A 72,089-nucleotide genomic window follows, 5' to 3' on the forward strand; every position below is an offset into this window, starting at 1 on the left:
TACTGGATGGCATACTGATTACCCTGGGCCACTTCTGACAGGATGGGGCAGTGTTTCATATGACATCTTGAAACTTATTATCTTATAGCATTGAAACTTATTTTGACATTGATTTTCAGCCCTCAATTTAAAAGCAGTGCTTCTGCCAAAAATACCATACACAGACCTGCAAAATGTTTTACCCACCATAGTGGTATGCCACAGAGAATTGTCTCTGAGCAAGAAACTCATTCACATAAAAGGAAGTGTAGTAATGGGTACAAGGTCATGGAATTCATTGGTCTTACCATAGCCCACAGAATCCTGAAGCAGCAGTTTTGATAGAATGGTTCAAGTGGTCTTCTGAAGACATAGTTACAGTGCCAGCCAAGTGACAATACCTTGTATAGCTGGGGCAAAGTTCTCCAGACAGCTGTATATTATATGAACCAGCATCCAAAATATGGTACTGTGTCACGCAGCGTCCATGAGCTGTGTGTGTGGACTATTGCGCATAGTAGCCAAATGAGGATAGACCTGGCCCTGTGAACTCCCTGTCAGGGATTGATCACATGATGCAGGTGTACCTTCGCCCTCTAGCTCTGCCTAAGATCCCACACAGCACCTGAGATGGGTGTGACTTGCCAAGATGTCAGTCAATCTGCTGACCACAAGAGATCAGGAAGCAAGACTCCACACTTGCAACCTTATCCCTACCTCTGATGTCCCCTCTATAAAATAAACCAAACACGGGCTAATGCTCTCTTTCAGTGTGGAAGCAGGACCCTTAAGGTCACAGAGCCGTCCCGGCCTTAATTTAAAAACTACTCTCTGTGTTGTGTGATTTTTCACCACCTTCAGCCAGCCCATTTAAACCCAGTCGTCTCATCTGTGCGGGTCGCAGGCAAGAATACCGTTTTTTGGTGATAGCCAATATTTACTAGTCTAAGAATCAGGGGTTGGATTACAGAGTGGCATCCTTCACTCACCCTTACCCTTAATTATCTGCTAGCAAATTTTTTGCTTCCTGTGGATTTATGTTCTGCTAACCCAGAGGTCCTCTTTTCAGAAGAAGAAATGCTTCCACTAAGAGATACAACAATTATCTCATTGAGGACTGGAGACTATCATGCTGAGTGAAATAAGCCAGTCCCCCAAAATCAAAGGCTGAATGTTCTCTCTGATGTGTGGATGCTAACACACAGTAATGGGTGGAAAAAGAAGAATTCCCATTGTTCACTGGATTAGACAAAGGGGAATAAAGCAAAGGAAGGGGAGATGGGAATAGGAAAGAAGTAGAATGAATCTGATATAACTTTCTTAAGTTCATATATGAGTACATGACCAGTTAAACTCTGCATCACGTACAACCACAAGAATGAGATCCTGATTAGAATAAGTTATACTCCATGTGTGTATAATATGTCAAAATAAACTCTACTGTCATGTATATCTAAAAAGAACAAACAAAAAGGAAAAAAAATATTATTCCATTGAACTGGAAGTTAAGACTTTCCCTCAGTTTCTTAATCAACAGACCAGGAAGGGGGTTACAGTGTGAATTGGAGTAATTGATCCTCAATACCAAGAGAAAATTGAACTACAACGTTACAATGGAGATGAGGAGTTCCCTTAGTCTGGCATTATCATGACCTGTGAAAAAAGTCAAGGGAGGTTGTTATGGTCCAATCCAGACAGGACTGGTAATGGCCCAGGCCCTTCAGGAATGAACATCTGGCTCACCCCACCAGGCAAAAAAATGCAACCAGCTGAAGTGCTTCCCAAAGGCAAAGAGAATATAAAAATGGATGGAAGAGTTATAAATGAAAACTACAACCAGTTACAGAAATGATAATCATACTTGTTATGAGTATTTTCTCTTTATTTTGTTATGCATATGTTTGTATGAAATAAAAAATAAAACAAACAGGTAGAAGGATAGTAAATTCTCACTTCCTATCTGAGCTGGGGCATTCATCTTCTCCTACTCCCAGACACCAGAGCTCCTGATTCTTGGACTTTAGGATTCAGACTGGGACTCACACCACAAGTTCTTCTGGTTCTCTGGCTTGCAGACTCCACATTGTGGAACTTCTCAGCCTCCACAGATGTATGAGTCAATTCCTATAATAAATTTTGAAACATACACACACACACACACCCTATTGCTTCTGTTTCTTGGAAGAACTCAAACACAGAATGCAGAATGGCACCTGTAATAAATCAAAGAATAAAGAGATAAAAGGGATCAAGTGGTTGTGGTCTTTGAAGTAACAGTGAAGAGAGATGGAAGTGTTTGTGATCTGAAAACAGAGTTCAAGATTATAGTGGAGAAGTTCAGGGTGACAATCAGTTCAATTGATATATTGAACATAGGTAAAGATTATTATTAAAAAGCACTGAAGAAATATTCATTAGTTATCTTTTAGGGTGTCACCTAACTATATAGGCCTACCCTAATGTCAAACTAAAGAAATTTATTTAAAATTTCAATAGGGTCTTTTTCTCAGTTATCAAAGTCTATCGTAACCCATGCAGTTGACAAAAAGTAAAATCATGTTAGGTTCAAATTTGAAACTTGAGTGTACCCTATTTATCTTAAAGAATTAAACTCATCATCCTATAGCCATACACATAAACCCATGTTGACAGCAGCACAATTCACAATAGCCAAACTATGAACCAACCTAGGTGTCTATCATTGGATAAATAGATAAAGAAAATATGTACACATATACATATATATGTATATCATGTATAAAACTCTAGAGTTTTATTCAGTCATAAAGAAAATGAAATAATGTTATTTGCAGAAAAATGGGTGGCACTAGAGAACATTATGTTAAGCAAAATAAGCCAAACTCAGAAGGTTAAGGGTCAAATTTTTTTTCTCATACGTGAAAGCTAAAGAGGAAAAGGGAGAAGAAAAGTGGGGAAGGGGGAATCTCATGAAAATCGGAGGACCATCAGTAGAGGAAAGGAACCAGAGGGAGGGAGGAGGGGAGGGAAAGGGGAAATACTGAGGAATTATATCAGCCAAATTATATTGTTATACTGTGTAAATATACAAGTGTGTACAAATAGCAATATGTGTACAACTATAATTCACCAATGAATAATATAAAAATATAAAAAATAGAAAGAAACCTTAAAAAAAAAAACCCTACTTGTGGTACATTTGAATTGGCTACTTAGTTGACACTGCCACCAAGTGGTCAGAAGTGAGAACTGCATTTAGTGCTAGAATCAATTGTCAATGGGCCATTTGCCTTTTCAAGATCAAGATCAAACTCAAGCTTTGCAGGTCTACTAACACTCCAGAATAATATTTGTGTGACAGCTTCCAAGTGAAATGTACAATATGTCAATCTCTTACATAAGAAGTTTTATAAAATATGTAGCTTGACAGACGATCTATTCTGACATATTATTCTGACATATTATTTCTTCTGACAATTTGGGGAAAATTTATTTTCAGAGTAACTGTACACTTATGAAAAAGAAAATCCAATACATCAAAAGGCAGAAAAAGTAGAAATTCTTGATGTTACCATATCTGTAGGTAGACCTGAATCTCCAGACTTCAAACTTCTCAACGTGGAGGGGTATTTCAATGTGGTTGATGACATGGATGTACACAACAAAGTGCATGGACTACACATGTTATTTTCCTTTTTTCTGAATAATGGAGCTATTTTTGGTCAAATACATAAAGATACTGTGTATCTTTGAAATACCCATTTGGAAGACAATGAAGTGAAATTGACGGGGATTAAGAGCAATTCGGTGGACCCTCTCCAGTCTCTCTTTTACTTTGTTGTAGCTTTTCACTAAAACAAGAAAAAAAATGAAGATTGAAAAATTAATACCTCCTTTGTTTGCTGAACAGTCATTTACTAAGCACCATCCATGGGCCAAATATGGCCTTACCATGTAAGATAAGGTCTATAGTGCTTAGCATGCTCTGAACAAGGAAGATACTAATAAAAAGAGGCCATATTCACTGCCTTATACAGCAGTGATATTTTCACAGGTAAAGTTTTAAGAGAGATTTTCGTTGTCAAGGATATTTTGTGTGTCAGAAAGCTTTCTACCTTTTTTACCTGTGTCACAGGTAAAGAAACTGAAGCTCAGAAATGCAGTGAGCAATTGACAAAATGAGATTTTACACACTGGTATATCCTGCAATAAAACCTATGCTTGTCATTTTTATGCTACAAGCAAAGAGGTGGAACCTCTGTTCCTTTGCAACTTTGCAAAATTCTGCCATATAGCTATTGTAGAAAGCTTTCTGACACACACAATATCCTTGACACCGAAAATCTCTCTTAAAACTTACCTAATGAGAGGCAGATTTAGTTAAGTGACTCCACATTCTTCTTCTCCTGATAATATTTCATCATATTACTTATTGCATTATGTTGAAATTAATCCATCTGCCATGCCTCTCTCTGTCACTGGATTGTGTGCTCTTTAGAGCAGAAGCCAGGTCTTATTTATGTTTATAGCCAACACCAAATTCAGGCACTGGCAAGAGAAGGAACAAGTAGAACAAGAATTTGCAAAGAGTAACATCTTAGAACTGCCCCATTGAATAGCATTCTCTGCCCAGTTCACATCCATTGCTATATCCTGATGGATTCTTGATAAATTGTTATTGGCCTAAACTTACTTGCTGAAGTCTGCAAAGGGAGAATGACATTGCTACAGGGAAGAGTGACAGACTAAGAAATCTCACCTTTCAGATGGATATCTTTTCTTTCTTCCATGAATATAATCCCCCCCAATATACTGAAAGAAGAATCCCTTCCAATAATCACTTACTTAAGACCTACTTATCTCCACATGATGCTTTGCCATTGATTTAGAGTATTATACTTATTACATTTGTTTACCTCATTAAGTAGTATTATGATTTGGATCTGGAATGTCCTCCAAAGGCTCGAGTCCTGAAGGCTTGGTCCCCAATGCAGCCATGTTCAGACATGGGGCTTTGGGAAAGAGATTGGATTAAATGAGCCCTGATATCATCAGCAGATTGATTCATTGATGGGTCAATAACGTGATGGCATAATGGGGAAGTGGTGGAAACTCTGGGAGTTAGAACATAGTTGGAGACAGTGGGTCCTTGGGGACATGCCCCTGGAGATTATGTCATGTACTTTTTCTTTCTCTGCTTTTCAGCTACCATGAGGTGAGCAACTTTGTTTCACCCTGCCCTTCTGCCATGATGTTCTGCCTCACCCAGACCCAGAGCAAAGGAGTCAGCCAATCATGAACTGAAACCTCTGAAACTGTGAGCCAAAATAAATCCCTCCACCTTTAAGATTTTTTCCTTGAGTATTGTCACAGTGATAAAAAAAAAACTAACACAGGTATGTAGGGCAAGCTATTTTCCCCCAAAGAATTTATGGCTTAAAGACATTAAATGATTTTTCCAATGGCATAAGTCTTTAGACTTGATTTCAATTTATATCTAGAAGCATGCATAGATCTGTTTTCCTTAACATGCTTTTACTCTGCATTTTAAAAATCATTCTGCTATAGACATATTTTATAATCTAAAATTCATTGAATATTTTATATCATTCTTTACTGTATGGCAGAGCTATTTTTGTTCCAATATATGAGGACATAGTGTATTTCTGAAGAGATGAAATTTGTCATGATTGAGAAACAGTAAACCAGTGAGTTCTCTTCAATATGTTTCTAGATTAATGGTATCTCTCTACTAAAACTGGAATAAATTAATGCTTTGAGTATCTGTGTCATTAAAATCAAGGGCATTTGTAAATTACTAAAACAATTCAAAGTATAAATTCTGTAAATATTAAAATGGAGGAATTTAAAGAGAATGGATGGATAGAGGTTTACATCCATTTGATGGGGGCATGAAATAGGAAAACCTTAGAATTCTGAGGTACTGTTTACCAAGAAAATATTGATGATGCCCCACAGAAATATCATGGTGACCACAATTTATGCTGTTTACAGCTTTTGTGTGATCTCAAATGCAAGGAGAATGGATTGTAACACTCTTATCCCCACATGATGAGCAGTTCATACAGGTGGTTTCCCCCAGGAACTTATAACACTAAAATGAGGTATATTAATCATCACACTGGGACAGCATGTTTTAACTGAAATTTCCTATGAAAACTGGGATATATGTTTATCCTGGTATTAATAGTATGCATTTTTTCCCAGACAGTTTTGGAAAACAATTATCCCTACAAAGTCTAAAGTGCAGAGACACATGTGCAAGTGAATTAGCTGAGACTAAAAATAAGGCTCTGGTATTTCTATCTCAGTCCAGGCAGCACTGAAACACAGTAGAGGGTTATTGAATCAGATGCAGCAGGATATGTAGACTTTATTAAACCAAAACCCTTCACTTAGATTTGCTCGGTTAAAGTCTCTCATCATTCTCAAGTACAAAGTTGGATATTAACATTTACTTTCTCCTTATATATATATTTTTTTTCTAGAATTATATTTAGGGAATCTGTTTCATACACAGTATAAAGTTCTAATTCCAAAGATAAGAGGGCAGCAGTTCACAGTGAATCTTTGTGATTGTCTTTTTCCAACATAAAGCACCTCTCATGTTTTGTCAAGTAATATTAGCCAGACTCTGTACCCTGACTAATTAATCACGTTAATCAAGGTTGTGGTGCCCAAAATAAGCAAAACTATTAAAGTAGACTTCCTTCAAGAATAATGTGTATCTGGAAATACACATTATATCTCAACTTCTTATTGTACTTTATTATATTTTTTATTTTTACCAAAAGATTGCAAATTCCTTATTAGCAGGGACGATATCTTTCCTTGTACCCCCAGTAACTGGAATCATCACTGGTGTGTAGTAGATAGATTAATTTGTTGGTTGACTGGTCTGTTGATTAGTTGGTTGTTTTTCAAGTTGGTAGGCTGGCTGGTTGATAGGTTTTGGTTTTATTGGTTGGTTAGCTATCTGGTTGAGTGGCTCAATAATATGTTGATTGATTGCCTAGCCGACACACTGATTGTTTGATCAAATTAATGAATGAATTAACTCAGACAGTGAAGCAGAGTCTTTGGAATAAGTTGAAACTGTTTCACCCATTAGTCCCTGGATATATTATCCTAGAAAATTATTATTATGGTATGGATAGAGTTCCACATTAAGTAAAATTTCTTCACTAATGTGCTTTTTTTCAGTTCCTGAATATTTTAAACTATTTTTTTGCATTTGTTTGTTCTAATAATTTCTAGAACATTGTATTGGCATAACTGTATGATACTATAAAATCTCTCCCCCCAAATTAAAGCTAAGTAACCAATTATAATCCATCTTATTAGTAAATTATAATTCCTTCACAATATGATACCCCAATTTTAGTATAAGTCTACCCCCATCAGAGTTAGGCCTCATCATTACACAAGATTAAAGAGATTATTGAAAGGATAGTTAATATTTTGAATCTCATCACTTGTCTTTCTTCCTTATAGAATATTTTCTTCAAGTCTCTGAGCATTTGGTTATTGGGGATGGATGTCTTTTAAAAGTTTCACTGTGGTGGTTACCAGAGGCTGGGGAGAGTAGGGAGGAAGGAGAGGGATGGAGACATGTTGGTCAATGGGTTCTAAGTTACAATTAGATAGAAGCAAGAAGTTCTGGTATGCTATAGCACATTGGGGTGACTATACAACAGTAATGTAGTGTAAATTTCACAAAGTTAGAGGAAAGGATTTTGAAAGTTTTCACCAATAAGAAATGATAGGAGGAGAGAGATATGTTTAACTTGATTTAAACATTATACTATGCTTACATGGTATATTATATACATTATACAACTCATTAATGTAAAATTCAGCATCCATGAGAAGGTAAATGGGGACTTATTAATAAGCCAAATATATCAAAACATTACATATACAATTTTTATGTTTTGTCACTTAAAATAAATTTTAAAGATAAATAAAATTTCCTTCAGCTCAAAAAATGCAAATAAAAGACAAATGAGACTTTACTAATACTTTAGTCCACAGAGGGCACCTTAGCATAGACCAGGTACCTAGGAGCAAATGTAAGAAATGCAGAAATCCACCTACAAGAATGGAGGAACAGAAAAGGTAAACTGAGTTTTTACATTGTTTTATTATATTCCAGGTCATAATGAGTTGTGGTTACTAAGATAGCTTACATGATAATCTATGATCATTCTTCAAAAGTTTGGAGGGAAATAAAGTATAAATTGTTACACAGACATCATTGTCAAAGCTGAGTTTTGAACATAAGCCCCTGGGAGTGAAATATGTGCATCTGCCAAGGTCTCTTAGAGAATGTAAATGGATATCAATAATGACTCATAGTTACCTGAGTTAAATTCACAAAAATTGTTTCTTATATGTTTCCCCCAAAGCCTTGTTTTCTACAGTGCTTGAGAAACAGCCTCAAGTCATGGTATCGAGAATAAATTTGAAAAAATTTATTCTCCTGCATGTGCTCCACAAAATGAGAAGAAAAAGGAATTAAGCAGTATTTTGGGTTATTCATTCTCACTTTTAATACCAACAATGACTTCTCAGTAACTTGAAAGTGAATATTAGATATGTGACTTTATTAAAACCAATACATTTAATTAAAATCCATCAGTTTAATTTATAGGTCATTTATTTAAAAAATAAATGTTCTTGTACTGATTATGAAATCACTGTAAAATATGGCTAGCATCAGGAGTGGAAAATAACTCTTAATCATTTGGCAATTTAGAGCCATACTACACAAGTCATTGATGTAAAATTCAGCAGCCATGAGAGGGTAATTGGGGACTTATTAATAAGCAAAATTTTATAAAGTCCAGTTGATTGGTAAGGCTTGAAAATTACTGTCAATTGTTCTAAGAGTTCTTCTCAGGTTTCCTAATAATAAGTCTAGGATTTTAAAAAACTATCCTTAATTTTTTAAAAATCCAATATGTCTGTTCTATAGGATGGTTATGATATAATGATGTAAAAATGAAAGGAGCTAGTAAATGGGTCAACTTGTTGGTTGGTTGGCTGATTGACTGGTCGGTTGGTTTTCTGATTAGTTGGCTGATTGCTCAGTTGGCTGGCTGATTGGTAGGTGTGTTGGTTGGCTCAATGGAGCATCATCTTCTTTCATCCCTCTTGGCCCAAAAGCCTTGTCAGGATATGATCTTCTTCAGTGCCAGAGGTACAAAAGAGGCAGTGAAACTGCATAATGTCTCTTAAGTCCTAGATCTGGAATTGACATGCCTTCTCTCTAATCCACATTGAACTAGACAAAGCAGATTGCATGCTCAAGCCCAAATTCAGGGTTGATGAAATATGCTCCATCTTTAATGAAGCCATCACAAGGAAATGGATCCAGGAAGAAGAATGGGATCAATAAATCTCTCACAATCCCAGAACTCTTTGATTGTAGATCCTTTCATGGGACTGGTGACTACTACGGGACATACTGTCTGAACCATTGCAACATCTTAATGGTATTTTGCAATGCTTATGCTATGGGTACAAGATACCAAACAGTGACATCCTAAGATGCTGCAGCCTGAGAGATGTTTAAAAAATATCAGAAGGTAAGTGAACATCCACTTAGATTCTTAACAGAGAAAGAATTTTCATGTTAATGGGACTTTAAAATCCCTCCTGTTGTCACAGCTTATCAAGAATTCAGCCCCCATAATGAATATAGACACAATTCATTCAGTTTGGAGAGAGAACATGCTCTAAATGTCTCAGCCAGAATTTTGTAAAGCACTTTGGAGGAAGCCAGATTCTTCCACAGGAGGTAGTAAAACTAAATTCTCAGAGGCTATGCTTTGAGGAAGTGCAGTATTGAATACCAATCCGGACAACAGATGCATTGTAGAGAGAAGTCATATCCCTTCCCAGGCCAGGTAGGCAGCTCAAAAACAGCACAGAGCCCCAGAAGACAGCCAAGCCAGGCCATCAAGTATGTCCCTGAATGTCTCTTAATGAGAAGGTATAGACGCCAGGATCCGCTTTGGTCCATGGTATATACCTGTGTGGAGTATAATGTACCTCATTCTCATCAAGATATGGTTTTAGTCATTGTACTAATCCTTTTGGTTTTTAAACAAAATCAGATTAGTGATCCTCACCAAGAACTCTTGAACCAGATGAAACTTTCTCTAATATGCATAGCCAGAAATCCATATAAACAGAGTAGGAGAAAACCAGGTCAGCAGCATATCACCTGTAACACTGAGAAGTCATTCATTAGTAAAGTATAATAGCATCCATCTAGAGTTATTATAAAAGTAAATAATAAATGTAATGATCCTGTCAAAAGAATACATAAAAGTGGCACCAAACTGTAAGATGAGGCCACGTATTCTCCGTCCACATCTGTGGAAATTTTCAAACATAAGTAAGGATGCAATTAAATCTCATAAGGTGACATTCTCCTGAATAGTGATCTCCAGAACAAGCCTTTTTGGTGACTGATTCTAGTAAAACACAACGCAACATACTGGGCTAGAATTTTTTTTAATGAAGTATTCATTTTAATAGTATGGCAACAACCACAAAAACAGATTTATTTATTTCATCTTTCATTCAGTCATCCTTAAATTATACAATCAGTTGGGATTTGATTGCCATCATCATCTTCATTATTATCAATCACTGGAACAAAGCACTGAAGTCATAGAAGTTAGCATCACAGATAATCCTGGTCTTTTTAAGATGGAATGTCTATGAGTGAGAATTGCAAGACAAGCCAGCCTGACTACACTTGGAGAAGAGAGGATATGGTCAGAAATAGCAAATTTGAACAGAAAATAAACTTTAAGAATTTAATCTGGAAAAACACTTAATATGTGTTAATCTATAATTTCCACATTTTTTTATTTTATCTGAGAAATAGGAAATGCTTTGTCCACAAGGTGTTGCAGAGGTTTAAATAATCAGCCAACAAGATGGACCAAAGTTTTTAAAAAGAAACTTGTTCCTATGGTTATTTTTTCCTCGGAGTGGCCTTGAAATCTCCCACTTTGAACCCCAAATACTCTTTAAATTCCATCTCCTATACTTATCTTCTTGATTTTTTTGCAGAGATTTTAAAGCATGTACTCATTTAGAGATGTCTTTTTGCTTAAACACTAACTCTAAAGTAGCTTGTAGTTCTGAAATGCATAACCATTGACTCTACACTGGCTTTTAAAAATTCTGATATGTTGAATTTTTGAACCAAGTTTTCTCTTTTCTTTTTTCCTTTTTCTAATTTAATGTGTAATGTATGACATTTTGCTATGGCACTTTGACCACTAATAGGAAAGGGAAGAATTCTAAAAGGTGCTAGGCTATAATGAACTTAATTATTTTAGGGACCACCTATTGAGCTCTTACTGCATGCCAGACCCAGCTAAAGTAATTTTGCATATTTTGGGTCCATAAAGCCTCCTACCATCCATAGTAAGTTTTTACAACTCTTATTTTACAAAAGAAGCAATTGAGAATTAGGCACACTAAAGAATATGTCCAAGATCATATGCCTAACAGATTGGGATGGGATGCTGAGTGGACTGTCTTCAAAATCCCACTGAACCCCCTTGGATAAGAAGTAATCCAGCCAGGCACTGTGACACAGGCCTGTAATTCCAGTGGCTCAGGAGGCTAAGGCAGGAGGACGGCAAGTTCAAAGCCAGCCTCAGAAACTTAGCAAGGCCTTAAGCAACTTAATGGGAACAGGTCTAAAAATAAGAAGTAAAAAAGGGGTGGGGATGTGCACAGTTCAGTAGTTAAATGACCCTGGGTTCAATTTCTGGTACCAAAAATAGAAAGGAAGGAAAGAAAAGAAAAGATCCAACTCCAGTTTCATCAGTGTCATCTTGTTTGCTAAGCAGTGACTAAGGCCAGCAGATTTGACCAAGGTGCAAGTATGAAGCTCAAGGTCATTATCAAACAATTTTGCTGGGTTAATAGTTTGGGTGATACTGAAGGGATTTAGTCGGATTAAGGCAAAGTTTTTTAAAAAAGAAAGCATGTTCCTTGGTGATATTATAGGTTTATTCTTCCCTCCCTCCCTTCCTTTTAACCTTTGGGACATCAGTAAATATTTGTTGACATTAAAAAGGTCGAATTTTTATATCTTACCTGCCCAGCTGAAAACACTAACAAATGTTCATAGAAACCTATGTGACTACCAGAGTCCAGAGAAGCGCTTTAAAAAGCAAGCTGGGCAAGAGGAGCAATGTTTTACCATTCTATTGGAGAAGGCATCCCAAGCTCCTACGAGAGAGCAGGGCACAGAACAGGCATTGGATCAAGACGTGCTGATTGGAGGAAGCGTGCTTTAAGCGGCAAAGGTAATCCCGCTCTTGGGGGGCGTGTAGCCTTTTCAGTTCCTGGCCACTCATTTCGGTGGAGGTAGAGTTGGCACCGGAACAGACTAAGGTCCTAGATCCAGACCCTCCCACTGCTTCCCCCACCTTCCCGCAGCTGGAACCAGTTGTGAGCGGTTTTACTACGGGGCCTGTGGGATAGGTCTGCTGCCCCTGAGAGAAGAAGGGCATCTGCATCCATGTCACTGTGCGCAGGCTGAGGCCAGCGAGCCCCATTTGGCTTTTCCGCTACTCCGGTGCCTGGGGTGCAGCGGGCGGCACCGCACAGCGGCGACCGTCTGGCGCGCGCTCCACCCGCCGCTCCTCCCACCGGGCGGGCTCACCTTCAAGTGTGCGGTGGTTGCCGGGATCTTCCCTCCATTCCCAGAAGGTACAAAGTTTGGCTCTGTGGAGTCACCTGCGGGACTGAGCTGGGGCGGCTGGCCGGCGGGTTTCACACTTATTCGGTAAAGAAAGAGGACACGGGTGGAAAGAGCTGGGGAGTGACTTTCTGGGAAGTAGTCGTCCCAATCCAGAAAGCCAGAGCGCGGGGACTCGTGCACCCGGGTCTTTATGGCAGTGAATGGGTTGAAATAAAGTAGCAAAGGCGAGGCCGCTGCTCATTGGTTTGTGTTTATCTAAGCAAGACTGCAGGGTACCTTTTCTGAATTAAAAAAGCCAAATACAGTTCATCCCCTAATAGTTCCTCTTTGGCCAAGTCCCATGTTTGCACCCTCAGATGGCCTTCTGTCAAGTACCCCTCCCGCTCCCGCACTTGGTTACATTTCTATTATTCATATGTTACATATCCCCTGTAAGGTCACCTGAATTTTCCAGAGACCCTAAGGAAGTTTGTGAATGTCCCGGGGCGTGGGCAGAAGGGAGGTGGGCCTTTGCCAGTCAGCATGCAGCTTCTTAGAGACTTTGAGAAATTCTTCTTAAAAGTACGTTCTTTAGCAACAAAAGAGAATCATGCTTCTTGTACTTCTTAATAAGACTTTGCCTCAAAGCCTAACTTTGAGATAGTGTTTTCTTATTAAATGTTCTCTAAAACTACTACTAAAGAATTAGCCATAAACATGAAATGTTCTTGGGTTTCAGGTATGCGCAGATACTTGACTGAACTTAGCTCACTGCAAATTTGGAGGTGGTGTGTTTTCAGGGAATGTTTTATAACTTTTTAATTTTGCATTTTCTACTTAAATAATAATCTGTCAGTATAATTTAGTGGGTGGTGAGGTTAGGGATTTGCTGATTGTCTGGTTATGAATAGGATGAGTTGGTAGCCCAATATTTGTGTTTCATTTCGATCATGACATCTGTTTAATGTCACAATTGAATTGGCTTTGCAGAGCAGACATACCCTTATCTATTGTCTTGTGGCTATGACAAGATAATTACAGGGGCAATATGCTTGACTCTTAGCCTAACACAGGTTGTTAAACTGCATAAAGCAATCCAATTCCAAGGAAAGAGTTTTTCTAGCCTAGGGAATAAAGTGTCATCAATGCACAGGCCACCTAAGGTTTCTGAAATATTAATGTAGATTGTTAAGCAAAGATTGAATAGGGGAGGAAAAAACCACCAGGCACTTTAAGAGGGACCAAAAATAGCCCTGACTGCCAGTGAGAGAACTACTTTCCTTTTCTACTATCATCTGGGCTTCCCTCAAATTCCCAAAATGGATTGGGGAGGGTGTCTATTGCTGTAGAATAAGAAGTTCAGTATTTTAAGAGGCAAGCCTGTAACACTTAACACAAGTGGTAGGCTAAATGTGCAAGAGGCACCAATTGTCCTGCCAGGACCACAGACTCCTTACATTACTATTTTAGTCCCTGAGTTGGGTGGGGTCTCTCCCTCCACTGGACCACTGGAAGCCCATTAGATCTAGTGATGAGGGCAGCCTCTGGTCAGAGGTCCCAGGTACACTGTCCCAGGGACAGTCACAGTTCTCACTGCACAAAGGATGGGAATCACTCCTGTGTTTTGAAGAAGCCTGAATACCTCTGCTTTCCACCATGACAACCCCTTCCCCACTGTGACACCCATTCCTTCAACCCACCTGGAAGGATCCAAAGCTATTACCTTACCCTCAGATCCCTATGCACTTATTTTTAACATTATGACCCACAAAAGTGAAATAAATAAAAGTGAAGGAAATTGAGGATAGCTGGAGATAGGAAAGAAGAAGGGGAAAGTTTTGTGCCTCAGGACTTAGGAATTAAGAATGAACCTTTGTTAACAGCCTTTTCTGCTTTAGGCGGTGTTCAGATGCTTCGTTTTTATCAAATCCTCAGGATAACTAGGTAAGATAGATAGTATTATTCCCACTTCTCCCATAGGGGAACAGGCTCAGAAAGTTTAGTGGCTAAAACCTCACAGCTGTAAAGCCAAAGGAATAGATTAGGACATAGTCCACTGAACTCTACCTGTAGGAAGGTAAGTATTCTTTAATTGTAAGAGCTGATTTAAAAAAAAAAAAAGCCCCAGCATCTCTGTCCTCCATCTATATCCATCTTCAGCTTTCCTGAGGAGGCTGAGCTGGGGCCAAATCTGTCTGTAGCCATGTCCCAGGAATGTGTACATGTCTGGGGTTTCTTTCAACATATTGGGCCTCACCAGCTGCCCTATCCCTGCCATTCCCCACCCTTTACCTCCATTTTTGCACACTCTCCATTACTTTAATCCCAAACTATCAAATACTAGGCTTCCAGAACCATTGATATGTGCTCTTTTTCTCCTGGGGCACCACCTTTTCACTTCATGCTTCATGATGGTAGATGTCATAAAGATCACTCCAAATAAAACAGGAAATGCACATTTAAGGGCCCATAGTAGATGCAGCTTCAAGGTCTAAGGAATCCAATAAATTTGTGGTGCACTTTATAGAGTTAAAATAGAATTTTTTACTCTTTCTAAACTCTCAAACCTAAGAGAGTTCCTGTTGGATCTCAGCATTTGGCATGACTATCAGATCACCCATTTCAGTAAATACCACACATGTGCACACACATGCATGCACACACAGTCAATAGTGTATCCTGCGACTCTAACATGCTCAGAGACCTAGCTGGAAACCATGCTTTTATTCTTGAAGGCTTATATTAACATGTAAAACATTGGCAAAGTTTTACTATAGGGAACTCAAGTTTCATACACTCAGTAGCTCATTACCCCAATTTTGAAATAATTTGTGTACTAGTGGGTTGGTAAGTATTGAAAATACTGAAGTCTCACCAACTGGGTCCCACCTTGACATTCCAAATCTTCAAGAAAAGTTCAGGCCTTTATGAGGTCAGGTCAGGGGAAAGCAAAGGGAAACATCTGAGAACCATTGTTTCCACCATGTTTACAGGAAAGAGATCAAAGGCCAACCACATGGCTTTAGAGGCAGACAGAACTGGGTTCAAGTTTTGACCCTATCGCTCACTCACAGGGGAACCTGAGCAAAGTTCCTATCCTCTTAGCCCAGTGTCCTCTTTTGCAAAATAAAGATAAAATTGCCTGCCTTTGAAAGTTACTGTGAAATTTAAATAGAAAAATGCACACAAAGAGCTGAGTATGTTATCAGGCATATTACAAAAGGTCTGTACATTTTTTTCACAATTGATCCTTTACATTCTGTGTTGGTTTCCTACGTCTTCCTTTTTTTCATTGAAATCTAGACAGTTATTTTAAACTGGAGGTATATTTCCATAAGCATAAATGTGAATGATTTTTAATGATTGGAAATGCTTGTTTTTAGCATGTGCTTTGGATTTATTTTCCTCATTAGAGTCACAGGTGTGTTGGTGAGTATGACTGTGCGTTAAGGCTGGTTTCATCAGTGACTCCTAAAAACCTTGGGAAGTTAACACCAGTCTTGGATAAATATTTTCTGATGGCCATTCTTGAAAAGAAATTCAGTTTGTTGTTCATTATATGTAAAGAATTACATACCTAATAATAGTAACTTAAGTCCAATAGTAGTGAGCTTTTAAGAGATGCATCCTGATCCTTTCCAGTATTTGAGAATGATCAAAAGCAAGAAGCAGACTGGTAGAGGATAAAGGGTAAGGTCTCTCTATTTTGTCTGAACCACTGACAAATGCTGTTGGTTGAGTATCCTCTTTTTTCTTGCATTGAGTTTGGATCTCTATGTGCTTCAGATAAATCTATGTCCATTTCTTGCTATGAAAGGAAAGATGAATCTAAATTGTTTTTTCAGTACTGATGATTGAACCCAGGGGCACTTCACCACTAAGCTCTATCCTCTTTTTATTTTATTTTTAGTGGGAACTCTGTAAGTTGCTTAGAGCCTTACTAAGTTGCGGAGGCTGGCCTTGTGATCCTCCTGCCTCACTCAGCCTCCAAAGTAGCTGGATTACAGGCGTGTTCCACCATGCTTGGCTCTGGATTATTTGTGACCATTCTTCTAACTGCACTCTTCCAGTGTTTGGTGTCTTAAGGAGCATGTAGCACTATAGCAGCCATTATCAGTGGAAGATTCTACAGAAGGGATCACTAGGAAAAGATCACACATTCTGCAAAATGTATGCAAAGAAGAGTTTGTCTCTTTTCTGGCTTTGTTTTGCTTATATGGAAATGTAATGTGCCCCATCCACATATTCCTTAAAAAAGACCACTTTCACCATTTGATATCCCTGAGGGAAAGCCTTACATGATGAGACCAGTGCAGTGGAGAAAGAAGGTAAAGGTCTGGAACCCTGTTGTCATCATTAGCACTGAAGTAAGCAGTCTTAGAAATACCATTCTCTTCCACAGTGAAAGTGCCCTCAGTGGACCTCTCTGTTGTGTTTAAGCTGATAGGGCTGGGTCTTCTTAAACTTGCAGGTGAAGGTATCCCATATGAATTGCACACCAGCCAAAGAATACCAAACCAGAAACCTCTTGCAAGAAAATCATTCTAAGATCAAATGGAGTCACTATTCTCCGGTGTCTATGGCTGCCTTTGTTCAGGGAATGCAGAGTAATGATTTTTAATTTAGTCTGTTTTCTGTCTCAATACTTTTTTGAAAACAAGATTAACCCTCTGTGTGTCTATTGTTAATCTATTTTATTCTTTTGTTTTATTATTGACTTGCCAACAGCTTACCAAGAAATAATATTTTGTGCCCACATAAAATCTTTTGTCATTTTTATTTTTCCATATTATATAACTAAGTTACTTTTAGTTTCTTTAATATATTTATCAATTTATTTCTATTTTGTTTCTTTTTACCTCTTAATATTTATATTTTATTTTTCCATGTAATATTTTGATCCTTTTTTGCTTTCAGTATAGTTTATCTTTTAAATATATGCATGTGCATACATACTTTTGGAAGAGGCATGATGTAGTAGGAGAATCATGGCATTTTGTGTCAAACTGGTTTAAATTCTGGCTCTGGTCTGTCCATGTAGTTTTTGGCAAATTCCTTAAACTAAAAGCAAAAGCGGTGACAGTGAGCATGGAATGATGTAATTACAGAACCAGTCTTAAAGGAAATGTAAAGATTAAGATGTCAGGCTACATGCCTTGAGAATTTTTAATTACAAACTGATCAAAAAGTGAAAGAAGAGAGAAAGAAGATGGGAGATAGAGTGAATGACCTCTGGTGTAATAAATGTGAGCCAAAAATATTTATTATTTAAACTGACAAGTATTCAAAATATTAAGAACATTAAAACATACAAAGATTGAAAATAGACCAAAATTGAGTAGTGCAGGGCCAGAAAGGATGTACCAAGGGAAGGGGAATGGGCTAATGCTATTTTCCATATTGAAGAACTAGGAGATAATATCTAAAGAATTAAAATCTAAAAGTAGTATATAATATTAAACAAAGGTAACCTTCAAAGCAAAAATACACATAAGTGTGTTAGAAAAATCAATACAAAGTGATAGTGAAAAATACAGAAAAAATAGATAATTTCTCTCATATATGTATATGTGTGTATATAAGCTATAAAAGACTTCTAGGCTTCCTTATTACTCAAGATAATAAATCTTTTGAAAGGCATTTGTGTTGTTTTATTGAAGCTGGCAGTTGAAAGCACCCTTATTGATCAACCTACCAGCTACATGATACCTAACCAGAAGCCCCTTGCAAAGAAACCAACCCTTCCCTCCAGAGTTAAAACAAAATATATCTGTTATGATAGATGCAGAAGAGTTCATTTTCGCCTCTATATCAAGAAAATAATTACAAACTGACTTATAAAGCAATATCCAACTCTATGCTGTAGATAAGGCATAACTTAAAGTGGTTCAGAGAAGTTGAAAAATAAAAAGTGTATGCAAAAGTATATCATATATACACAAACAGATGCATATTTTTTAATAACATGAGATTATAAGATCAAGGAATTCTAAAGAAAACAGGGTTTTAAGGTGGAAATTTCAATAATGTTGAATATTTCTAGGAAACCAACTAAAATAAGGACACAGAAAAATTTCTTGGATTTAGCCAATAATGAGATTGAGCAATCTTGAAAAGAATGGTTTTGTTGAGGTGATGAGGCAAAACCTACAGTGTGAAAATTTCAACTTTTCTTCCCAGCAATTATGATCATACTTGCTTCTGAAAGTTCAGAGTATGGGGCAGGGCTATGTAGTCGTGTATGGCCCTCATAACAGGAAAGATGGCTGTCGGATATATTCTAGCTCAGATGACTGTTTGCAACCTAGTTCTACTCACAGCATCCTCTATAAACAAATACGTAATATGAAGATTCAGGAGCAAGAACAGGGGTTTTGTTCATTTGTTTGGTTTCGTTTTTGCAGGACGGGTTACTAATACAACTGGCTAGGGCCACATATTCCTTAAGAAAGACACTTTCACCAAGAGAATGCCCCACCTTGGGTCCCCTGAGGAAAAATGAGGTGATGAGCATCTAGTACCACTCTCTTCTTGTATCTGCATGTAACAAATAGGCTTCTTCCTCTGACATCTAGTGTTTGGGTGTTGTATTCGACCAACCTGTATTGGGAGTTTAGGGAGAATTGGAAAAAGCCATTTCCCCATTAAGAATTCATCCATTCAACTCAGATGGCACCCCTATTAGCATCCTGGATAGATTTTTTTATGTCATAGATATTACATTTATGAACAGTCTCCCTGAATGGAGTTGGATAAAGGTAAATTGATGTGAGTCATTAGCTAATGCTTCAGTTAGGAGGTAGCTGCTGGTACACAGTAACTGTGAAGTAAGTATTGGTTATCTTGAAGTGACTAAAAGGCTGAGAAGGAATATTGCTGAGGTGGGAAAGGAGGCTATTATAACTGCAGAGAGAGTAGAACTTTGTGAAGAACCCAGAGGACATTCAGCTGAGTAGAACACAGAGATGGGGGCCCAGGGTTTAGGAAGCCCTGAAATCAGAGTCTAGAATATGGAATTAGATGCAAGATATACAGGAGGGATGAATGTTGGAGAGAAAAACTGTTAACTCTGCCAACAAGTATGTGTTGAGCTTATGTTGGGCATGCATAGTAACTTACAGTTTGAGGAAAGTGGCATGTAAACACAGAACTAAAAATTAGGAAGTATACACAAAACCTTGGAGTATACAGGAGGGAGAAACTTCCAGCACTGGAAATAACCAGGGAAAGCCATTGTGAAAAGAGGACTTCTCCACATCATCAAGAAAAAAAAAAAGAGATTTTCACAAAGAAAATAAGTAAAGGCACAAATTTGAAATTAATAGCAATAGTAATAATCAAGACTTATTTCACGGTTACTGTGCACCATAACTTCCCAGCACCATCTCATTTCCTCACAAATGTATGCAGTGAGTTATATGATTCTCCTTGAACAGATACGGAGCCAAGATTAAAAGAAGTTGATAATTAAACCAATGACCTTGAGCCTAATGGAAGAAAGAGTAGGACCAAAATCTCCATCATATCAGATTAGGCCCCAACTTCCTTAAGACTCCTATGGCACAAGAATTAAAACCAAGAATCAATAAATGAGATGGATTCAAACTAAAAAGCTTCTCAGCAAAAGAAACAGTGAGGTGAATAGAGAGCCTACAGAATGGGAGCAAATCTTTACCACAAGCACATCAGATAGAGCACCAATCTCTAGGATATATAAAGCACTCAAAAACCTTAACATCAAAAAAAACAAATAACCCAATCAATAAATAGGCCAAGGAACTGAATAGACACTTCACAGAAAAGGATATACAATCAATCAACAAATAAATGAAAAAATATTCAACATCTCTATCAATTAGAGAAATGCAAATCAAAACCACTCTAATATTTTATCTCACTCCAGTCAGAATCACAGCTATCAATGGGGCTGGGGATGTGGCTCAAGCGGTAGGGTGCTCGCCTGGCGTGCGTTTGGCCCGGGTTCCATCCTCAGCACCACATACAAACAAAGATGTTGTGTCCACCGAAAACTAGAAAATAAATATTAAAGAGTTTCTCTCTCTCTCTCTCTCTCTCTCTCTCTCTCTCTCTCTCTCTCTCTCTCTCTCTCTCTCTCTCTCTTTCTCTCTTCTCTCTCCCTCTCTTTGTCTCTCTCTTTAAAAAAAAAAAAAAGAATCACAGCTATCAAGAATACAAACAACAATGAGTGTTGGTAAGGATGTGGGGAAAAAGGTACACTCATACATTGCTGGTGGGACTGCAAATTGGTGCAGCCAATCTGGAAAGCAGTATGGAGATTCCTTGGAAAACTTGTAATGGAACCACCATTTGACCCAGCTATCCTACTCCTTGGTTTACACCTAAAGAACTTAAAAATAATGCTACATACATACATAGCCATATCAATGTTATGGCAGCACAATTCACAATAGCTAAATTGTGAAACCAACCCAAATGCCCTTCAGTAGATGAATGGATAGGGAAACTTTAGTATATATACACAAGGGAACATTACTCAGCATTAAAAGAAAAGAAAATCATGGCATTTGCAGATAAATGGATGAGTTGGAGAATATCATGCTAAGTGAAGTAAGACAATCCCCAAAAAACAAAGGCTGAATGTTTTCTTTGATATGAGGATGCTGATTCATAATGGTGATATGGGGGTGGGGAGTATGGGAGGAATGGAGGAACTTTACATATGGCAAAGGGGAGGGAGGGGAAGGAAGGGAGTAAGGGGGTAGTAATGATGGTAGGATGAGTTATACACCATTACCCTAAGTACATGTATGAAGACATGAATGGTGTGAAAATACTTTGTTATAATCAGTGACTTGAAAAATTGTGCTCTATATGTGTAATATGAAATGAATTACATCTGCTATCATGTATAACAAATTAGAATAAATAAATAATTAAATTTAAAAATAAATAATTTTTTAAAAGAAATTGATAGATTTGCCTAGAATCAGCCCAGCTTATCCATTCCTAGCTACACACAGCAATGTCCAGATCCTCCATAGGACAAGGACTTTACTAGAAGCCAGTCTTCAGTTTTCAGTAAAACCGCTTTAGTTACAAGCATCTGCCCAGCAATGGAACATTTATTTTTCTTATAGTCACCCTCTTCTTTGATATTTTTTTAAACAAAATTTTCTGTAGTTGTAGATGGACAGCATGTCTTTTATTTATTTATTTAATTTTATGTGGTGCTGAGGATTGAACCCTCACATGCTAGGCAAGTACTCTGCCACTGAGCTGAAACCTTAGCCCTCTTCTTCAATCTTGAAACCCATTCATACAGGGAAGTGCTTAGCAGAAAAAAATAGGTGAATTCATTTCAACTCTAAATAAACATATATTTGTCTCTGTCTTAAATATGGAATGTTAAGTGATAGATACAGGAATTGCTAACTTTTTGTCTGAGCCACAGCTTAAGGCAAGCTACACCTTTAAAATTAAAAATAATAAAAAGGAGAAGAAATAAGCAAAAAAAAATACTATGTTTGATGGCCAAGTTAAAGATTAGCAGCTTGGAAGGCCCCAAGACATTTATTTTTACTGTAATACATTTCTGATTGTCAAACTAAAATGTCTCTTATTGTATAGCATTTGACCTATTTGAAGAAGTGCAAATTATCTAAGGGTTTTTCCTTTGTTAAATTCACAGCCCTATTTTGACATCCACTCAAATATGTAATAACTTTTTATCATAAAACCTGCAGCAGAAATGAATACTAAATTTTTCATGCAACCCTTCTGGGATTGTACTGTCGGAATGGATATATCTTTTCTTTGATGTTTTTGAAATTAGTTTTATGTAATCAGTACCTGTCAGTGGGACACTGAGTATTGACAGAATAAAGAATTCTTCCACTTTCTCATTGCTATTAAATACCTCACTGTCAATTTTTAGAACATGCAGGATTTGACTCAGCCCTGAAATTTCCAACATAGATGGTATTTTACATTTGTGATAGTAATCATTGTGTCCTTGAAAAGGTTATATCTAGAAGATTCTCTCTCTCTCTCTCACACACACACACACACACACACATACACACACACACACACACACACACACACACACACACACCTTCCATGCAGTTTTAAGTCCATCCCACATACCCAGACAGCTCTTCACTGTCTCTCTGAGAGGGCCAGGGGATGACCTGTGTAGTTCTATGGAATTGCCTGAACCTCCTATAGCCTCTCTGAGGCTTTTGAAATGATCAGACCAGGGTATTGGTAGAAGCAGCTTCAGTGTCAGCCTGCCCTGACCTGGCGATGAGAGGCTCTCACAGAGGTCACGGCTCCAGATACAGGGGTGTACACTGACCTTCCTTTGACTCTTCTCACTCTCCTCCACAGGTGGGTCTGGTGCTGAGGACAATTCACATACCTTGAAAATAGCACATCTTAGTTAAATTAATGCCAACAAAGGACCCTAGATTGGTTAAGTGAAGTCTACTAGTATGCTTTTAGAATGCTTCCCTTATTGTAAACTACAGAAGAGAATAATCAGCTTATAAATTAAATTGGCTAAATTAAACAAAAATCTGTAACATTAGTCACCATTTTTATATGAGGCTATTTTGATGCTAGTAAATTTTCAGCAGGAAACAACTCTTTTGCAAATTACAACTTGTAGGTCAGCTGGACACAGTGCCAGGCCATTATAATTTTTTTTTCCTTTTTAATTACTTGCCAAGAAGGAATGTAAATTTTTCAGAAATTTTCTCCTTTAACCCTGTTTACTATTATAACTCATATAATTCTTACAAAGTAATAATATCAGGATATTAAGTGGTATTAAATTAGCAACAATATAACTAATCATTATATAAATTATCAAGGACATTTTCTATAGTCAGCTTCCAGGGCAGCTTTGACCAACAGAATTATGAGCCACAAAGGCAAGCCATGTGTATCATTTTAAATTTTGTAGCAGCTGCAGCTAACAATAAAAATAAGTGAAATTAATTTGAATATATTTTAACACATTACTTTAAAAACATTATTCCATCTGTAATTCAATACAAGAATGGATTTTGCATTTTTACACCTAATAGTCAAAATCAAGTATACATTTTTATACTTAAGCACACCTTAATTCAGACACACCACATCAAATGATCAGTAACCCCTTTGTGGCTAGTGACTACTGTGGTTGTAAGGTAAAGTTCAGGGTCACATGCATGCTGTGCTCTGAGGGGATAGGATAAAGGATGAATTAAAAATGACTTCTACCCTCTGAGAGGACTAAGTGTGGGGAGTCAATCCAGGTGGGGAACTTCTTTGAGTGAATAGGGCTGCTTATATGCATCTTTCTGCTAATTAGAGACACTCTCAGTCACCTGACTTCCAGGTGTCAGAAAATGGGCACAAGGTGCTAATTTTATTAAGACAAAACACTCTACTATCATTATCCAGAAAACCACTTTAATATACAACTGTCCGATATCTACAAAATAAATACTCCCACATACACACTAGGATGTAACCTACACAATATACCAGAAGCCTGGCCGTGGTACCTTCCTCCCCCCAGTTCCTCCCTGCCCACACCCTAGTCAATACCACAACAAGACTCTCTAATTTAGCATCCTGCTTTGGAAAGTCCACTGCCCCTCTCACCCTAACTGCAGCATAAATTGTGAAGAGGATACATTTCTGGGGTTCAAGCCTTCTTTGTTCTTCCCCAGCCTCTGTATGTCCTCTTTTTCCTTCAGGGAGTGCCACTATGTGGCTTTTCTAAAGAGCTGCCTTGAACTCCTGTAGCTTCTTTCAGAGTCTTAAAGGCTGGCAAGACCAGGAAATTCCCCTTAAAACACGACTGCTTTCAGAGAAGGTTCTGATGGAAGTTCTTAATTCCATACTGAGCATTTAATACAATACTTTCTTTCCTTGGGGATTTTCATATCATAAGCATCATTTGTACCACGCAGAAGAAAGGCTACATTCTCAGTTAAATTAATTTCAAGCATCAGTAGGCAAGAGGGAGGAAGGGCAGCTTCCTGGAGCTGCTGACCTGTTGCTAATGAAGCTCCAGCCTGCTCTGCCTTTGGCTGGGGCCGCCAGTCAGGCCCTTCAGCAGCCTGGCCTTCCCTCACATTCCTCTAGACCTTTGCCACATCATGTGGAAATAGCTGCCTAAGTTGATTCTTAAAGTGAGTTTTTTCCTGCCTTCCAAATTTGTGGGTATGATTCTTGAATTTACCACATATTCGAAGTATCCACATTTACTTTATATTCATTTCCAGAACAGCAATGATATGGCCCAAGATTGATCATTAGCATGATAAATTATACTTATCACCTGGCAAACTTCGAGATGGTTGAATTAATTAAAAAATAGCCTCATTTTTATGAGGCTCCTAAATTCTGAAGCTGAAGCAATAGCATGCCATTTTGAGCTTCTAATTCAACACTTTCTTTAAAAACATGGACACAGGAGTGGAAGTGCCTTATCCAGTAGGCACAGTAGCCCAGGGCCTACAGTGTTTCCAGGAGTCAGTGGATGTGTATTCATTTCTTTTCAAATTCGGAAGAAAAGCTGGATTTTATTTGTCTTTATGTCCATGTAGCTATAAAATATGATTTTTCATATTTTCCTTGGAGGAAAGGACCCAGGAAAGGAAAAATGTCTCAAGCCTGTGAGCAATGAAGCAGCACGTGCTGGATGGTTTCCAGCCCCCATGAACAACCTCAGAGATATTCTTCAAAGATTTTTCTCCCACTACTTGCCCTAACAAAACAATGAGCTGAAGTTGTTCTAACAATCTAGAAGATATTAGAAAAAGAAGACATAAAACAGGAGAGTCTGGGTTCTCTGGCCTATTTTCAAATCTACAAAAAGCATTGCCTCAGTTAATACAGTTCAGGGTCGAAGAAGATTTTTTTAATGTGCTAATTAAAATGTTAAGTACTGCTTGAGCAGAAAAAATCAATTTTTATTCACACATTTTGAGAGTGATTCACGAATGAGTGGGATAACATGTCAGACTGTGTCTCAGGCCCTATTTGCCTTATCAAAAGTTAAGTATTTACCTACCTCAAACCAACTTCACTAAAATATAACTTCATTACAGCAGAGAAGTCAAAACTAAAAGAGAATAAACAGGTCAGTAAGTATTAAAACTAGGCCTCTATAAGCCTAATATTGCTTTTTTATCTTTTATTGATTTCATTTTTTAAAAATACACAACAGCAGTGGAAAGCATTACAGTTCTTATTACACATACAGAGCACAATTTTTCATATCTCTGTATATAAAGTATGTTCACGCCAATTTATCCCTTTATACATGTACTTTGGGTTTTTTTGCATTCTAATTCTTAATACACATATATACCACAATTTTTCATATCTCTGTTTCTATATAAAGTATGTCTTCATACATGTACTTTGTATAATTATGTCCATCGCATTTCACCATCGTTGCCAATCCCCTGCCCCCTCCCTTTCCTCCCCACCTCCCTGCCCTATCTAAAATTCATCTATCCTCCCATGCTCTCCCTCCCTACCCCACTATGAGTCAACTGCCTTATATCAGAGAAAACATTTGGCATTTGATTTTGGGGGGATTGGCTGAATTCACTTAGCGTTATCTTCTCCAACGCCATCCATTTACCTACAAATGCATGATTTTGTTCTTTTTGTAATGCTGAGTAAAATTCTATTATGTATATATGCCACATTTTTTTATCCATTCATCCACTGAAAGGCATCTAGGTTGGCTCCACAGTTTAGCTATTGTTAATTGTGCTGCTATAAACATTGATGTGGCTGTGTCCCTGTAGTGTACTGTTTTAAGTCCATTGCTTTTGATGTAGTGGAATGTGTGAGTTGTTGACAAGAGAAGCAACTTGTCTGTAGTAAAAGGCCAGTGAGTATGTGAGACAAGGACCTAAGGATGCAAATCACTTAAATTAAATGGAAAACTCGAATCCTAGACCTAGACCCCTGTCAACAGTCTTACTGCAAGGCTTAGGAGATCTTTTGGAAGCGAGTGGATGGATCTGGTGTAAAAGAAGCTGCTGGAAGGCGAACCTAAGTAGAATGCAGGGTTTGAAGACACCTGGAAGTCTGGTGGATATAACTGCAAATATAAGGTAGCTGAGGAGCACTATTAAAAAGCTACAGGTGATGCTACATGAAAGTGGGCAGGCTTGGCCAGCTTGTAGCAGCCACACCTGGGTACCTGTTTTTGAACAAGGGCATGAGTGTCATGAGGGGTTGAGCTGTGGGAGCAGTTTTGGCTACACAAATAGAGACTGCAACAGCTTTGCTCCTTCACACCATCAATCACCGTTTATGACTTCATCTCCTTGGGTACGCCATCTGGAAATGCCCCAAAGCTATGCACAGTTGGTGCTCACCAGATTATAGCTGGGTTTTATATGGTTGAAAATCCTCAGATATAAAAAGATTAAGACTTGTGCAAAATCACATAGTTTCCTAAGGCTATAGATTCTGAACTGAGATATAGATGATACTATATGTGATCATTGTAGTTTGAATAGATAAAGATTATGCAGCTAAAAGTGTAGGGGAAAAGAATAATAGATTTTGGTTAGGCAATCAAAATACTATGTTATTTTCCATTTCTGGTATTGTTAGCTTTCTTAAATTTTTCATATCTTTTTTCACTTTGAAAAAGTATTCACTTTTTTATATCTTTTTTAAAATTGTTGATAGACCTTTATTTTATTTATTTATATGTGGTGCTGAGAATTGAACCTAGTACTTCACACATGCCAGGCAAGTGTGCTACCACTTAGCCATAGCCCCAACCCCACTTTTAAATTTGTTTTATATTATTATTTTTTTAATTTGTTCTACTTAGTTGTATATGACAGCAGAAAGTATTTCAATTCTTCATACACAAATGAAGCACAACATTTCAGTTCTCTGGCCATACGTGGTGTAGAGACACACCATTCATGCAATCATACATGTACCTAGGGTAACCATGTCCATCTCATTCCACCATCTTTCCTATTCTCATAACCATTCCCCATCCTCCCCTTTGTCCAATCCAAATCACTTTTAAATTTGTATTGATAACTTTATATTTTTCTTAAAGACCCACCCTGATTGTATAAGAAAAAGTACTACAAATCCTACTATATGCATGACTACACCCCACTGTGAGCTCTGATTCCTGCATCATTCCAGTGGAGAGAGACTTCTCTCTAATTGCATTAAAAAAGAATTCAAAAGAATGAGGCTATGACTGTTGAGACAAAGAGTAAAGTGACCTTCTATATTAATCAAGGTTGAGCATAAAGTTCAGTTGTTTAGTGTTTAGCCACTGAGAATAAATAACCAAGGAGATGCATGAGAGGCTGAAATGAAGTGGTGGGTATGTTTAAAATGTATTTCCAAACTATTCAACCACATTTTGTCATCATCATCGACTCATGGTATATTCTCCATTGGAATAAACTCCATTAGTCTCTTCTGTCCAGCATCCCCTGGTCACTTGGAGATAAATGAAAAAACTAAGAAGTGAGAGGTGGGATAGCTCTTGGGAGGTTCCTTCTAGTGAGAGATGACCTAGTTATTTCAGGAGCTGTCTGGACAGCATCAGTAGATAGAGATGGAATTATGGGTGTGATCCCCTTTCCTCTGTTCTCTTCAAGCTCTGGAGTGCTTAGAACTAAAAGCTGGTGCTTTGTTTCTAAACCCATTCTCTGTAGCTCAAAGGTCAGAGCCTTAACCTCAGCCCTGTCTTGGTTCCCAACTCATTCCTACAACTCTCACCATCTCATCTCCATCCCAGGGGCTCACACCAGCAAGCACACTCTAGGGCATAATGATGGTCATGATGGGGATGATAACGGCTGACAGTACGAGAAAACATTATTCTCAGAACTTTTTTGTGATAAATCTTTTATGACAATACTGTCATATTATTCATCACAACTGTAGTCTGAGTTATGTACTATTATTGTTACTATTTTACATAGGGAGACTGAGACTTGGAGAGATTACTTAATTGGTGTTACAGATTTCAAGCAGCAGAACATCAAACATTTATATAACCGCAAGCCCTTAAATATTGGGGTGTGACTTGAGGTCTTCATCGAGTTCTTGTTGATCTTATTCACTGCTATAGACACTATGTATGTTGAAAGAATGAATGACATAAAATAAAATATATGTTGAGATATCATTAAAAATGGAGATTCCCCAGAGTTTCAATACAATGGAACAAGATGGGTGGATGAGGTGAAAAATGAGATCCTCCTGTTATGTGGGATATAACTTAGCAAATCTGCACAACTTGGATTCACAGGTGTGTGGGTGTGTGTGGGAAGGAGTGTTGACAGGCAAATGTAGTTGTTCTGTTTTGTACTTTGATGCTATCAAAACACCTCAATAACTTCGAATTATTAGCAGATGATTTTTCTGATATTTAAAGTAATAAAACAAGAAGCCATAAAGCTGACTCATCAGTTACTTCATCCTGTCATGACTCTGTTTACTGGAAAAAAAGTTGAGAATAATTATTTTAGGCTTTATTTCAAAAAATAATCACAACTGTGAAATTATCACTGCAATATAAATGAATACATCATCTGCTAGTCCTTTTGATTTATTCTGTGCATCATGCTCTTCTCTACCATATACATTTTCTTAACACTTTTCAGACTTCTTAACATACTTTTTTCTTAAAAAATAGTCTAATTTCCTTTAAATTCATTCCTCATTTTGCTTGTCCTAGTCATCATGAATAAATTGCGTATGTATGAAGATGTCAGTGTATATAGATGAACGTTGTGAATCAGAATACATTAAACTGACACTGTCAGTCTTCTATCAACACTAACCTCACAAGCATAAATTTTCTTTTCTTTCTTTTTTTTTTTTTAGAAAAAAATCTTGCTACAAAAAAAGCATTCTCAACTGATTATGACTTGTTTTCTGGGGTCATAGTCCAAATAAGTGTCAAAACTTACAACTTAAGAAATGAGAAAAAGTCTTATACTTTAAAAAGTTTCAAGGGAAAAAAGTGCTTTCTCTTAATACAGGCTAGGTGGGTTCACCCAGCAGTACCTCATGAACACTGATATAGAGAAAGCACGTGTGTGTCTGCAAAGAATTTTTATGAAGTTAATCATATATAGCATCAGATTTTATCATAAAATTAGGGGTAGTTTTCCTATATGAAAATTACCCTTAAATATAATAAAAACATTCTGAAGAATTAACTCTGTGTAAATGGTACTTTAAAACAGCTAAGTAAATATTAATGATATTTAAAATAGGAACACAATATCAATACTAATAATTAGACTTTTTAAATGTCCAATATTGAACACATCAGCGAATTAATATTTTATTCCTTGACTAATGAACAGCCTATTGAGAATAGGATTCACAAAATTTTAATTATATAGAATTTCCACTAATACATCAACTTGTCTTTACTTCAAATCTCAACATTTACAGGAGGTGCTACACATGAAGTCCTTTTTTTGTTTGTTTCTTTCTTGCTTTTTGGAGTAAAGGTCTCACTATGTTGCCCAGGCTAGTTTGGAACTCTTGGGTTCAAGCCATCCTCCAGCCTTAACCTTCAGGTGTCTGAGACCACATGGGTGCACCATTATGCCCAAATTGCTAAGCATGAAGTTTTAATTGACACAAAGGAAATCAATGCCTGCCAAGGAACAGTGCTCTTACTTTGTCAGGTATTTGAGACACAAGTAAAGGTTATAGATTAAAGGTTTCAGTTTGCTTTCAGAGTTCATTCCCCACAGAGAATTATTCAACAGAATTATGTCCCACTCTGAATCTCCCATCTTCCTCAGAGGACTTGACAACGGGGAGAGAAAGAAAGAAAGCAAGAGGTACACAGAGGTGAAGGGGTGAGACTGAAGCACTTTAAGTTTAGATTTCAGTAACCTGGGAATTGTCAACAATAAGTAAGTCCCCTGACTTTGCAATTTTATTTTTTATTAAACATTAAAACATATTAACATGTAGCTAAACTGATTATACTCCCAAATCTTAAATGTCAGACCATCAGTCTTAGAAATAGACTTATTAGTATGCCTGCTGACTAAAATTTGAGGAGCCATATTCCTCCAGATTATATTTGGAGAATATTGAAATTCATAAAATGATTTGAGAGATCACGGAAATTGCTATACATAATTCATTGGGAAAAGTTTGCCCATCTTAATCTAAATCATTGCTTCTAAAAATGCAGGTCATTGCAGGTCCCCCAAACTTGCTCATTTGAATATATAATCCATATTATCTTTTTTACACTTACAGAAATGCTTTAAAAGCAGTTGATATGAGTTCATTTTTCTCCTGTGCCTCAAGTTATTATAATTACAAAACACTAGACTTTTTTTGTTTCCCTCAAAATCTCCTTTTAATTTATTTGTTCTTTTTTTATACATGACAGTAGAATGCACTTTAACAAATTATATGTATATATGTATTTCAACTTCCCATTCTTCTGGTTGTACATTATGTGGAATTACATTGGCCATGTATTCATATATGGACATAGAAAAGTAATGTTCAAGTCATTATATTAACTTTCCTACTCCCAATCCCCCTTCCTTCCCTTCATTCCCCTTTGTCTAATCCAAAGTACTATTTTTCCCTACCCTGCCCCCTTATTGTGAATTAGCATCCATATACCAGAGAGAACATTTGGTCTTCAGGTTTTTGGTATTGGTTTATTTCACTTAGCATGATAGTCTCTAGTTCCATCCATTAATTGGCAAATACCTTAATTTTATTTATTTATTTTTTTAAAGAGAGAGTGAGAGAGGAGAGAGAGAGAGAGAGAGAGAGAGAGAGAGAGAGAGAGAGAGAGAAATAGAGAGAGAGAATTTTTAATATTTATTTTTAGTTCTCGGCGGACACAACATCTTTGTTGGTATGTGGTGCTGAGGATCGAACCCGGGCCGCACGCACGCCAGGTGAGCGCGCTACCGCTTGAGCCACATCTCCAGCCCAATTTTATTTATCTTTATGGCTGGGTACTATTCCATTGTGTGTATACACCACATTTTCTTTATCTGTTCATCTGTTGAAGGACATCTAGGCCAGTTCCATAGTTTAGCTATTGGGAATTTAACTGCTATAAACATTGATTCAAGTAACCCAATTTATTGTTACCAGAAACCAGACATTTTTAAAATGTCTTTTACCAAGACAGTTGACTGCACAAATAATTTTTCAGCTCTGTTATATTTTATTTGCTTACTTAAATATATAAACATATTTAGGTTGAACAGTGGGGGCAGTTCTCTCTGTATACTTCTTTGCACATGGTGCTTTCACTGGTCATAACACTTTTACCCTCATACAGCTACCTTTTGCTGAACTGACCCATTCCTATTGACTATCTTGAATAGTCCAAGGACCACATCAAGAATTCTTACCCATTCCATCCTAAACAATCAGCTGGATATACACCATGTACTAACAAGCAGACAAAGATATGTTTAACAACCTGAGTGTTGCTGAGATACTAGCCACTACAAATAGACAATTAGACATAAGTTGTAAACAACCAGTACCAGTACATGCTGAAGGAATATAAACTCTGCTCAAAGCAAGAACTACAATACAGTGTGAAGACAAGCATGGTGCTGTTCTGTAGTTTGCTGTTGACTTTCTCTTCTGGTAACCTATGAGATCATTATTAAAAAGGGCCAATCATACTTACCCTGGAATCCTGTGTCAGCTTTTTTGCTACTGTGACTAAAAGGCCTGACAAGACCTATTTTAAGGTGGTAAAGTTTATATGGGGCTCACAGTTTCAGAGGTGTCAGTCCATAGATGGCTGGCTCCATAACTCTGGAACTGAGTAGGCTGAACATCATGGAGGAAGTGTGTAGTAGAGGAAAGCAGCTCAGGACTTGGCACCAGGAAGCAGAAAGAGAGTTCCACTCAACAAGAACAAAATATTCTAAGAACTCCCAGGGACTCACCTCCTCCAGTCACAATCTGCCTGCCTAAATAGTTACCACCCAGTTAATCCGTACCAGGGGATTAATGCACTGATTAGGCTAAACTCTCATAATCCAGTTATTTCACCTCTAAATTTTCTTGCATTGTCTCAGACATGAGTTTTGAGGGGACACTAATATCTAAACCATAATAACATTGTGTTGTGTGAACTCTTGGTACAAATCAGGCTCCAACAAATATTCTTTGAATTAAGTAAAGGAAATCTATACTGGAAAACTCAATAAACAAATCACCTCCTATTACTTCACAGCTTTTAACACTGGAAGCCCATGAACAATGAATTCATTTCACTCAACCTTTTGGAACACCACTACTGAAATTTTAAACAAATCCTGGAATAAAGAGTTTGCTTTTGAAGCCCCCAGCATTGTGGATACAGTCATCCTTCCTTCCATGATTGGGATTATCTGTTTAACAGGGCTGGTTGGCAACATTCTCATTGTATTCACAATAGTAAGGTAAGGACTTCTTTTTCTTTTCTTCTGTAATGTGGGGAACACATTCTAAACTCTCTAAATAAATCAAGTGAATCCTTCCCTTGTAGGATTTGCTTAATGAAATCAGGTTTAGGGAATATTTGCTTAAGATAATTAAAGAAGATTCTACAGATATTTTCATCATACATTCAGTAATATCTGAGCTGCTGATCTCAAAACAGTTAAGACCTAGTCCAATGCTTACTGCTGGGTTGGTTAATTTTTAGAGCCAGGAGTTTCAATCTCAGACACATATTAAAATCACCTGGGAAGCTTTTAAAAATCCTAACATGAGGTTTCACCACAAACTCATTAACTCAAAATCTTTGGAGGTGGAGCCCCTACAGGGGTTGAAGTAGCAACACAACTATTTTATTTTCCAGAAATAAGAGTTACCGTAAGGTGACCTGTTTTGGCTGAAGGAAATCCCTTTTCACTCACCTGGGCATCTGAAGATGCAGGGAGCATAGACAGTGAGATGTTCCCCTCTGTGTAGACCATCCCAGTATAGACCTAACTGAGGAACATCTGCTCCCCAGGACCTCCTCCTGCCTCTGCTCCACTGCTCCCTCCTCACTTCAGATCATTTCTTCCTTCCTCTCAAGTTGAGCAGAATGTTTAATGTGGAGAAAAATTACAGGTTATTTGTTTTCTTTTTTAATATTTATTTTTTAGTTATAGTTGGACACATTATCTTTATTTCAGTTATTTATTTTTATGTGGTGCTGAGGATCAAACCCAGGGTCCCACACGTGTGAGGCAAGCGCTCTACCCCTGAGCCACAATCCCAGCCCCAGGTCATTAGTTTTCTATGGATTTGACAAAATTGGTTTACAATTAATACACATGTGCCCCATCATACTTGATATCTTTGCTGTATTGATTATTTTCACAGTTAAGTTTTACTACTTTTAATCAACACAAGATATCAATTTTTTTGTTGTGTTCTCTGCTTATACTTATATAACTGTCAATTTTTAAAATGTTTGCCCTTCTTTGTTATTTAAGGTGTACTGCATAATAGGTATTTTCACATGTGTCCCATCACACTTGATATCTTTACTGTAATGATTATTTTCACAGTTAAGTTTTACTACTTTTAATCAATATAAGATGTTAATTTTTTTAACATATGGTACATGATAGGTAATGAATTTTTATCATATGCTATATAATAAAAATAAACCACATATCATACTAATAACTGTCATTTTTTTAAATGTTTGCCCATATTTTTATGTTATATAAGATGTTCTACATAATGGGTGTTTTCAGCATTAAATTAACCTACATCTATAACAAACGTTGTGGAGGATATGAAACTAAAATCCACGGTTGTAAACTCATTTGACCCTCAAAGATGAAGTACCTCTATTATAGCTGTTTGGAGAAAGAGGCTCAGGAGAGTAAATAATTTGCCCAATATCACACAGCTATTAAGTGGCAGTCCTGGCAACTGGACCCAGACACTATGATGTCACCTTCCAGGCTATTTCCTCCACCCTAACAAAAATAAGTGTTTTATCAAAATTAAAAAGATACTGTTGTATATTTTTTTATGAGTGGAAGAATCCTCACAGGACCAGTTAACAGCAAGATCAGTTCCCAGGATGACGATGTGAATGATGATCAATAGTAGAAATAGCAAAGAAATGTTACAGCCACATCTGACTCTAAAAAAATTCATAGGCTAGCAAAGAAGGTAAGATTTAAACATACGGAATAGTTCAACAATAATACAAAACACTTAAAACAATGGAAAAAAATAAAAGAGAAGGAGTAACAGGAGGAGAAGTTTCAAATAATAAGATCTGGAAAAGAAAATGGCAGTGATGAAATAGTCTTGGAAACTCAAGGAGGCAATAGTGCTGAGTAGAAGGCTAATAGCCAGAGATGTGGGAATGTTTCTAGTCATTCGTATTTGCCTGTTGTACTTGCCACTTTTCCATCTTTCCCTTTCTCCTGCAACTGAAGGAAGAGCTAAGGTGGCATTACAGACCGCAGGAGACTGGGCTGCCCTATTGGGAGTCCCTGTGGTATCCGGGGCGTACACTTGCAGGAAGAAACTGGAGCCATGGAAGGGAAGAAGCCACCGTTCAAGATGTTAGGAATGGAGTGGAGAGAGAGCACCCTACCTCCTCCTCTGCTCCTACCCTTCAGCGTTACCTATTGGCCAACCAGTCAGCAAGGGGGGCTGGGAACAAAGCTCTCAGAAAGGATGGGAAATGGGCTTGAGAACCAGCAGGTGAAGGACCAGCAGAGCAGCCTACATATGTGCTGTTAGTCATATTTAGTGCAAAGTATTTATTGTTATTTCTGACTATGAAAGGTAAACATGGTTTTAATAAAAAAAAAATCAGAAACTACAAAGCATAAGAAAATTCATATATCAAATAGATAATCACTGTGACTACTTGACATTATTCCTTCATAATTTTTAAATAAGTATTTAAAATAAATTTGAAGTCATGCTCAATACACAGTCAATATTTTTTGAAATAATATTGTAAGTATTTTCCCATTTCATTAAATATTCTTCCAAACAATGATTTGCAACATCTGTGTCATATTTTGTGTGCTCTTGTGGAATACCATAATTTATTTTTATCATTCCTCAAATTAGTGAACATTAGATATGGCTACATTAACTATATAGAAAACATGCTAGCCAAAATTATCACACGTCTATGCTTTGTCTTGTTTTTTTTTTTTTTATTTCAAATGTTTGGGTCATAACAAACAGAAGTCTAATGAAGTCCGACAGCAGAAAATCTGAAGGTAAATTAAACCTAAAAAGAGAATGTAAGTTATATAGATAGAATTTTATAACTTCTATTTAGTCATTTTTAATTTTATATGCTGCTATTTTTCAGTAAAAAAGCAATCATAAATATATTGTCTTATTTATATTGCTTCAGATTTCTTTGTGCTATATATAATATTGTTTATAAGCACTTTTACTTTATTTTTTTAATTACCACTTAATGATCTGCACAATAGAATTACCATATTCATTATCAGCAAATGATATGTACCTAACTAAAGGAGAACAAGGGCCATAGGTCTGGTTACCACAACTAGGAACTAAACAACCACTCATGATTTACACCCAAATTCAAATGCAAATAATATAATTTAAACACTAGGATTTACAACTGTTTTTCAGTGTGGAATTCTTTCTACCTGACCCATAATGTCTGTCCCTTTCCCTGTCCCCTCTCAATGTCCTTCCACCAATGACCTGGAGAAGACAAGAGGTAAAAGACCAAGGACAGTCACTTCCTGCCCTTTTGGTTGACATGATCCTTTCCTCAAAGAGAGGAAAAGTAAACATGTTTCACCTTTTCCTTCTTGGTCATTTTGATGTTAGCCACCAGCCTCCCGTGGCAAAGAGCCATCCTATTCTAGTGGCATCAGCAATGACTAGAGTGTGGCTTCTGAGTCAGGACTCAATGTCAGTAATTTCCTCATACAGTGTATATTGCCAAGATCTGGGCAAAATATGGCCTCTCCCTGTGTGATGTTTCACACAATTTGACAGTTTAGAAATGAAATTCACAGTCTACAGAATTTGCAACCAGTGAATAATAAAGCCATACACTGGCTTCCAAACAGCAGGGTAATAACTTTGGATCTGAAGTTAACTAGCAATTATGGCATGCATGGTCTTAGGGCTCATTCTTATGTGTTTTTTTTTTTTTCTGTTCTGGAGATCAAACCTAGGCCGTTATACATGGTAGGCAAGTGCTGTAGTGCTGAGCTGCATCCCTAGCATTTGTCCTCAATTCAAATGCTACCTCTGCCAAGAAACCGGCCTTGATCCCTCCTTAGTGCTCTTTGCACTGACTCTACCTTATCTTATCAAATTGTAATGTAATCCATCATTCATTTATACATATCTACACTATAAGCTCCTCAGTGACCAAGTTTATAAATGTAGTTTTGTAGGCCCAGAATACAATATTATGCCTGACATATTATTGGCGCTCAGTGAAATGTTTGTTGAATTCGTGAACAGCACCTCCCAGATGAAAATGATATCTATTTTTTGTTGACTGTTCCTTGAAGAGCTGATTTTAAATTTCAATTTCTTCTGTAAGAAGACTTTTTTACCAACAGGTGAGTATGCTACACCTAGATAGCATTGCATTCATTTCACCCCTCAAAAAGAGGGAATTAGACTCCACCTAATTGGAAGGAATATCAAAGAATTTGTGGATGTACTTTTAAAACATTACAGTTAGTAATCAGATAAATAGTTCAAAATGTTTAAATATACATAAGACTATAGGCATTCCTTGTGCATTTGTGTCCGTTTTCCTTTAACTTTTAAAATCATTAGGGCAATCAAAATTTTGTGAAAAGTAGCATAGGTTGAAGAAATTATACACTTTCAGTGTTCATCCTGAATCTCCTTCCATTTTTTTTATTTTTTCAGGTCAAGGAAAAAAACAATCCCTGACATTTATATTTGCAACCTGGCTGTGGCTGATTTAGTTCACATTATTGGAATGCCTTTTCTTATTCACCAGTGGGCCCAAGGAGGAGAGTGGGTGTTCGGGGGGCCTCTCTGTACTACCATCACGGCCCTGGACACCTGCAACCAGTTTGCCTGCAGTGCCATCATGACTGTAATGAGTGTGGACAGGTAAGTGAAGAGACTCTGAAATACTTCAGTACAATTCAGAGACACCTGTGCTTCCTCAAGGTCATTCCAATTTAAGCAACATCAATGTTCATTTATAACACCAAAGCTCCTCTTCCTTTGTTTGCTTCATTGTAAGACTGCTGACTTAGGAATATTTTTTTCAACTTTAACGGAAGTCTTTTTTAATGGAAAAATGTAAAACACTAAAATCTCTGTTTTTCTAATCTTTCTTTTTGATCTCAGTTTTATTTGCAATTCACTGCAAGAAAAAAAGATCAAAAAAATCATGAAATATTAGAAACCAAAATGAACTCTCCCGGGCTACCCAACTTTCTTGCAGTAAATCATATTTTCCTGAATTGAGGCCCAGAGTGATTAGGGAATATGCTGGGGGCACATAGAGAGTTAGTGGCAGAACTGAGCATTTAAGTATGTTTCTGGTATGTTCACTGTCTCACACGCATCGTACCACCTAGCAGCAGGCAAACGATCTTTTACACAACACATATGTTTGGTTAATGCAAATGCTGCCATTTTACATCACAAAAAAGAAATGTATTCCCCGGTGTCCTGCTAGGGTACTACATACCTTTTCGCCAACCACATAAGCTAATCTCATTTGAGAAGATAATGGTGATGGTGAGTACTTGTGGAGTCAATGACTCCAGTACTTCTGGAGTCCAGTTCAGACCCAGGCCATCTGACTTTAGAAATATCAAGTCGTTTGTAATCATCTCACTACTGTCCTCCCTAAGAAGCATGCACGCTAAAATTGTCCTGAATCATCCAGATACCATGACCCCGCACGATATCCAAGCAACTCTCTCCAGATGCAGACATAAAGACAGCAATAATACACACAGCAGCAGTGTGCTGTCTCCAAAACAACACACTCAACATTTGCATCTATCTTTTTCTTCCCACCCCAACTGAGCACACTTGATCCTTCTTGCTCTGATCTACCTTTTCTTTTTCCCTTGCTTCAAATATTTCACATAATTTGTGCATTTACATATGTGTGTGTTGTTTATTGTCTAGCCTCTCTTGCCCCTCCACTGTAGATTCCACAAAGGCAGAGTCTTTGTCCACTAATATATCCCAAATGTCTGTGGCATATAGATGCTCAAAAAATACTGATGAATGAATGAATGAATGTCAGTTCTGAAGAGTGTGTTAATTTCCTTGAGTCCATCCAGGACTTCTTCTTGAGCTCTGCCTCTTTCACCTTTCCAAGTGGGCCTTTTGGGATAGAGAAGTGATAGAAAGTTCTTCAAATAGATTAAACAACAGAATGGTAAGATTCACATAAATCATTTGCTCTGACAAAATGAGTAATGATGGTAACATTTTATGCATTTTTTTGTATCCGGTCACTTTTCATAAAAGAGTTCTCAAAACACAGAGCATGCCTTTCAATTTATAATTAACACCACATTTAAAAAATATTGTACTGTGTAGATCTTGTTATTCAGCAAATGCAACCAATACTGACTATAACTTGAGAAAAGCCCATAGCTTGACAGTGTCAAAACACCAGAGAGAAATCCCTGCACAGGCCAAGCCCACTGTAGAAAAGCAACCTGATACATAAGATTTACCAATGATAATCCCATTCTTGGATAACAATAAAAGCCTCTTTACACCCATATCCTGGATGCAAAAGAATTTGGCTTTTTTTTAAGAGGGAAGTTTGTCCTGTAATTTTCTGTTTCTAATGTTTACAGATGTGTGAGCCTGGCGGGGCGGGGGACAGGGGGTAGATATGCATGCACATGCATTTGTTTTGTACAATTGAATATACCATTTTCTTTCTGTTTTGTTTTAATCAGGATAGACCAGGATGCTAAAATTTTACTTCATAGTTAAGTCATTCTGATTTTTCTTTCTGCTGGCTATCATTCTAGAGGGTCAGGTGGCAAGAAACAAATGTTTCCTGGCATTTCTTATAGTTCCAACTCTACTAAATTTATAAAAATTCAATCAAATCTGCCATTTTGTAAAAGAGTGATGGGGTTTTCTTTGTAAGGCCATAACCAAATGTTGTTGCCATCAATGTCCTTTATTGTTTTTATATTTAAGTCATTTTAACTGTCACTGTAATATATCATATATTTAAAGTATTTCTAATAACTTTATTTCCATTTCTCTGATTAGTAATAACTACAAGTTTATAGAATATTTAATAGTTGACTCCTACCTCCATACATACAAAAATATAAACATTCAAAATAAAGATATTTGTCTCCTCCAATCATCAAGAAATCAAATAATAATAAATGTTGGCAAGGAAGTGGTGGGAAAGGTACACTCATACATGTTGGTGGGACTTCAGATTAGTACATTCACTCTGGAAAGCAGTACAGAGATGTCTCAAAAGACTACGAATAGAACTACCATATATATAACCCAGCTATCCCACTCCTCAGTATTTATTCTAAAATCACTACTAAAATTTATTACTAAAATCAGCATACTCTAGAGATACAGGCACATTTTTTATAACAGTGCAACTAACCATAGGCAAAATATGGAACCAGCCCAGGTGCCCATCCACAAATGAATGGATAAAGCAAATGTGGTATATATTCACAATGGAATTTTACTCAGCCATGAAGAAAAATGAATTATGGCATTTGTTGGTAAATGGATGGCTCTGGGAACATCATGTTATGTGGAAGACTCAGAAAGTCAAGGGTCAATTTTTTTTTCATGCAGAAGCTATAACAAAGTAAATGGGGAAAAGGAAAGGGCATATCCCACAAAAATAGAGGGAAGATCAGTGGAGTAGAGGAAGAGAATTGAAGGGGCGAGAAGAGGGGCAGGAAAAGGGAGAAAATGCAGAACGAAATTGACAAAATTATGATATGTACATACATAAATATACCACAGTGAATTCCACCTTAACGTATATCTAGAAAGCAGCAATTTAATTAATAAATAAATAGATAAATAAAAAGAAGATCAGTAGAGTAGGGGAAAGGGAATAGGGGGAAGGAGAAAGTAAAGAGGAAGCACTAGGGACTGAAATGGAGCAAATTATATTCCATGCATGTATGATTATATAAAAAGGAACCCCACTGTTATGTATAATTCACTAATAAAAAAATTTAAAAAAATATTTGCCTCCAGATAAAAGCTACCTAGACTTTCGTTAGTTACTACTTTTGTAAGTAAATTCTTTAGAACATCTAAAGACAGTGAGTAGGAGCTACAATCCCCTATTCATTCAACAAAAATTTCTGATAAATATGCCAGATACAGGGTATACTGTGGACTTGAACTAGTAATCAAGATTCCTGCCCTCATAGGACTTATGTTCCAGCAGTGAGACAGGCATTCAGTATAGAATCACTTGGTTGAATGTTTATTTCCACACAATGATACATCCTAGAAGGAAAAGTAGAGTTCTCATGTGATGTGCAATGATAGTCATGGGCTCTTGAGTCGAGTGAGTAGTCAGAAAGTCTTCTTTGAGAGAAAAACACTCAAAGAGAGTAGGAGAAAATAAACGCAGAGCCCACCAGGCAGTAGAATAGTGTATGCTGGGCCCTGAAAGGGAAAAGAACTTGAATGAAATTGCTCTAATTTGGATCTGGAATGTCCCCCCAAAGTTCCTTGTGTTAAAGGATTGTTCCCTAGATTGGTTCTAGTGGAAGATGGTCTAATCTTTAAGATATGGTGCCTACTAGGAGGTCTTAAGTTATTGGGGATATGTCCTCAAAAAGGGTTGTGGAACTCTGGTCCCTTCCTTTTTCTTTCTCCTCTGGGCCATGTAGTGAGCAATCTCAATATCCTAGGTGCTTTATACCATGATGTGCTGCCTTGCAACAGGCCCAAAGCAATTGAGTCAACCACCCACATATTAGAACCCCTGAAGCCATGAACCCAAATAAACTTTTTCTCTTTATAAGTTGGCTATTGTAGATATTTGTTATAGTAACAGAAATCTCAGACCAAAGACAAGAGAGACCCTGGCATAAGTAAGCAGCCCAGGTGGCAGGTAGGCTAGGTGGAGAAAGAGCTTGTGAGTCATAGTAAGGATTCTGAATTTTATCTGAAGTCAACAAAGCCATTGAAGGGTGACCAACAAAAATATTTTTTACATTTGTTTAATTTCTGCTAGTACTACCTTCAACTACTCTCCCAGCCCCAGCAAACTGCTTTTTCAAATGGCCTTCCTTCTGAATTGCGGCTCTTTTTTTTATCCCTTTAGCTTTCACTTAGCTCTGAAAAATTCTTGGGTTTTCTGGAGGACCAAATGTATTTGATATGTCAGGATTTCAAGTTTGATTAATGATCATTCTTTTTTTACCCCCTTGATCTAAACTGGAAGAAAAAAGAAAACCCTTCCCCGTGAAATTGGTCTATTTCCTCCCTCTGGCCTCTAGCCTAAATTCCTGGAGGAATCTGCATTGCCTACACTAGTCAGGCTTGTTCATCCTCACTGTGATTTCTGTGAAGCAAATCTCCAAGAGCTGGGGGGACCTACTGTAAAGCCATCCTGCTGGGGAATTCTCCCATCAGCCCCCATGCTTTCCTCCTTCCTGCCCTCCTTTCCTCATGTCAATCAGTCCTACTGGGAAGAGGATCATTTCCTCCTGAAGGAAATCCTTATTCCAAGACACTGTTTTCCAGAGCCTCCTTTACAAGGAAAGCACCTTTGCAAAGAAAAATTTTGCACTGAGGAATTTTACCATTATCAGTGTATTCGTGAAAGTGACAGCTATTTCAGTGAGTGGTTTATTCAGACTTGCAGGGTCAAGAGTTGTTTTCTCTACAGGTATCAGCAAGCTCTTAAAAAATATAACTTTCTTTTTGCCATGATAGAGGTGTGCTTCAGGGAGGATAATAATACTAATAATTTACTCTTGTCATGAACCATTCATCCTTGGAGCTCAGTGTTTTTATTGATTGTTCCCAAACCCTTCTTAACTGGCTTTGCAGGTACTTGGCCCTTGTCCAACCATTTCGACTAACGAGTTGGAGAACAAGGTACAAGACCATCCACATCAATTTGGGCCTTTGGGCAGCTTCCTTTATTCTGGCGTTGCCTGTCTGGGTCTACTCGAAGGTCATCAAATTTAAAGATGGTGTTGAGAGTTGTGCTTTTGATTTAACATCCCCTGACGATGTACTCTGGTAAGTTGTTAAAACATAAGAAAAATAGAGTTGAATTAAGTTGTGAAGTACTTCATCCTCCTTGTCAACACGTGAGCAGGCTTAAAGAGTGTCCTCGGGGACCCTCTTCTCACCAGTCTCTCTGCTTAGTTTTCTCCTTTACACAATCCAGGTGATAGTTTGATTTGAAAGAGAGGATAACCTTTAGAAAAAGATTTTGAATTTAATCATGTAACCTCAGTAGACACAAATATATTTAAATATGTATTTAAAAATCCATGGGAGCAAACATAGCAGGAACTTAGCAATCAAGGGAGAAGATGAATTTCCAAAAGGCTCTAAGAGGTACCCAGATTTAAACCCCACCAATGAGCAATGTAGTTTGCTTGAATTGTGACACCCATAAAGATTTATTCAAGTTCTAACCCACTGTTCCTGTGAGCATAACCTTATTTGGAAACAGTCCTTGCAGATGTAATTAAGTTAGTCTGAGACTATACTGGGTTAGGGTGATTCTTAAATCCAATGGCTAAGGAGGGGAAAGTTTGAAGAGGCAGAGGCAGAATTTGCAATTAAATGTTTTTGAGCCAAGGAACACCGAGGATTGATAGGAATCACCAGAATCGAGGCAAAAAAAGGCATGGAGCAAATTCTCCTTCATCTTCTCCAAAAGGACCCAGTCATACCAACAACTTCATTTCAGACGTTTGGATTCTAGAACTGTGAAAGAATAAATGTCTATTATTTTAAGACATCCGGATTGTGGTATTTTGTTTCAGAATCCCTGGGAAAGTAATATAACAATTAATCGGCCATTTCTATGTCTTAATTTGAAAAGAAAAAATTAAGTCAAAAATTTTCTACTTAAAACTTTGAACATAACACTAGAGTCTACAACTGAATTTTTTGAGCACATCCTGAGTAGGTATCTTTTATATGTATTCTCTCAAGTCATTCTGGCAGATTCTTTTTCCCACTCCATCAGTTCTCAAGTGGATAAATCATTTCTGCATTATGTAGACGTAGCCTGAGAGAATTAGAAGCCACAAATGCCTTTAAAAAACTGTATGTAACTATAATAAATGCTATAATAAAGTATCATAGATGACTACATAATTTGTAAACAAAAGAAATTTATCTCTCACTGTTCTGGAAGCTGGAAGTCCAAGATCAAGGTGCTATCGTGGTCAGTTGCTAGGTTCTGGTGAGGGCTCTCTTCTGGGTTGCAATTGTCAATCTCTCCTCCTATCCTCACATGCCAACCTCTCCTTCTAACCTCTCCTTATTCCTCAAGGGTCTCTCCTTAAAAGGGCACTGATTACACTTATTACCTACCAAAGACCCCGCTTCTAACACCCCTCCTATCACATTGAGGGTTAGGCTTTCAACACACAAATTTGGAGGGAACATAATATTCAGTCTATAACAAAAATGGTAATATGTACCATTGATTATTTGTTATTTCTCCCACCAGCATTTGTTGCCCTCACAGACATAAAACATCAACCAAATGAAAGGTGAAATGATATTTTAATCACTAGGACTGAGAGTAACACAGTACTACCTCCTTAGAAGGAGAGCACATTCACATAGTGAGCCTCAGGATATGCTCACCTTTTTTTTAATATTTATTTTTTAGTTGCAGTTGGATACAATATCTTTATTTATTTATTTTTATGTGGTGCTGAGGATCGAACCCAGGGCCTTAGTACGTGCTAGGCGAGCATTCTACCACTGAGCCACAATCCCAGCCCAATACTCACCTTTGATTTTGGTCTGTGTCAAAGAAATAGAAAAAAAAAAAAAAGGTTAGCTTATTTTCACCAACAGCTGTTTCTGCTTCTGCTATTTGTCAGTGGTTATCACAGGGGATGTCCTAAGGGCATAGCCTCTGTCGTTCCCCCTAGAATCAAGTCCTTAAGGTGCACTAAGCCTAAACCTCCTGTGCTATATTCAGGGTCCCTGTGATCCTTGTATTCTCTGACACCTTTCTACCAATCTGGGCCTACTCCTATCACCAAGGCAGATCCTGCCAAGAAAGAGGACACCTGGATCTGTACAACAATGGAGCTGGCATACCTGAGAATTCTCCCTGGAAGACCAGAGAGGAAAGACAGCCTGATTTTACAACAGGGACTTCTCCCCATGGGGAGAAGCTTATTAGCAAAGGCTCTGGAGTCCAACAGCTTGCCTAGGTTCAAATGCCATCTCAGCCACTTATGAGCTGGGTAACCTTGGGCAAGTCCCTTATCCCTTCTGTGCCTCAGTGTTTTTTCTTGTCACATGAGAATGCTAAAGGCATGATACTTAGGATGTTTCACAGATTCAGTGTGTTAAAATATTCAAAGAACTTAGGCCAGTACCTACCGTATAATGCTATCTGCTGTTACCTGATCATGTTAATAGTAAAGATAATGATAATGAATAGCCTCTGTTCTGCTCTCAGTACGGTTGAGCCTGGGCTTGGTTAGAGAATCTTGTCAGTGAACAATGAACAGCAGGACTTCTCTTTGAGAATGTACCCAAAGATTCTTACCTCCTCCCCAGGGACTTTTATCCTGTACCCTAAAAAATCAGGGATTTGTGCCTCATAAGCTACAAAAGTCAATGCCGATTACGGTGAATACAACAGTTATAGTTTTCTCTCTCTCTTTTACAGGTATACACTTTATTTGACAATAACCACGTTCTTTTTTCCTTTACCCTTGATTCTAATGTGCTATATTTTAATTTTATGCTATACTTGGGAGATGTATCAACAAAATAAGGATTCTAGATGGTAAGTATTTGCCTTATTTTCACTTTAATTGTTAAAATAACAATTCATATATGCTAAGATATCGTCAACAGGACTTTAAGCAACAACTACTTGAAATACACCACATTTAGACATACACGTATTATTAATATAGGTTTTAAAGGCATGTTCTGAAAATAAGACATGTTCTAAAACAGCTGTTTGAGTATCTTTCAGTGATAAATGTTAAAATCATTGATGTAACTTATAAAAATGTGATTAGAACTCAAGATTCTAAAGAATAATTTTATAGATGTCATCAACATTATTTAATTGGTTTAGTTGCATATTTTACAGTTTTATACATTTATAAATATCTAAGATGCTATGTGCACCCTTTTAATATTTTAACTAGAAAAGGATTTCATTAATACTTGAATTAGAAGAGAAGAGTGTCATTAAGATTAGAGGGAGATTAATTATAAATAAACAAAACCAAAGACTTACCTAATGACAATAAACTCATGAGACTCTTTATTATATTCAATTTGAAATTATACTGACCCGTTCAAATGAATGTCAGTGATTATGCAGCATGTTGGGTAAAAAAATTAAACTTCATCTTTTGTGAAGATTTTGGTGGTTGTTTTTGTTGTTGTTTGGGTTTTTTTTTTTTTGGTTGTTGTTGTTGTTTTGTTTGTTTTTTGGTTTTTGGAAAGGCAAGATTGCTGGGTTTCCCTGCACACCAAATGTTAATAATGGGAAGACATTTTTAACATTTTTTTTTTAAAAAATTCTAATTAATCATACATGACACCAGAATGCATTTCATTTCATTGTACACAAATGGAGCACAACTTTTCATTTCTCTGGTTATACACAATCTAAAGTAGCACCATTTGTGCCATCATACATGTACCTAAGGTAATGATGTCCTTATTCCACCATCTTTCCTACCCCCTCTTCTACCATCCTCCCTTTTGTCCAACCCAAAGTTTCTCCATTCTTCCTATGCCCCCCTCCCCATTATGGATCAGCATCTACTTATCAGAGAGAACATTTGGTCCGTGGTTTTTTGGGCCTGGCTTACTTTGCTTAGCATGATATTCTCCAACTCCATTCATTTACCTGCAAATGCCATAATTTTATTCTCTTTTAATGCTGAGTAATATTTTATTGTGGATATATACCACATTTTCTTTATCCATTCCTCTATTGAAAAGCATTTGGTTGGTTCCACAGTTTAGATATTGTGAATTGAGCTACTATAAATGGCTACATCACTGTAGTATGATGATTTTAAGACTTTTGGGTATAGAACAAAGAAAGAGTGTGTAGCTGAGTCAAATGGTGGTTCCATTCCAAGTTGTCTAAGGAATCTCCATACTGCTTTCCAGAGTGGTTGCACCAATTGCAGTGCCACCAGCAATGTATGTCTGTACATTTTCCCCAACATCCTTGCCAACACTTGTTTGCATTCTTGATAACTGCCATTCTGACTGGAGTGAGATGAGATCTTAGTTTTTATTTGCATTTCTCTAATTGCTAGAATTGTTGAACATTTTTTCATATATTTGTTGATTGATTTTATCTCTTCTTCTGAGAAGTGTCTGTTCAATTACTTTCCATTTATTGATTGGATTATTTGATTTTTTAGTGTTTAGCTTTTTGAGTTCTTTATATATCCTGTAAATTAGTGTTCTTTGTGATATGCATGTTCTATGTGATATGCATGTAATAAAGATGTTCTCCCACTCTGTAGCTCTCTCTTTGCATTACTGTTTCCTTTGCTGAGAAGAGGCCTTTTAGTTTGATTCCATCCCATTTATTGATTCTTGAATTTATTTCTTATGCTTTAGGAGTCTGGTTAAGGAAGTCAGGACCTACTCTGACAAGATGAAGATTTGGACCTACTTTTTCTTCTATAGGTGCAGGGTCTCTGGTCTAATTCCTAGGTCCTTGATCTGCTTTGAGTTTAGTTTTGTGCATGATGAGGATAGTGATTTAATTTCATTTTGATGCATATGGACTTCCAGTTTACCCAGTGTCATTTGTTGAATATGCTCTCTTTTCTCCAATGTATGTTTTCAGTGCCTTTTTCTAGTATGAGATAACTGCATTTATGTGGGTTAGTCTCTGTGTCTTCTATTCTATACCATTGATCTACATGTCTGTTTTGGTGCCAATACCATGGCATTTTTGTTACTATAGCTCTATAGTACAGTTTAATGTCTGGTATTGTGATGCCTCCTGCTTCACTCTTCTTGCTTAGAATTGCTTTGACTATTCTGAATCTTTTATTTTTTCAAATTAATTTCATGATTGCTTTTTCTATTTCCATGAGGAATGTTGTTGGGATTTTAATTGGAATCTCATTAAATCTGTATAAGACTTTTGGTAGTATGGCCATTTTGACAATGTTAATCCTTCCTATCCAAGAACATGGGAGGTCTTTTCATCTAACAATGAGAAGATTTTTTGAAAAGTATATGTAAGCAATTTAACCCATCAATCAAAATTTGTTACTAACCCTTGGTTTAAGACTTCTTGGATCACAGCATTTTAGCTTAACTTCTTGAAATTCTTTGGAATCTTACAATTTTAAAAGCTAGTCTGTTCCAACAGAAAAGGAAAACAACCACAGATACAGAAAAACAATTAGTTTCTAAATGTGTCACTGGGAATTGTGTTGATAGAATGTCACAAAGGAATCATGTGGAAGGTCAAGATCTGGACCACTGGAGGGGATGTTTGAGTTCTTTTAGAAAAGAGTTTTCCAAATCAGATTAGGTTGCTCTTAACATTTTCCTCAGAAATGCTTAGAGTATCTTATCAAACAAAGATCAGACTGTCCATTTATGCCTCAAAATGCAAGAAATTTTGTTTTGGTGCCTATTCTGATTAAATGCAGAGGAGTCATCATCTTAAAATGATCTTAAGCTTCCTGGCTCTATTTCATATTATTCCCAAGTTTTATTCATCTGCTTTGATCATGTCCCAGAGAAATTACTTATTAAATGTTTAAATGTGACAAAACATGATAAAAGTTTGGAAATTTAAAATATATGTTTGTTAGAATAATTTTTTAAATTACATAAAAGAAGCAAAGGTAGTAAGAGAGTTCCTGTATACCTCTCACTCAGTCTTCCCTCTGTTGACATCTTACATTAAATGATATATTTGTCAATACAAAAAAAATGGCAATAGTATGTTATTACCAACTAAACCCTATCCTTATGGGACTTCACCTGTTTTTCCATTAAAGTCCTCTTTCCAAGATTCAATCCAGACTAACAATTGCATTTAGTTGTCATATCTCTCCAGGATCTCTGGTCTGTGGGATTTTCTCATACTTTCCTTGTTTTTCAAGACTTTGACAATCTTAAGAAGTACTGGCCAGATATCCTGTAGAATGTTTTATATTCTGGGGTTTTTTTCTGATACTGTTATCATGATTAGACTATAATTATGAACTTGGGGGAAAAATCATTCCAATATATAAGAAGTCACAGAGGTAGGTTTGCCAATGTTCTCCATTGTAAAATTACTACTTACCCCTTTCTCTGCTCTGTTCATGAGAAATGAGTCCCCAAGCATAGCTCAAATTGAATTGAGTAGGGAGAAATTAGGAATTAAGCTCTATCTCCTGGAAAGGAGATTATCAAAGATATGTAAAGAAGATTTGTCTCTTCTCCTCTCATTTTATTTAAGCATATGTTTCTATCACTATGGACTCAGGTATGCTCATTTCAAACATTGAGTTGTGTCATTCAGTGCTATTTATTTATTTTTTCTCAAAATGATCCAACTTTAGAAACTTTGGTAAGTTTTTAACAGGAATGAAAAATATATATATCTTTGCACAATACTCTGAAGTAGGAATATAAAAATGAGCTTCATATTTCACTACAAAGACATTATGAACTGTCCAGAAAGTTCTAGAGAATTGTTATCCCTTAATTCCTCTGACTGTTCATGCTCTATCTGAATGTCTCTTTGGCAGTTACAATCCCAGTGTCCCAAAGCAGAGAGCAATGAAGCTGACAAAGATGGTGCTGGTACTGGTGGCAGTCTTCATCCTCAGTGCTGCCCCCTACCACGTGATACAGCTGGTGAACTTACAGATAGAGCAGCCCACCATGGCCTTCTACGTAGTCTACTACCTCTCCATCTGCCTCAGCTATGCTGGGAGCAGCATTAACCCTTTTCTCTATATAATGTTGAGTGGAAATTTCCGGAAACGTCTGCCTCAAGTTCCAAGGAGGATGACTCAAAGGGAAATCAACAATATTTAAACTATACTGAAATCAAGCTTTTAGGGGCATACTTGGATCATCAAGAGCCTAAATAGGTTTGTCTATGATATCATAATCCGTTTGAATCAAATGTGTGAAATATGATATGTCAAGAGCTTTGTAATGTTTTGAACAACTAATAAAAAAATAAAGAAAAAAAAAGGACAGGGAAATTGGGGTGCTGGTACCCACCTTCTTCTTGTGTACTTAGCCTCATGAAACGGCAGTGTAGCCATTTGATGCAATGAGTTTAATATGCTCAGTTTAGCAAGATATAAGTGTTGATTTGTTTGGGAGCTTGGGGAGTGGGATATATGAATACCCAAGCTCTGTGGTTATGTATGTTATTTCACATGTCATAAACCAGTCACTGATAAAAATGGCCATCCATGACCATCAGCTCCAACCTCACCAAGGACCTGGCCTTACCATTTACACTATAAGTGGGTTTCTACACTGTGAAATTACTACCGATGCTTTTCTCTGTTCTGTTCATAGGAAGTGAGTCCCTAAGCATAGCCCAACCTCAAAGGAGTAGTGGGAAATTTGGAAATTAAGCTTTATTTCCTGGAAAAGGGAGTATCAGCAGATTAGTAAAGAAGGTTTTTCTCCTTTTCCCTCAGGCAGATATTTATTAGAGTCCCTGCAGCCCCTGGCAGGGGACCATCTTACAGTAAGGTCTGAAATCTGGTCATTTGGTAATATCTTTAGAAATGTCAGCTTCATATGGGCCAATCCAATACCTTCAATAACTAGGCTCTACCTTTATCATCTATCGCCTACATGCAATGTTTAATATTTTATTTGACAAAACTATGAGGTACCATTACTTGGGGAAGGTTGTAGTAAACCTAGTGCTGAACAGCTACCTAAGAACTGGACTGAATCCAGGTCTCTTGTTTGAGTTTTCTGCGCAGCGTCTTGACAAACAGTCCTTATGGTGGAAAGAGCCAGTAACCTGGAGTTTCTTTTGCTTTCTCCAACAGACCCACAAGAAGTCAAGTCTGAAAGTGAACTGATAGTTTAAGTATATTATTTTGAATTTAGCTTTGTTCTCATAGCTGCTAATTGTAAAAACCAGCATTTTAATAATAGTCCTTCGCTTCAAGCCATTAAATATCATTAGGAAGTGTTCCCATTTAGGTTTAACTATGTGTTTATTTAAGGTACAAAAAGAATTAGCCCTCAAACTCATAATATTCATTATAGCTATCTTTTCCTCTTTTAGTGTGTATAAAACTTGCCTTTTGATACAATTAGGAAGGAAAGAATGCTTTTAAAGCCTGTCTTTTCAACAAAGGCAAATGTGATTTTGTTTGTGGATAAAATCTGTAACTTGCCTCCTTTGTCTAGAGCCATAAAATTGTTCACTCTGTGGACATTTGATTTTTAATCAGCCCATTTTAGAAAAAGTGTCACAGAAACCAGCTTTTAAATGAACTTATCTCCATTTTTAATCTCTCAGTTGTATTTGAAACACATGAATTTTAACCCAGTGTTAACTTAATGGTCAAATCTTTGACTAAAGATCTTTTGGGCACTATTTTGGAATAATGTAATAGTTGAATGCACACCTGTATCAATAGCCATGTGCAACTTACAAATAGGTCAGATCCGAGACATTTGAGTTCTGCAGTGGGGGTATGGGGGGCTGCACACAGAGGTTGCTCCTTTATGATTTCAATCAAAAGCTGTGTCATGACTTCGATTTCAGGGGTCTTCATTTTCACTTTTATAAGGTGCAACAGTCTGGATTCAGTGAATAACCCTGAAATATGCCCACCCAACAGTGTGGGTCAGAATCAGATGTTTCTTTTCATTGCCTATTTAGTACAGAAAATATTATAAATTTAAAGAGTTAAATGGTTTTAAACCAACAGACATTTTTCTAATAGTATTTGCAACAGTACTCAAATAATTATAAAATATAAATGGGCCAGTGAATTATTTTAATTTATATCCATTAAAAGTTGTAAAAAAAACCCTAACACTTAGTCAAAGTAGAAAATAAAATGGATAACTATTAAATTCATTTTTGTGCCTTTATATTAGTTTTTCTATGCATAAGCAAATTTCTGTGCAGAGTTACAAAGGTGGTTTGACAGATTCCATATGTATCTTTTATTTTTGTGCATTATGTGTGTACATTGTTTACTTTCAAGTAAAATTAGCAATGATCAGTTCTATTAAAAAATTAATACTGAAGCATTTGTTTATAGTAAATCATAATTGTATACCTCCTTTCTGTTTATTCAATTTTAGGTGCCTCATTTGAACTTTGTTCAATAATTAAAATAAATTGATGAGTGAAAATTGCTTGCATATTAATTTATATTTATATTTTCTTATATAGAGGATTTCATGTTTTTAAATATAGTTTCTCTTGAACAACACCAAAGATTTCATATTTAGTAAAATGTGTCTACATATGGCCAATAGTTTGAAGACACTCATCCTACTCTCTTCCTAGAAATGTAAGTCCTTGTGTTATTTTTGAAATCTAAGGAATTAATATTTTCATGGGTAATAATATCACAAGGTCACAAAACTTTGCATCTGAAATATACTTAAGATTATCAAATGAGGAAAATGTATCCCAGATAGGTAAAATTACTTCCAACACTGGCCAGCTTTGTGTCCAGATCTGAGGACTAATGGGCATATAGAGCCCAATAAACCACACCCCAGTTCCTCCATGTGGGATCCTGCAAAAAAATTACAATACTAAGATAATTACAATTAAACTTAATGTCCATAATAAAGTCTTGAGTTTAGAGAGAAAATCAAGATTGTTTTATGTTTTACAGGTTATAGAATTAGAATAACTGCATCTTTGTATTTACTTGGATTTCTTGTCAGGATGGCGTACGTTAATTTTACACTCACTACAAAGAGTTCTTCTGACACACCAAAGTCTTCTGACACACCAACAAAGCAAAATACAAAATTTAACAATATTTTCTCTTATTTCTTCAATTTTTTGTTCACAGTTTCATACATCAAGAATTTAGTACATGGGCTGGGTGTGTGTCTCAGTGGTGGAGTGCTTGCTTAGCATGTGTGAGGCACTGGGTTCGATTCTCAGCACAGCATATATATAAATAGAATGAAGTCCATTGACAATTAAAAAAATATCAAAAAATATCAAAAAAAAAGAAGTTAGTTCATTCCACCAGATCTCCTTGACTTTATAGATAGAAAAGATAGGAGTTGAGGTTTAGCTCAGCGGTGGAGCAGTTGCCTAGCATGCACAAGAGGCTCTGGGTTGGATCCCCAGCACCACCAAAAAGAGAAAAGAAACAAACCAAAAAGTCATTCTTTTTATGGCTAATACTCCATGGTGTGTGTGTGTGTGTGTGTGTATGTATGTATATGTGTATACACATACATACATACACACACACACACACACACACACACCATGGAGTATGTCTATATATATACACACACATACACACATACCACGTTTTCTTTTTCCATTTATCTACTGAATGGCAGCTAGGTTGGTTCCTTAGCTTTGCTATTGTGAATCACATCATGATGTACATCCATAGGAATGGAACTATAACTAGAATAAGATATATTCCATGCTTGTAAAATTGTATCAGAATGGATTCTGCTGTCATGTATAACTAAAAAGAACCAATAAATTAAAAAAGAAAACATAGTCAGAAAAGGGCAGGAAAAAAAAGCAGAAACAGAAAACAAAAAGTAGTCTTTCAAGGCTACCTTCCCTATGAGGTTGAAACAGGGGAAACTCCCTTATTATATTGGTCTTTAGGAAAACTGTCCCATTTTGAAGTTTAGTTGCATTACAAGGCACCTAGAACAAGTGACTGCATTGTGTTCTGTCTGGACTGATGGGACCTAGAGCAGGAGGATTGTACAAAATAGTGGTTTCCCAAAAACTTTGTCAACTGTAATCACATGGGTGTACCACAGAACAGTCCGATGGGGAAAATATGGAAGACAAATACCTGTCTTTCAGATTACCAATTACTAATAAATAGATCTAAGTAATTCTAAACACTTAAATAAGTGCCATCAAAAATATCTTAGGTAGATCTGTCTCCCAAAAATTAACAAGTTATTTCCAGTAATAAGAAATCAGAAATAAGGTTCTCAGTTGTCAGCATTGTATGGAAAGGTCTGGGTTGTTGGTATGTCAGAAGATTTGACATAAGTTTAGCCTGGTCAATAACTAGATGTCAGATCTTGATAAAACCATTAACCAAACAACTACTTAACCTTGTGATTAGAAAACTCGATCCCACACCATGTGAAGGGATAATCTAATGTCACACAGCCTTTTATTGTCAAAACAAGGCTTGAGGCTCCTTACTGTTAATTCTTACCAGTTTCCATATCTGTCTCTTTCTCAAAGAAATAGAGCAAGAAACTATGAATTACATGCCATGAAGTTTGGTTATAAACACAGCAAGATGTGCTAAAGCTTTGTGTGTTTGTGTGTGTTGTGTTGTTCTGTTTGGATTGTTGTCTGGGGGGTTGTTTTTTGATTTTATTTTCTTTTGGTGCTTCACTGAAGCTTTCTACAGAGGGCAGTAGCACTATCAGATCTGCTACAGGAACTAAAGTGTTTGATGGAGATGGACATTGTTACCCCGAGTACATGTACGAAGACATGAATAGTGTGAATATACTTTGTATACAACCAGAGATATGAAAAGTTGTAATATGAATTGTAATGCATTCTGCTGTCATATATAACAAATTAGAATAAAAAAAGAAAAAGAAAAGAATGGGAAGAGCTGAAAAGGCAGACAGAAAGTTATCACAATGGTCCAGATAGAAGGAAATGATGTTTCTGACTAGGACAATAACACAGTTGTATACATTTAGATATGTTTCTTGAGTGCATACAATGTACCAGGAATTGTACATAATCACATATAATCCCAACATCAACTACCAGAATTACCTACTATTGTCATCCTCATTTTATACATGAGGAATCCAGGGCTTGGAAAGGATAAGAAACTTGCTTGAGTTTACAAAACTAGTAAGGTACAAACTCAGGATTCAGACTCAGCCTGATGGGTCTGGGGGTATGGCTCAGTAGTAAGCACTTGCTTAGCATATGTGAGGCCCTGGATTCAATTGCCAGCAACACACACACACACACACACACACACACACACACACACACACACACACAAACACACTGTGATGCTTTTGGTTACTATACCAGTGCTTCTTAAACTTTGCAATGCCTGCACATCACTTGGGGATATTATTCAAATGCAGATTCTGTTTTAATAGGTCTATGGTACAACCTCTGCTTTTTCTGAACATCTGCATTGGTACACAGACCACATGTAAGCATCAAAGAGCTCTGTACAACAGAAATGAAGGAAGAAGGTATTGGGGATATAGCTCAGTTGGTAGAGTGCTTGCCTTGCATGCACAAGGCCCTGGGTTCAATCCCCAGCACCACAAAAAAAAAAAAAAAAAGAGGAAAGGGATAGGCGATATCTTCCAAAATAAATTTGGTTATGCATAATGAGGAAGAGTAGAGAAGAAGAAATGATTCTGAGTCAATGGGGAGGCTCCTGATTGAATAGGAACCCCTTCCCACCCACCCCCAAAAAAACTTCAATCTAGCTTTGTTTTATTGTTATTATTGCTATTGTACTTGGTATTGAAACAAAGAGGATTTTACCACTGAGATAAAAACCCAGCCCTTTTTTGCTTTGTATTTTGAGTCAGGGTCTCACTAAATTATTGAGGCTGGCCTCAAACTTCTGATCCTCCTATCTCAGCGTCTGAGTTTCTGGGATTACAGGCATGCACCACTGCACCTGGCTACAATCCGTATTCATTAGAATTTCTTTCAGTCTAATCCTAAATCAATCTTAAAAACGAAAAAGAGCTGAATCACCTTTGGCAATTATCAAAATAAATATAAGTTAACAGTGTAGATGTCTATTTACTTATTCAACTCTGTTGTTTATTAGCAAAAAAAAAGTCTCAGTAATAATTTTCTTGTTTTATAACTTCATTATCAACCCTTTATGGTTTTGTGTCATTATTTAAAATTTGAATTGATGTTGACATAGAAAAGTATAATATAGATTCCAGGAATTAATTGTTGCACATAGAGTATGCAGAAATTGGGATAGGAAAGGGGAGGGAACCACAGGCAAAAAGTCAGCCAACCTGTGTCTTCATCCCTAGATTGCTACTTGCTGCCTTTAGGATATTGAGCAAGTTCTTCAGCGGCTCTAACCCTAAGTTTCCCACCTATAAATTAAGGATCATAATATCACCCACTTCAAAATATTATTGTGAGACATGAACACTTAAACCACCTGGAACTCTAGTTAGATAATACAAATACTCGGTACTTTTAGTATCTTCCTCCTCCTCTTTCTCCTCTTCCTCCTTATCTTCACTGTTGTCATCATCACTTCAAAATACTTGATTGAAAAGCATAGCCATGGTATATTGCAATTCCCATTAAGTAGAGGATATTTCCACATCTTAAATCTAGGCCTCCTTGTAACTTCCTTTGAATAATAGATTGTGGCAGAAGTGACATTGCATATAATTGCAAAGAGGTCTTGCAGCTTCTTTTACCCCTTAGATCCCATGCATGAGGCACCATGTAAGAAAGCCCATCTACCCTATAGGAGGTTGAGAAGTCACATGGATGAGGCATTCAAGATGGTGGCCAACACCAACTGTGAGACGTGAGTGAAACCATCTGGACATTAGGGTCAAACTATCTGTCCAGCATTTGCAATCATGTGGGTGACACAGGGGTAACGAACAGAAGAACCATCCAAAAAATCCACACATTGTGAAAAATAATAAACCATTTTTAACTATAAGCTCTGGGGTAACTTTTTCATATCAATAGATAACTGAAATAGCATATATAAAAAAATTAGTAAGATAATCTTTAGCATTGAGAAAAAAATTGTGAGTCTTATGTTATTATTCTTACTTTGAACTTTAACTAATTCCTCCATTCACTCTATAAATATTTGTTAAGTATTTATAAATGTTATTATAAGTATTTATAATACTTCTCTATTTATAGAATGTTATTTATTTGTTAGCAGAATATTTGTAGAATGAGCATAGAATATCAGTAACTTTCAGATGTAGACTGGAAAACAACATTTTCTTGCCCTTACAGAGTTTAAATTCTGATTTAAAATACTAACACATGAATAAACCCATTATTATTGATTGTGGTAGTTGCCTATAGGAAAGGATAACACAGATGAACCTTAGCTATATTGAGTAGTCTTTTGTCAGTGTTTAGACATAGAACAGCTGTGAAATAAATTGTCTCCCAATGATTTTATTCTAAAAGAAGATATCATATCAAACACAAAATGTTTAAAGTATGAGGAAACTGTTATTCTAGCTCTTTCCCATTTAAAAAGAAGTAGATATAAATAAACTGCCTACAGAGATGAGGAAAACAGATGGATTTAAAAATTCAAGCTCACACTGAATATAATTAACTTGGACATGGAGAGAAGCAAATGACGCCTGAGATCATAGGTGCCCAAGAGACAGGCAAAGGGCTAACTTATTTTTAACACCACAGTCATCTCAGCAGTAAGGAAAATTCAAACTCGATTAAAGTCTCTGAAGAGGTGAAAGAGCAAATGAAGAGAGAGAAAAAATGTGACTATTGGAGAGTAATTAACATTTTGACATAGTTGCCAGCCTTGAGTAGGTGTTTACTGCTTATTAACAGAGCTTGGGTTTTCCAGGTCACTGCAAATGAGAAGGTCTTGTGAAAGCACTCTGGGCATGTTTACTATTTGATTCTGAAATGGGTACACCTGAAGATTCAAGTAGGCTTTGGCAAAGCACTTCTTCAGCAGGAATGCAGGGCTGCCTTCTGCACAGAGTGGCCTTGTTTGCAAATTCACACAGAGCATTCTGGGAGAATTAGGTCCGATAATAGCAAGATGGGCCTTAGCCATCAGATAAAGGACAATTTGGGGCTTGTTGACAGGGCTTCAAGCTTGTCCCAGGCCATGGAGATTTGGGGCATGTCCCAGGCTACTGGGATTGAGATTTAAATACAGCTTGGTATACAAAGCCTTCCACACCTGGATCACAGTGACCATTCTATGTTATTCACCCTACAATTTGGCGAATCCTACCCATGGAGTATACGGTCACAAATCCGTTTTCTTATGCGTATTCCTGCTACTTAGAATGCCCTTTGACTCACCTAACAAATTTATGTTATTAGAACAATCTAAATATTATTTCCTTCCTCTCTCATCCCCAAACAAGACAAGTTAATCATCCCTTGTTAGTATTTAGAAAATACTTATGGCTTCCTCTATTATAACATAACCAGTAATCAGTGCACTTGTCTTACCTACTACACTGTAAGTTCCTTGAAGGATGTATAAACTCCAGAATGTATATGATTCATTTTGTTTTCTATAGTGCCTAAGTATCTATCACATAATAGGTTTTCAGAAAATATGTAAGTGATTAAATGAATGAATGAAAAGAAGAGAGACAAATTCCAAAGGGCACCAGGGCATCTCAGTGTGTGTGTGTGTGTGTGTGTGTGTGTGTGTGTGTGTGTGTGTGTGTGTGTGTGCGCGCGCGCGCGCGCGCTTGTAGGTGTCATGTATATACTTCTTTTTGTATTAGTTTTTATATCCATATTCATAATAGTATGTAGGTGTGGGAAGATATGCATCTAGATGTTAAAGAGATTTCTCATATAAAGCAAGTAAAGACTGTTCTCAAACAGGCACTTTTAAAATCTTTTCCCCTCTTCCTTTCATTTCTTTATTCTGAATACAGTAATAATTGAGATTTTTAAAATTGATGTGATTTCAAATGCCTTCCTGTTAATCTATGAAAATATTTAATAAATGATACAAGTGGTTAACCTAAAGACTTCATTTTCATAAATCCATTTCTAAACTTTTAAAAATGCCTAGTACATTTTAAGAACATTTGAAAGTTCAAAGAATAACCTTTTCAAATTTATATAATTAGATTAAGTATCAAGAGGAAAATACTCAGGTCTGTCTTATTTTCAACAAATCAAAATTCAATAAATGTTACCAAGTTAAATAACACAGGTTCTAAAGACAGCCAGTTCTAGCCAATGTCTTCTCTATATGAATAAGTTCTCTCTTGCTTCCATGGAATTATTATCATTTGATGGCTCTCTTAAAACAATTAAATAAATTCCTATAGCCAAGATGTATTTTCTAAATGATGTGGGGTTTGTTTGTTTGTTTCTGGATATAAAAAGGTATAAAAATGTTCACTATGACAAATTTGGAAAATGAATAAGTAATATTCTTTGGAAGAAAATTTTAAAAATCATTCCTAATTCTGCAATTCCAAATAATCATTGCTAATGTTTTATTATAATATCTTATTACAAAACTAATTTTAAAACTTTAAAAATACAAACACAAAAATAAAGTGAAAATAAATCACAATGTCTTTTATACTGTTTTTTATCCTTACATATATTATTTTAACACAATTCAGACAATGATACATATTTTTAAATAAAATTTAGATTACTTCTAGTTTTTGAGGTTATAATTAATTTTGAGATAAAAATTTTTATGGAAGTATTTGAATTTTTAATTGCATTTTTAAAAGAGATCATAGAAGAGGAATAAATAATTCAAGGAGTATCATTTTCATAAGCTTTTGCATCTCTGTGACGAAAATATATGACAACAACTTAGAGGAGGGAAAGCTTATTTGCAGCTCACAGGTTCAGAGGTCTTTGTCCATAAATGGCCAACTCCATTGTTCTGGGTCCAAGGTGAGCAGCACTTTATAGGGTAGGGGCCCCAAAGAGGAAAGCTACTTAGCTCATGACAGGATCAGGAAGAGGAGAAAGAGGGGAGGGTGAGCAGGGAAGATGCATGTTTCCAGGGCTCATCCACATTAACCCACCTCCTCCAGGTTCACCCCACTTGCCTGGAGTTACCACCCATTCAGTCCATTCAAACTAGGAAGGACTGATCAGGTAACACTCTCATAATCTAATCATTTTCTGCATGAACAGCTTCTGGGGGCCACCTCATATCCAAACCTTAGCAAGCATCCACTTTTTAAAGTTCTTAATACATCTTGCCTATATAATTCCAGAAAAACTTTCTACATAAACATCTACCTGAAGTAGATAAAAGCAAATGTTCATCTCCTCAATAATATTCAGTATTTTATCTCTGTTAACAATCTTTCAAAATGTTTTAACTATTTTGGTTTTGTGCATTTCTTTGATAGAGAAACTAGGCATTTTTCATTTGTTAATTGGTTATTTATGTTTCATTTACTGTTAATGAAGTTCTTGAAGATGGGGTGTTTGCCCCCAAAATCTTCTGTTTATGACACATAGCAATTACTCCATAATTGCTGTAAGAAAAAGATGGTATTTTCACTTATTTTTAACCATTTTTCACATTGTTTTTACTGTTTTTCTCATTGATTTAAAAAATTCATGTTTATATTAATGCTGTAATCATTTCCCCCAGATTTCTTGTTTTCTTCTCAATCTTGTTTATGATGTTCTTTGACGAACAATCTTTTATTTCATGAAGCAAGATCCATTGGCTTTTTTCTATGTCTTTTTTTTTCTTCTTATGCTTTTATACTTCATGGACTCCCTTCCCATTCTGAGATGATTTTTTAATGGAAACAAAATTCAGTTACTGTTTTTCAGGGTAACAACCGGTGTGTTCTGGCGGTCTCTAGGAAGTGAGAATGTGAGACACAGGAAAGGGTTTATTTTTCTTTCAGGGATTCTTCATCTGGGGTGAATCCTTCATGTCTATAAAATTCCATGTGCACTTTTCTGGATAGAGTTTCAAAGGATTTCTAATTCCAAAACGACTAGTGATCCTTAGAGATTCTTCAAAGAACTTCCATGTCTGATGCTATCAGTATTCCCCAGTCTTGAAACTTGAACAACTTTTCTGCAAATACAGAGTGTGACACCCTGAGAAAAAGAAGAATAAGTCTAAAGAATAGTGACTGAAGTATTTAAGCTAAAGCACAAATTAATTCAACACAAGCGTTTCTGAAATTGCTACCATGCTGAACTCAGACTTCAACAAGTGACAACTTACAACATCGGGTGCCAGTTTGCATAGGTGCCAACCCATGTGCAAGTTGTTGAAAATTCAACAATTCTAAAGCCAAATATGTCAGTCTTTTCACATAATCTAGACTCACAAAATTTCCCATTTGGATGAAACCTTACAGCTTTCTAATCTTGCATTACTTTCCTCTCCACAGTGTTTCCAACAAGCAGTCACCAAGACTATGATTAAACATTTCTAGGGGTGGGGAACTCTGCTCTTCTTAAGGCAATTCACTGCAGAATTTCTCCCTCCAGCCCTTATTTCATGAAGATCTAAGTTTTCCATTTATCTTAGTGAAACAAGGGAGCCCAGGTAATCAGACACACCTGCAGGAAATCTGCTGAAACAACTTTTCAGGCTTCTTAAATGGATGAGCTGAGATGTAATCAAAACAGCATGTCAGAGCTCCATACTGATCCATGCTGAAAGGTTTCTGAAACAGTGTGAGATTTTGAATACAGAGTACTCTTTAAAACTGAAAGCAGAATTTAAGTTATAAAAATCATGCAGCAAAGTATAAGCTATACTGATTTTCAGACCTCCTAACTTAAAGAAACAGGGACAGTAGTTAATTTCCGTGTAGGTGATCATTAACGTGTAAGGTCAAACTATTTCCACAGAATCATCCAGTCATTTTGACAAAGCTGAGCAACTGGGCAGAGATATTCCCTATTTTGACTTGAAGAAATGTCCCAACAAAGGAAAATGTCTGAAAGCTCTCTGGGTTTCCCAATGCCAGATGGTGACTGACAATACAGACTCATCTAGATTCCTGTACAACAGTGGTAGAGAACTAGAACCAAGAGTAATTATCTTCTCTCTCTCAAAAAAAAAAAAAAATATATATATATATATATACATATCTATGCATACTGATGCAAAAGCTCACATGAAATAACTCAATCTCTTTAAATACTCATTTAAATAATAATGTCCTTATTATTTATCAACAAAACAGCATATAGACTAGGTATAAGAATAAGCCTTTTAATTTTCATATTACCAGCAGCAATAAAGAGAGGAAAGTTCAATCAGAAACCCCATAGTGGTGGCAGTGCTCCAGTAGGTTGAACTCACAGTCAGCTTGACACAGCCTTTTACTATCAGCAGTTCCCTGAAGAAAAGAACTCTAGTTAAACACTTTTCTGGGTTTTGTGTTTGTTCTAATGTGCTATTATGAATAATTTTTGTGTAGGATTTTGGCACAGAGATTCTTTTAAATGCTTATCTGTTTATGTAGGTTTTGTAATAATAGTGTTTCTTGAACTACAAGGCACATTTAGAAAATCATGATACCAATTCAGTGGCTCTCAATCAACTCTTTTGCTTTTTTCCCCTTTTATTAATTTACATAGTACAATTTATGCATATACATTTGTGTGTGTATGTGGTATGTAGACAGGCACACACTAGTGGGTGATAAAAATATATTTCTTAGTCTAGGTCAAAGTCAAATACATTTAAAAGATATTATTCTAGTGGGAGAGACAGAATAGATAAATGGATGGATGGATGGATGGATAGATAGATAGACTGATTATATAGATTCTAATTTATTTAAGAAAAGATTATGTCCCTAATACCAAAACCAGACATGATAATATTTTTCTTAAAAGTCTTTTCTACAATAAGTTACCAAAGAATTTTTTAAACTACTTCATTAATCTTCACAACCCTCCTTTGTGGGAAAATTGGACTTACATTAAATGATGCTGTCAACTTTACCTCAAGGGAATGGATTTCTACAAAGTAGCTGCCAATTTTTATTTGCCAAAGCATAGATTTTTTTCTAGAACATTGAATAAGATTTCAAGGTTGTGACTAAAAATGAAATGTCAGTGGTGATTTATTTCTGATGAAAACAACTTAGACCCGGTCAAAGCCCAGATGCAGAATGCATGAAATACCTTATATGTAGCATACCTTTTAAACTTTCTTTTTTCTACATCCAAGTCTCGGTTACTTAGAAGTGAACTTCATGTCAATTTAATTATGCTATGTATTAATATATCACAATGTATCCCATTATATATCTAATTTTGAAGCACTAATTTAAATAAATAAATAATTGGGAAACTAGTAGAGGAAGAGGATCAAAGGCAGGGAGGAGGGGAGGGGAAGGGGGTACTAAAGAGTGAAATGGAGCAAATTATGTTATGTGCATGTATGACTGTCTCACTGAACCCCACTATTATATATAATTACAATGCACTAATAATAGAAACATGAAAAAGAAATAAACTTTATGCACTGTGAATTATTTACATTACATAAAACTCACACAGATAAAGCTAGGACGTGTACATACATACTTTCCCCCATCACCATGGGAATGACTGTGAATATATCTTCAAATATAGTAAACTCCATCTTGTGTCTTGGCCAAAATGCAGTTGGAATTTCCTATCGGATCATGTAGACACTGACAATTCTTAAGACACTTTGGAAGGTAAAAAAGTGCTGTGATCATTCAACTATATGGTGGTATACTCCAAGAAAACAGAATGAAACTTAACCAGCTTTTTTCTATGAATCCCTCAATTACAATGGACCCTCAACTCTACAACAAACTCCACAACTACACCAGAAAAAAAAGGAAAGAAATAAAAAGAACCTCTTAATTCAGTCATTAGAATATGATGTGTCCTGTCTTCTGTAATAGTAGGCCCAAAGTCCTATTCCTCCACCATTAAAGTGATAGAGAACAGTTCTAGATATTCACAAACAGACACTCAATACTGCATCACTAACAGAACTTTGAAGCCAGGTAAAAGTTGGAGGAAGACGTGACATTATGGTGGACTAAATATGGGGAAAAGATAGGGTTGGACTTCAAAGAGATGATGAGAGGTGAAGGGTATAAGAAAATGTGGTGCCAGTCCCTTGAATTTCAAGCCAATCCCTATGTCCTCTCTAGAAAAACAATAAGTTTTGGTGGTTATTCATCATACAAAGCAATTTTCTGTAAATCTGTTTTCAATAATTCACCAGTTACAATAAATAATACTTTTCGAGGGTTGAACAAAATACAATTTGGCCTAAAATGGGCTCCACATTTCACCTATAAGTCTGGCCCAAAGTGATCTCTGTTCATAGCAAACTAACGTGTAAAGAAATTATAACCCAACATCACAGTACACCCTTATAACCAAACAATTGAGTCTCAGCCAACAGCAATTGAGCTTCAGCCAATCACAAGCTCCTAACTGATCCTTATAAGGCAGGTACTGACTGCAGTCTATCAGGTTGCTCCTGTATGTCACTTCCTTTTCTCTGCTATAAATATAGCCTATATGTGTGGTGGGGTGGGGCATTCTACCACCTTTGGTATGGAATGCTGCTCAGTTCTATGACCTCTTTCTTACTCAAGTTAACTTGGTTAAATTGAACTGACCTCAGTTTTTCTCTTAACACAAGTCAAAGCAGTAGGATGAAGTTATATGCTAAAGTGATCATTTTTATTTAATCACTCAGTTCTGTCAAATAGCTGGTCAATATAGTGAAGGGGAAAATAAAAAATTAGTTATGTGGTTTAGCTGGTTAATTAATCCTGGTTAAATTGTTGATTCCTTCATCCTACAAAGAGCCAGCTCTCAGTTACCTCCAAAAAATAAGAAAGCAAAGATTCAATTTCCTAGTATTTGTTTCTGTTATCAATGTATTTGTTTCTGTATCAATGTTTGTTCTACTATATTATAAGCAGGGATGTATGATGTTCACTCCAGTTGTTCAGTACCAAGATGGAGATGTCTTCATAGAAAGTGGAACAGGAGGCAGAAGAAGCAAGCAGACAAGACTGCTCAAAGCCAGCTATGTGGAATTTGGTCTCTAAGGGTATATTGTAGTCCTTTCAACTCTTCTGAGGAATTGCAGCATATAAATACCAGAAGAGACTAATTCATAGACTAGTAAATTAAGCTTTGGATTATGTGAAGCGAGACATTTCAAGAAAATATTTGGTTTTTGACATATGAGAGGGCTTGCTTTTTATACCTAAATGGATTTCAGTGTGATCTTCCCACGTTAGAAAAATAGAAACTACTATGTTATCAAAATCAATTAATTTTCCAGACTCTTGAGGGGGGACTACAATATCCTTGACTCAATAATTTTCTGTAAAAATTAACTTTGTCTCCATCATCACTGGCTCTACCTCCTTTAATACTTCTCGCCTAAAACAAACACAGAGCCATCAGTTTCCAATGCATCTTCAGAACACTCTTCCAAACCTTTCTGCATATGTCTCACTGCGGGATCTCTGGCAGCTCAGCTAAAACATCTCAACTCGTCTTTCTCCTGGTGGTACCTTCAACAGCCCCAGCAGAAACATTGGTGGCAATTTCAGCAGCATTAGCAGCACAATTCCAGTAAGAGTGACCATGATGGCAGAAGCAGGGGTGGCAGCTGATCCCCAGATTTTCTGATTTGTTTCTCCATTCTTCCCACAACGTTTTAATCAACTCCTTACTTAGCTCCTTTCTGTTTGAAACACCTTAAAGTGGTTTTTACTTTTATTATTGAACCCTGGCTATTACAGACAACATTTATCCTGATTACTCATCTTTCCTCGCTTGGTCCTTATATTAATTTGTGAATTAAATGCTTAGTTTAAACTTATAGGTTTCCTAGGCAACATATAGCATCAAGGAAATGAGCATTTCCCTTCTCTGTCATCATATCATTTCCCAACATTTTCTCTAAGGAACATTTAGCATTTGAGTATAAAAGTATCCATACTTTTCTTTATATATGTGTTATTATGACTATAAGAATTCATTGGAAACAAGTTAATGAATTATTCTTGATTCTGACTTTATTTCTGAGAGAGAGAGAGAGAGAGAGAGAGAGAGAGAGAGAGAGAGAGAGAGAGAGAGAGAAGAGAGAGAGAGAGAGAGAACCCAAATCACTTCAATGGTTTAACAAGTTCAACGGGGCCGCTTAACATTTTTTACACTTGACATAGCTTTGTAGCTCTTGACAGCATAAAGTGAAAAGAGAAAAGAACTTCCATGTGAATGCTTAGTGCTAAGTATCTTCTACTCCTGGTGATTTGCAAATATTTCTTTTCCTACAGAGCAAAACTTCGCCCTTACAAACACATCTAAAAATAGTCTCCTGGTTACATAACCTACTTTTTAAATATCATAATAGTAAACAATCACTTTCACAAGTAAAGAAACTTTACCCAAATAATTTAATAACTCCCCAGTGGCTATTATAAGGCTTATATTGCCCTTTTATACCCAAGGGGATTCAATTGGTTGGTCTGAAAATTGACTAAGGTCTCTTTTGATCTTCTTATGATAGAATAACCACTTAACAAAGTAAGACCTTTCCTTTTACCAGTCCAATATCTTCTAAACAACCTACAAAGGGACCAGCTGGCAAAAAGAGGCAAGAGTGTTTGAAGATTAATTCTGCTGAATCAATTTAGAACGCTAACTTGGAAGTATGGCAAAGCAGAACGTGTGAGTGAACATTAAATGAAATATGGTATTAAATTATCTCGGAGACATATGTGGGCCCTGAAACTATCGAAAGCAAGACTAAATGTGTCTAAATGTGTTTGGAGTTTAGCATGAAAGCTATGACTTGGTAAATATTAAACCAATAAAAAATTTTTTATAAGAGTTTCATAAAATGACAATATAACACTTTCCTAAGTTACCTTTTTGCCCATTTTGATTTAAAATAACTAGCAACCAACAGCTTTGCTGCCTGAGGAATCTGATGTTATGTTAAAAGTCTTGAAAACCAATTGTTGCCTTTCTTTGAAGTGTCAGATGTATATTTTTTAATTTTTCATTTGTTTTAATTAGTTACATGTGACAGAATAATGTATTTGTGCACTTTGATACATCATACATAAATGGGGTATAATTTCTCATTTTTCTGATTGTACATATTATAGAATCACATGGGTCATGCAGTCATATATGTACATAAGGTAATAATGTCTGTTTCATTCTATTATCCTTCCTATTCCCATAACCCCTTTCCTCCCTTCACTCTCCTCTACCTAATCTAAATATCTGTCAGATATATTTGAAAGCAGTTAGTGTATTACATCGCAGTAGCTGTTTTCAAACCCCAGATAATCACCTGAAAACTAATGGCCCTAAGAAAATCAAATGAAGCCATCAAAGAATGGCCTTTAAAACTTAACCAAACATAGAAATTCTTTTAAAAGATTTGTCCAAAGATCCCCATATTAACAAATTAGGCAGTCAAGAACCCAAAAGTCCCTAGTCATTTTATTCTGTTCCAGGCACCAGATTGAAGATCTTGGGAACAGGAGTCTCTGCAGTCAGTGAGCTCTCTCAGAGCAAGTCACAAGCTTTCCTTATTCTCCCTTGGAGTCCATCCCCCCTGACAACAGATACCAAGTTGTAATCAAAAGACTACAAGGACACATTTGTGTTGAACTTGTGAATTCATTTCAAGCAAAAAAAAAAAATGTACCTTCCACAATTTTTAAGAAAATTTGCCAAGTTTATATACAGATTGAGATAATCAAGGCTAGTAATGCCATAGTAAATTAATAAATACCAAAAATGACTTTGTGATGAATAACAGCTCTTATAATTAACAAAAACATAAATAGCATTATGAAGACGATTGATTAATCATTGATAATAAGAATCCACAGCTTACACCTCTTTAATTCAGTTCAGTTTTCACTATCAAATAATTACTTATATTATTATCAAACAAAATGTTAAATTTTTTTTGCTGGCGAGTAATTAGAAACTTTGGGCACTATTGATGAGAATGTAAAAATGTTGTAGTCACTGGAAACGTGGCAGTTCCTCAAGAAATTAAAAATAGAATTATATGATCCACTAATTCCAGTTAGGGCCACAAAAAGATGTCCATACACCCATGTATATGGCAGCATAATTCATATTAGCAAAAAATCGAAACAACCCAAGTGTTCATCAATGGATGAATGGATAAGCAAAATGAGTTTACCTACATATAACTGAATGCTATTTAACCTTAGAAAAGAAGGAAATTCTGACAAACTGTGCTACAGTATGGGTGAGTCTTGACAACAACAAGACACATATTGTATGATTCCACTTATATGAAGTGCTAAGAGTATTCAAAATCATAGAAAATCATAATATAATGGTGGTTGCCTAAAGCTGGGAGGAGAGGACATGGAGAGTTGTTGCTGAATGAGTTTAAACTTTGGATTTTACAATATGAAAGGGTGATAGAGATGAACAATGGTAATGGTTTTCCACAACATTATGAATATATTTATTACTGCTGCTCTATTCTTCAGATGGTTAGGATGATCAATTTTATGTTGTATATATTTTAGCACAATTAAAATATTATGCCCAGACCTACAGAAATTGTGAGGCAGTAAATGAATATTGTTCTAAGCCTCTAAAAAAATTAATATCAACTTTTTCAAGCTTGATCGACTAATATCTATGTTTTTGTACCAAATATATAAAATCTACAAGATTTTATATTTTCATTTATCTTAATGCCTGTGTTTGAGTCTTCATTCCATTTATCATAACTTTATTTTATTTACTGTCCAAAAGGGCCACGTGGCTACAGCTTGCCAATTGTTCTACCTTTAATATGCCAAGTTGTAGTGGGGGCGTTTTTACCTTCCTCTTAAACACCTACATGACAATCATTTCAACATGGCACAGAAAAAGCCAACAATTTTTCATGATGGAACTTTATTTTTCCCTCAAAGGGTGGCAGATCAAATGATAGATTTGCAGTGACCTTTACAAGTGAAAAACAAAAATTACATAACTTCTAAAATAGTTTTATCCAGGAAAAAAAGACAAATTTTACAACTAAGGCATTCAAAAAAAAAAAAAAACAGTAAGTCTATTAGCAAAAACCTCCATTTTCTGGTTCCAATTATATGTTTCCCTCTAATCTCCCTGTCATCTCAAAACATTCATCCAAAGTGAGTCTATCATTTGGCCTCCACTCTTCTTCAGTTAGAGAGCTTTGCATCTATTAGAGAGCACTAAACCATACACTTTATTTTTCAAAGTGTCCCAAATTTTTCTAATCCTGAGTATCATCTAGATAGTAGGTAAATAAATAGTAGGTAATAGGAATGAAGGAGGGAAGTTGATTCGCAAGACTTTTCTTTGAAGATTCTGGTTTGAAAGTTTGAGAGAAAGCCCAGTAATTCTTTTTCTTTTTCCATTGGTTCTTTTAGTTATACCTGACAATAGACTCCATTTTTTTTAATTTTTTTATTAGTTGCTCAAAACATTACAATGATCTTGACATATCATACATTTGATTCAAATGGGGTACGTAATCTTAATCTTATTTTTCCACGTGTACAGATTACAGGATCACATTGGTTATACAGCCACGTTTATACATAGGGCCATACTAGTGTCTATTGTATTCTGCTGCCCTTCCTATCCACCCCCTCCCCTCCCCTCCCCTCTTTCTACCCAATCTACTGTGACACGTTTTTCTCTCTCTTTTTTCTTTCCCCTCACACCATCTTATATGTAATTTAGCATAACAATGAGGGTCTCCTACCATCTTCCGTGCAATTTCCCTTCTCTCTCCCATTCCCACGCACCTCTCGTCCCAATTTAATGGTAATCTTCTTCTCATGCTCTTCCTCCCTGCTCTGTTTTGAGTTGCCCCCCTTATATCAAAAAAGACATTCTGCATTTGTTTTTTAGGGATTGGCTAGCTTCACTTAGCATAATCTGCTCTAATGCCATCCATTTCCCTGCAAATGCCATGATTTTGTTGTTTTTTAGTGCTGAGTAATATTCCATTGTGTATAAATGCCACATTTTTTAATCCATTCATCTATTGAAGGGCATCTGGGTTGGTTCCACAGTCTAGCTATTGTGAATTGTGCTGCTAAGAACATTGATGTAGCTGTGTCCCAGTTGTATGCTCTTTTTAGGTCTTTTGGGTATAGTCTGAGAAGGGGAATAGCTGGGTCAAATGGTGGTTCCGTTCCCAGCTTTCCAAGGAATCTCCATACTGCTTTCCAAATTGGCTGAACCAATTTGCAGTCCCACCAACAATGTACAAGTGTACCCTTTTCCCCACATCCTCGTTTTTGATAAAATTATCCAAGCATGTGATATATTTTATTCTAATTTGGACCCCATTCTTGTGGGTGGACACAAGGGTAGGATTCACTTAGGTATTTTCATATGTGTACATAGATTTATTCTACTGTTAGATTTATTCTACTGTCTTTCCTATTCCAATCACCCCGCCCCCTTTCTGTTCATTCCCCTTTGTCGAATCCACTGAACTTCTCTATCTACTTCCCCTCCCTCCCTTATTATGGTTTAGTTTCCACACATCAGTGAAAACATTTGACCTTTGTATTTTGGGACTGGCTTACTTCATTTAGCATTAAAGTTAAATTTAGCATTTAGTCCCCAGATCCATCCATTTACCAGTAAATGTCATAAAATCATTTTTCTTTATGGTTGAGTAATATTCCATTGTGGATATATACAACAATTTGTGCTGCTATAAACATTGATATGGCTGTGTCACTGTAGTTTGTTGATTTTAAGTCCTTTGTATATATGCCAAGCAGTACTGGGTCAAATCGTGGTTCCATTGCTGGTTTTTTTGAGGAATCTGCATATTGCTTTCCAGAGGAGTTGCACCAATTTGCAGTCCCACCAACAATGTATGAGTGTTTCATTTTCTTGAAATTCTCACCACATTTGTTGTTACTTGTATTCTTTTTTCAAAAGATTTTTTTAAGATGGACACATTATCTGTATTTATTTTATTTATTTTTACTTGGTGCTGAGCATCGAACCCAGTGCCTCACATGTGTGAGACAAGCACTCTACCACTGAGCTATAACCCCAGCCCTGTATTCTTGTATTCTTGATAATTACCATTCTTACTGAAGTGAGATAAAATCTCAGTGTAGTTTTAATCTGCATTTATCTAATTGCTAGAGGTGTTGAACGTTTTTTACAAATTTTTGAACTATTCATATTTCTTCTTTTGAGAAGTGTCTATTCAGTTCTGTTGCCCATTTATTGATTGGGTTATTTGAGGTTTTTTGTTGTTGTTGGGGTTTTTGTTTGGGTTTTTGTTTTTTGCTTTTTGTTTTTTGTGGGGGTTTTTGGTGTTAAGCTTTTGGAGTTATTTGTATATTGTGGAAATTGATGCCCTGTCTGAGGGGGAAGTGGTAAAGATTGTCACCCATTCTATAGGTTCTCCATTTACACTCTTGATTGTTTCTTTTGCAGTGAAGAAGTTTTAGTTTGATGCCAAACCATTTATTGATTTTTTTAATGCTATATCTTGTGCTTTGGGAGACTTGTTAAGGAAGTCAGTTCCTATGAAAATATGTTGAAGTATTGGGCCTACATTTTCTTCTAGTAGGTGCATGTTTCTTGTCTAATTCCTGGGTCTTTGATCCATTTAGAGTTGATTTTTGTGTAGGTGAGTGATAGGGGCTAACTTCTATTACATATGTATTTTTAGTTTTCCCAGCACCATTTGTTGAAGAGGCTTTCTTTTTTTCAGAGTGTGTTTTGGTGCTGTTGTCTAGTATAAGGTAACTATTTATGTGGGTTTATCTCTGTGTCTTCTATTCTGTTCCATTGGTCTTCTTGCCTATGTTGGTACCAATACCATGCTATTTTTGTTACTATGGCTCTGTAGATAATTTAAGATCTAGTATTGTGATGCCTCCTGCTTCACTTTTCTTACTAAGGATTGGTTTGGCTATTTTGGGGCCTCTTGTTTTTCCAAATTAATTTCATGATACCTTTTTCTTTTTCTCTGAAGAACATCATTGCAATTTTTATGGGAATTACATCAAATCTGTATAGTGCTTTTAGTAGTTATGGCCATTTTGACAATATTAATTCTGCCTATCCAAGAACACGGGAGGACTTTCCATCTTCTAAGATCTTTCTCAATTTATTTAGTGTTCTGTAGTTTTCATTGCAGTTTTCATTTCATCTTTT

At 36.5% G+C, this 72,089-nt stretch overlaps 1 protein-coding gene across 1 annotated transcript; it reads left to right on the forward strand.

Annotated features, from left to right (window-relative positions):
• The first annotated feature begins 12,359 nt into the window (after nt 1–12,359).
• On the forward strand, nt 12,360–50,526 carry Mchr2 (melanin concentrating hormone receptor 2). The gene is made up of 6 exons (XM_005335882.5): nt 12,360–12,729; nt 32,958–33,165; nt 37,622–37,831; nt 42,776–42,970; nt 45,609–45,728; nt 49,690–50,526. Exons 2-6 carry the CDS (start codon nt 32,984–32,986, stop codon nt 49,979–49,981), a joined length of 999 nt encoding a protein of 332 aa, XP_005335939.1. The 5' UTR covers nt 12,360–12,729; nt 32,958–32,983; the 3' UTR covers nt 49,982–50,526.
• Nucleotides 50,527–72,089: the final 21,563 nt, after the last annotated feature.

Source organism: Ictidomys tridecemlineatus, chromosome 8 (assembly GCF_052094955.1).
Source record: "Ictidomys tridecemlineatus isolate mIctTri1 chromosome 8, mIctTri1.hap1, whole genome shotgun sequence".
NCBI classification, from domain to species: Eukaryota; Metazoa; Chordata; class Mammalia; order Rodentia; family Sciuridae; genus Ictidomys; species Ictidomys tridecemlineatus.

What these genes read in the sequence shown, in the direction of transcription:
- Mchr2 (XM_005335882.5), top strand. Translation starts at nt 32,984, where the DNA reads ATGAATTCATTTCACTCAACCTTTTGGAACACCACTACTGAAATTTTA. An exon ending in ACTGTAATGAGTGTGGACAG is followed by an intron (nt 37,832 to 42,775) that starts GTAAGTGAAGAG and finishes CTGGCTTTGCAG; the next exon opens with GTACTTGGCCCTTGTCCAAC. An exon ending in TCCCCTGACGATGTACTCTG is followed by an intron (nt 42,971 to 45,608) that starts GTAAGTTGTTAA and finishes TCTCTTTTACAG; the next exon opens with GTATACACTTTATTTGACAA.